We start from the raw sequence: 62,819 nt of genomic DNA, 5'->3' as shown, positions 1-62,819 counted from the left end.
TTGAGTGAGCTTGGATAATCTTTCAAGAAATTTATCCATACTGTCTTAATGATCACATTTGTTGGCATAAAAATTTCAGAATACTGTTTTTTATTGTCTGTAGAATATGTAGCGATCCCCCCTCTGTCATTTGCTGGTGTTGGTAATTTGTGTTACCTCTCTTTTTTTGGGTAGAGGTTTATTAATTTTATTGTTTTAAAGAACCAAATTTTGGTTTTATTTTTTCTACTTTTAAATTTGTTTTCTAAATAAATGAACTTAAAAAAATTTTTAAAAACGGGGCACCAGGGTGGGTCAATCAGTTAAGTGTCTGACTCTTGGTTTCAGCTCAGGTCATGATCTCACAGTCTCTGAGTTTGAGCCCTGCATTAGGCTCTGTGCTGACAGCGTGGAGCCTGCTTTGGATTCTCTCTCTCCCATCCTCTGCTTGCTCTTTCTCTGTCTCTTGTCTCTCTCTCTTTCTCTCTAAATAAGTAAACTTAAAACTTTTTTAAAATTTGTTTTCAATTTTGTTTATTTCTACTGTTAATGTTTATTATTTATGATGACTCTGGGATTGTTTTTTCTGATTTTTTTCTTTTTTTAGAGGTAAAAAAGTATATACCATCAATTTGAGATCTGGCTTTTCTAATATAAGCATTATAATGCCATATATTTCCTCAAAGCACTGCTTTACCTGAATTCCACACATTTTGGTCTCTTGTGTTTTCATTTTCATTCAGTTCAAACATGTGCTAATTTCTCTTGTGATCTCTTTTTTGACTCATGGGTTTTATAGAAGAGTGTTGCTTAATTTCTTATGGTGATATACATATAGATATCTATCTATCTCTATATAATTTCTAAATCATTTTGTGGACAGACAACATACTTTGTGTCATTTCAGTCCTTTTGCATTTGTTGAGATTCTTATTATAGCCCAGAACAAGGTCTCTCGTAGTGAGGTATATTTGCAAAGAACATGTATTCTGCTGTTGTTTGGGTGTTTAATAATAAGTGTTAATTAGGTCAATGTAGTTCATAATGTTGTTCAAGTTTTCTATATTCTGATTTTTTGCCTAGTTGTTTTATCTGTTACTGAGAGGGGGAGTGTTGAAGTCTCCAGGTGTAACTGTGTATTTATTTATTCATTTCTCCTTTCAGTTCTGTCATTTTGGCTTCATGATTTTGAAGCTCTATTAGGCACATACACATTTAGAATTGTTTTGTCTTTGATAAATTAGCCCTTTTATCATCTTGAAATGTCTTCCTAACCTTGGTAATATTCTTTGTACTGAAGTCTACATTGTCTAAAATTAATATATTCAGTCTAATTGTTTTTTTTGTAGACTGTTTTTATATACAGTTTATGTGGTGCGTCTATTTTTCCATTTTTTTATTACCTGTGTCCTTGTATTTAAAGTGGTGTGTTTTTTTTTTCTGTAGGCAGCACATACTTGAGTCTTTTAAAAAATTCCACCTGACAATTTCTGCATTTTTATTAGAGTGTTTATACTATTTACAGTTAATGTAATTATTGATATGGTTTGATTTAAATCTAACATTTTACTATTTGCTCTTTATTTGTCCTATCTCTTTTAAGTTTCTTTTACCTCTTGATTATTTTAGATTATTTTATCTCCACTATTGATTTATTAGCTGCAATTCTTATTTACTTTTTAGTGATTATGATAGGGTTTACGATATATACCTTTCACTTATCACAGTATACCTTCAAATAATATTGTACCACTTCATGTAGGGTATAAAAACCTTACAAAAGTATACTTCTATTTCCCCCATCCCATACTTTGTGCTTTTATTGTTATATATATTTTAATGCTACATATATTATAAACCCTATTATATATTTTACTACCTTTGCTTTTGACAGTCAATTATATTCTGAAAAGATAAAAAAATAAGGGGAGTTTGGTTTTTTGTCTCATTTTTTCTTTGTTCATTTGTTTCTTAAATTACACATATTAATGAAATTATATGGTATCTATCTTTCTGTGACTTATTTCACTCAGCATTATACCGTCTAGATTCCTCCATGTTGTTGCCAATGGCAATATTTCATTATTTTTTATAGCTGAGTAATATTCCATTGTGTAATACACCGCATTTTCTTTATTCATTCATCTATCCAAGGACACATACGTTGCTTTCATATCTTGACTATTGTGAATAATGCTCAATAAACAGAGATGCATATATCTTTTTAAATTAGTGTTTTTGTTTTCTCTGGGTAAATACCCAGAAGTGGAATTACTGGATCATATAGTATTTCTGTTTTTAATAATTTGAGGAAACTACATTTTCCATAGTGGCTGCACCAATTTACATTCCTACCAATAATACAGGAGAGTTCCCTTTTCTCCACATCCTTGCCAACACTTGTTTTTTCTTGTCCTTTTGATACTAGCCATTCTGGCTGGTGTGAGGCGATTTCTCATTGTGGTTTTGATTTATATTTCTGTAATGATTTGTAATGCTGAACATCTTTTCATGTGTCTGTTGACCATCTGTATGTCTTCTTTGGAAAAATAGGTCTATTCAGGTCCTCTGCCCATTTTTAAATTAGATTATTTGTTTTTCTGGTGTTGAGTTGTGCAAGTTCTTTATCTTTTTTGGATATTTACCCCTTATCAGATAAATCATTTTGCAGATATTTTCTCCCATCCATTCATTCTTCTCTCAAACATCTTGTGTTTTCATTTTGTTGATGGTTTCCTTTGCTGTGCAAAAGTTTTTTAACTTGATGTAATCCCAGGTTTTTCTTTTTCCTTTTCTCTTTTGTTTGCTTTGCCTGGAGAGACCAATCCAGAAAAATAATGCTAAAGCAGATGTCAGAATTTACTATCTATGTTTACTTCTCTGATTCTTATGGTTTTAGATGTTACATTTAGGTCCTTAATCCATTTTGAGTTTATTTTTGTGTATGGTGTAGGAAAGTGGCCCAATTTCATTCTTTTGCACATAGCTGTCCCATTTGCCCAACAAAAAGAGACTTTTTCCTATTGTGTATTCTTGCCTCCTTTGTGATAGATTATTTGACCATGTAAGTACAGGTTTATTTCTGGGCTCTCTGTTCTGTTCCATTGATCTATGTGTCTGTTTTTGTGACAGTATCATACTGTTTTGATTACTATGGCTTTGTAGTGTAGTTTGAAATCTGGGAGCATTATATCTCCAGCCTTGTTCTTCTTTCTGAAGAATGTTTTGGCTATTCAGGGTCTTTTGTGGTTCCATACAAATCTGAGGACTACTTGTTCTAGTTCTGTGAAAAATCAATTGTTACTTTGATAGGGATTGCACTGAATCTGTAGATTGCTTGGTGAAGTATGGACATTATTTTTTTTTTTAATTTTTTTTTAACGTTTATTTATTTTTGAGACAGAGAGAGACAGAGCATGAACGGGGGAGGGGCAGAGAGAGAGGGAGACACAGAATCAGAAACAGGCTCCAGGCTCTGAGCCATCAGCCCAGAGCCCAACGCGGGGCTCGAACCCACAGACCGTGAGATCGTGACCTGAGCTGAAGTCGGATGCTTAACCGACTGAGCCACCCAGGCGCCCCAAGTATGGACATTTTAATGATATTAATTCTTCAGACCTATCTTTCCATTTATTTGTGTCATCTCCAATTTCATTCGTTGATATCTTATAGTTCAGAATACAGGTCTTTGATCTCCTTGGTTAAATTTATTCTTAGGTATTTTATTCTTTTTGATACAATTGTAAATGGGATTATTTTCTTTATTTCTCTTTCTGCCAGTTTATTATTAGTGTATAGAAACTCAACAGAGTTCTGTATATTAATTTTGTATCCTGCAACTTTACTGAATTCATTTATTAGTTCCAGTAGTTTTTTTTTTTTTTTTAATCTTTAGGTGTTTTTGTTTTTGTTTTTTAATCTATAGTATCATGCCATCTGCCAAGAGTGACAGTTTTACTTTTTCTTTACTAATTTGGATGCCTTTTATTTCTTTTTCTTGTCTGATTGCTGTGGCTAGGGCTTATGGTACTATGTTGAATGAATGTGGTGAGAGTGGACATCCTTGTCTTATTCCTGATGTTAGAGGGAAAGCTTTTAGCTTTTCACCATTGACTATGAAATTAGCTGTGGGTGTGTCATATATGGCCATTATTATTTTGAGACATGTTTCTTCTCTGCCCGTTTTGTTGATAGTTTTTATCATGAATAGATGTTGAATTTTGTGATTTTTTTTCCTGTATTTATTGAGAGGATTGCATGATTTTTATTCTTCATTTTGTTAATATGGTGTATCAGGTTGATTGATTTGCAAATATTGAATCACCCTTGCATCCCTGAAATAAATCCCATTGATTGTGGTGAATGATCCTTTTAATATATTGTTTTATAATTGGGTTTGCTAATATTTTGTTGAGAAATTTTGCATCATTGTTTATCAGGGATATTGGTCTATAATTTTCTTGTAGTATCTTTGTGTGGTTTTGGTATCAGGGTAATGCTGGCCTCATAGAATGAATTTGGAAGCATTCCTGTCTCTTCTATTTTTTGGAATAGTTTGAGAAGGATAGGTATTAATGCTAATTCAAATGTTTGATACAGTTCACCTGTGAAGCTATCTGGTCCTGGACTTTTGTTTGTTGAGATCTTTGTCATTACTGATTCAATTTCATTACTACTAGTAGGTCTGTTCCAATTTTTTTTTTATTAAAAAATTTTTAACATTTATTAATGAGAGACAGGGAGAGACAGAGCATGAGCATGGGAGGGGCCAAGAGACTGGGAGACACAGAATCTGAAGCAAGCTCCAGGCTCTGAGCTGTCAGCACAGAGCCCAACACGGGGCTTGAACTCAGAAACTGAGAGATCACAACCTGAGCCGAAGTAGGACGCTTAACCAACTGAGCCACCCAGGTGCCCCTGGTCTGTTCCAATTTTTTTATTTATTCCTGATTCAGTCTTGGAAAATTGTATGTTTCTAGAAATTTATCCACTTCTAGGTTTTTCAGTTTGTTGATGTATAATTTTTCATAGTTGTCTCATAATCCTTTGTATTTCTGTGGTGTTGGTTGTAATTTCTCTTTTTCGTGAGTTTTCTTTTTTTTCCTTGATGAATCTGGCTAGAGGTTTATCAATTTTGCTTATCTTTTCAAAGAACCAGCTCTTAGTTTCATTGATCTTTTCTATAGTGTTTTTTTAGTCTATGTATTTCTGCTCTGATATTAATTCCTTCCTTCTGCTGACTTTGGGCTTTCTTCTTTTTCTAGTTAGATTGAGATTTTTGTTTGTTTCTTGACTGTATCATTATAAATTTCTCTCTTAGAACTATTTTTGCTAAGTCCCAAAGATTTTGAACCATTGTGTTTCCATTTTCATTTGTCTCTAGATATTTTTAAATTTCCTCCTTTATTTCTTCATTGACCTATTGGTTGTTTAGTAGCATGTTGTTTAGCTTCTGTGTGTTTGCGTTTTTTTCTAGTAATTGATTTCTAGTTTCATACCATCATGGTTGGAAAAGATGCTTGATACGATTTCATGCTTTTAAAATTTATTGAAACTTGTATTTTGGCCTAACATGAGAGCTATTTTGGAGAACATTACATGTGCACTTTAAAAGAATGTATATTCTGTTGTTTTGGGATGGAATGTTCTGTATATATCTGTTAAGTCTATCTGGTCTTAATTTCCATTCTAAACTACTGTTTCCTTATTGATTTTTTTTGCATGGATGATCTATCTAGTCTTGAAGTGGGATTTTAAACTCCTCTACTATTATTGTATTACTATCAATTTCTCCCTGTAAGTCTGCTCATATTTGTTTCATATGTTTAGGTCCTCCTATGTTGGGTGCGCAGATATTTACAATTGTTATATTCTCTTGTATTGATCACTTTATCATTATGTATCTCTTGTTACAGTCTTTATTTTAATGTTTATTTATTTTAGAAAGAGAGAGGGTGTGAGGGGGCAAGGGGCGAAGAGAGAGAGGGAGACAGAATCCCAAGCAATCTCTGTACTTTTGGCACAGAGCCCGATGCAGGGCTTGAACCCACAGACTGTGAGATCATGACCTGAGGGGTTTTTTTTGTTTTTTTTTGTTTTGTTTTTTTTTTTTTTTTTGCTTCCAATATCTTTTTCCACTTCTTCACTTTGAATCTGCTTGTGTCTATGTGTCTTTAGGTCTGAAGCAAGTCTTTTATAGACAGCATATAGATGGGTCTTATTTTTGTATTAATTCAGTCATCCTGTGTCTTTTGATTGAAGCATTTATCCATTTACATTTAAAGTAATTATTGATAGGTATATACTTATTACCATTTTGTAAATTGTTTTCTGGTTGTTTTTTGTAGTTGTTCTATACTCCTTTCTTGCTCTCTTCCATTCTGATTTGGTGACTTTTTTTAGTGTTGCGCTTTGGTTCCTTTGTCTTTATTTTTGCGTACTTATTACACATTTTTGGTTTGTGGTTACTATAAGACTCATATATGACATCCTCTGTATGTAACACTCTATATTAAGTCAGTCATTTAAGTTTGAACATATTCTGAAAGTACTACATTTTTACTCTCCTCCTCCATGTTTTAATGTATATGACATCATATTTTTATATCTTTTTATTTTGTGTATCCCTTAACCAATTTTTGTAGGTATAATTGATTTTACTACTTTTGTCTTTTACCTTCATACTAGCTTTTTAAGTGATTATGTTATTACTATGTTTGCTTTTGCCAGTGAAATTTACTGGTGAATTTACCAGTGAAATTTACTTTACTTTTTATGTTTCCTTTCATAATTTTCTTCTAACTATGATCTTTTCTTTTCCTCTTAAAGAGATCCCTTTAACATTTCTTGTAAGGTTGGTTTAGTGGTGATGAACATTTTCAACTTTTGTTTGTCTGAAAAACTATCTCCCCTTTAATTCTAAACAATAACTTTGCCAGATAAAGTATTCTTGGTTATAAGCTTTTTCCTTTCAGCACTTTGAATATATTATATCCCTCTCTTCTTCTTGCAAAGTTTCTGCTGAAAATCTGGTGATAGCCCTAATGGGGTTTTCCTTCTATGTAGCTATTTGCTTTTCTCTTCCTGCTTTTAAGATTCTCTGTAATTTCTGCCATTTTAATTATCATGTGCCTTGGTGTAGACCTCCTGGGTCCATTGTGTTAGGGGATTTTTGTGCTTCCTGAACCTGGATGTCTGTTTTCATCCCCAGGCTAAGGAAATTTTCAGCTATTATTTCTTCAAAATAAGTTTTCTTCCCCATTCTCTCTCTCTCTCTCTCTCTCTCTCTCTCTCTCTCTCTCTTTTCTCTTCTCTTTCTGGGATCTCTTTAATGTGAAGAGGTTAGTGTTAGTACACTTGATGTTGTCTCAGAGGTCCCTTCATCTGTCCTCATTAAAAATTCTTTTTCTTTTTGCTGTTCACCTTGGGTGCTTTCCCCTACCCTGTGTTCCAGATTGCCAAGCTGTTCCTCTGCATCCTCTAATCTGCTGTTGATTTCCTCTATTGTTCAGTTACTTTTAGTCCACTCTGATTTGTTCCTTTTTATATTTTCTGTCTCCTTGTTGATGTTCTCTCTGAGCTCCTCTACTCTTCTTACAAGTCAAGTGAGCATCCTTATCACCATTACTTTGGATTCTTCAGCAGGTAGATTGCCGATCTCCACTTTGCTTAGTTCTTTTTCTGAGGCCCTGTCATCATCTTCTGTTTGGAACATATTCCTCTGTGTCCTCATTCTGTTTGAGTCTGTGTTTGTTTCTGTGCATTAGGTAGGGTAGGTATGTCTCCTGGTCTTAAAAGTAATGGCCTTGTGCGGAAGTGCAGTCTCCCCTGGTCACCAGAACCAGGCACTCAAGGAGTGTCCCTGTGCGGGCTGCTTGCTCCCTCCTGTTGCGACTGGGCCACAACTTGTGTGGTGTAATGATGGGCAGGACTGGTCCCTGGTGTGGCTGGCTGAATGGCTCGGCTGTAGCCGCTGCAGGCATGCTGGTGTGTGGTGCCGGCTGTCTGCTTCCCCAGGGCAGGTGTCACTTTGGAATGGTGCCAGTCCTGGCCGAGGCTGCCTTCCAGGTGTGCTAGGGCAGGAGCCACTTTGGAGGGACACCTGCTGGGGCATGTGGGTTGGGTGGTGTGGGTCCACAGGGGAATGCTGGTGGGGGATGAGTGATGCCAGCAAGGTGGATGAAGTATCAGAACTGGCTCCTGTAAGCAGCCAGCCACCTAGGCTGAAGGAGGGCAAGAAAAATGGCGTCACCAGCACTTCCATCTCTGGAGAAATCTCCTATAGATCCCTGCCCTTTCAGCAAACGTGGTAAAATTAGTCAATAAATCTTCTTCACATTTAAGCCAGGTGCTTTTCAAACTGCTGCTCTCCTGTTGGGTCTCAGACAGAGTGATGTAGCGCACTGGCCCTTTAAGAGCAGACTCTTGGTTTCCTATAGCCCTCCAGCTCTCCCACAGCTAAGCCTACTGATTTTTAAAGCCAGACATTATAGGGGCTCATCTTTCCGGGGCACATCCCCAGGGTGGGGATGCCCAGTGTGGGGTTTGATCCCCTTGCTCCTCAGGGAGGACCTACTCAGGGAGGGAGCAGACCTCCTCTGGGATGGTATTCTCCCCACTTGTGGCCTGTGTGCCTGGGGTTTGGTTCCCGACCATGTCTCTGACCCTCCCACCCTTCTTGATAGGACCTTCTCTTTACGTCATTAGCTGTGGAATAGCTGGTCTGCCAGTCTTCAGGTGGTTTTCAGAGTGAGCTGCATTCTGTGTACTTGTTGCCCTCCTGTGTCTGTGGGAGGAGGTGAGCTCAGGGTCCTCCTTCACTGTCTTCCCCTGCTCCTAATCTGTGTCTCTCAAATTTGTGTTAAATGCTGGACCTTATGTGTAACAGGACAGTAGTGACCTAGGTAAATAGTATTAATGCCTAGAAAAGAACATGCCTTCATTCTACCAGGTCATCAGTGTGGAGTGTTGAGCCACGGCTGGGAGTTGAATGGTGGGCACTGCTACCCCCTACTAGTATGGGGCCTGGAGTGCTAGAAGTCTCTTCGGTGTTCTGGCTTTCAGGAGGCCCTGGGGCTTCTTTCTCCTGTGCCTGAGTAAATGGGGGTCTGGCTCTTTCTCTACACTCTTACCTCTTAGCCCGCCTCCAGTGGTAGGCTGCTGTTGTTACTTGGGGCAGGCTCATGGGCGGAGGGGGGGAAGAGGGTTTTTTTGAGGCTCTTTAGCTCTCTTGTGGCGTCAGTCTTGGGCAGGTCTCGGGTGGGGCTCTCTCAGGTGTTCTTGTGTCAGTAGAGTGGGATATCCTGGTTCTTTTTCACCTCTGTGCACTAAGTGTGTTGGGATTAATTTGCACATTGTTGGGAAAGGCCCCTCCAGAAGCTATTGGCATTTGGTTGTTTGAACTCCAGCACTCCACAGAGTGAACTTTGAAGATTGTAGCTCTGACCCCATCATCTGCTGAAAGCCGTCTAGGACACCCGTGGCCCTCAGGTCAGAGGCTTTGAGCTTTGCAGCCTCCAGCCCCTCACTCTGCCCTTCCTTCAGTTACTGAAGTCTTGTCTGTCTCCCTAGCCCAGCCCATCAGTCTTGAGGGCAGATTCTTGTTCTCTGTGTACTGCTAGAGATGAAATGGTGCCTGGTAGGGTCTCAGCAACTGCCTTAGGTGGGCGAACAATGAGTGCAAGCCTAGAAAGCCCTTACCTCCCCTGCATTCCAGCAGATAGACAGACACCTGCCAGGTCCAGGTTCAGGCACACATGTCACAGAGAGGCCTTTCTGGGGACCACCCCACTTCTCAAGTTTAGAGAGGAGCCTCTCTCCTGTGCTCCCAGCCCTGTGTTTGTCAGCCCTGGCAGGGATCTCACAGTACTGATCTCCTGTGTCAACCTCTGCTCCCTCCTTCTAGTTCCCCAGCACAGGGACTTGCCTGCCAGGCCTGCCTCACCCAGCCTGAGGTGGGCACTTGGTGAGCCTGTGGGGGACTTTTGCGGCACTGATGCAGCTGCTCCAGCTTTGGGCTGATTCTGCAAGTGCATGTCAAGTTAAAAATTTTAAAGCTTCTTTTCCTGTTTTAGGAACAGTGAGTCATCACACTCCTTTTGGTGGATGCACGAGGACTTCGGCTGGAAGCATGTGGAGTGTCCTGCGAGGCTGGAGGAGAAGGCATCTGAGAGCATGGGGAGCCCTGGGGCGGCAGCGGCCCCCCAGCGTCCGTGCTCTGGCCAGCGCAGGCCCCGGGACTGGGGACGAGTACAGTCACGTGGTGGTGGGTGCGGGCTCGGCGGGCTGCGTGCTGGCCGGGCGGCTCACCGAGGACGCGGACAGGCGTGTGCTGCTGCTGGAGGCCGGGCCCAAGGACATGCTTGCTGGGAGCAAGCGGCTCTCGTGGAAGATCCACATGCCTGCGGCCCTCGTGGCCAACCTGTGCGATGACAGGTACAACTGGTGCTACCACACGGAACCGCAGCCAGGCCTCGACGGCCGCGTGCTGTACTGGCCGCGCGGCAGGGTCTGGGGAGGCTCGTCGTCGCTCAACGCCATGGTCTACATCCGCGGGCACGCAGAGGACTACAACCGCTGGCAGCGGGAAGGCGCGGCCGGCTGGGACTACGAGCACTGCCTGCCCTACTTCCGCAAGGCGCAGAGCCACGAACTGGGTGCCAACAGGTACCGCGGCGGCGACGGGCCACTACACGTGTCCCGGGGCAAGACCAACCACGCGCTGCACCACGCCTTCCTGGAGGCGGCGCAGCAGGCTGGCTACCCCCTCACTGAGGACATGAACGGCTTCCAGCAAGAAGGCTTCGGATGGATGGACATGACCATCCACCAAGGTAGCACAAGGCTCCCGTCCCCCATCTCCCTGGTTCCTCCTTTTGCCCATCACAGCCCCATCCCCCTGCCCCCATCATGGTCAGTGAGAATAAACGGGCTAGTCATGAGGCCGAGATGACGGAGGTCTCACGCCTCCTACAGGCCACAGAATACAATTCGTAGCCAGTGAGAAATGACTTGGAGACAGACTCTCGGGCATCCTTTAGGCCTCTGGCCTCTGTTGTGGAGAGTCAGCTCTTTGACCAAAGAGACTTACAGATGAGGAAACTGAGGCAAAGAGCACTGAAGTGCCTTGCACACAGCAGGACAGAGGCAGGGCCTGGGTTGACCCAGGGCCCTTGCCTGCCTCTATAGAGTTCTTACCCCCTTGTATTAGGTGCTCCTGGTCATCCTGTTGGGAGTGGAGGGTGTTTTTCCACCCCAGATGGATGTGGATTTCAGTCCTGCAGAGACTTGGTTTTAGCCCTACTTTGCAGGAGGAGCTTGTCCTGCCAGGGGAAGGTCACATTCTATCTTTCTTCAGCCCCAGCCCCACCCTCCCACCCCCACATCAGGCAAAGGGGCAGGGGCTGTGCCTGATCGCCTTGCTCTGTCTGCCAGGCAAGCGCTGGAGCACAGCCTGTGCGTACCTGCACCCAGCACTGAGCCGCCCCAACCTCACCGCCGAGGCCCAGACGTTTGTGAACAGGGTACTGTTTGAAGGCACGCGTGCAGTGGGTGTGGAGTACATCAAGAATGGCCAGAGCCACCGGGTGAGTGAGTTACTTCCAGGCTGGCGCAGTCGAGATGGAAGGGAATGAGCAGTCACCCTAGTGGTCATGCTTAGTGTGGGTAGCAGTTGGGCTCTTATCCCCAGGGTCTCAGAGGTGAGGAAGCCCTCAGTCCAGCCACCTGCAGAGAGCCCATGGTGGCTCCTGTGAGCCTCTGTCTGCCCCTCCCCACCTCAGAGCAGGCTCCTAGAACCTTCCATACCTTTTGAGAAATTGATAGGTTTGTACTAAGGCTTTAAAAACCACAAATGTGATCATAATCCATATTTCAACACTACACTTTTTAAAAATATGTATTCATTTATTTTTGAGAGAAAATGTGCAAGCAGGGGAAGGGGCAGAGAGAGAGAGAGAGAGAGAGAGAGAGAATCCCAAGAAGGCTCCATTATGTCAGCACAGAACCCAATGCAGGGCTTGATCCCATGAACTGAGCCAAAATCAAGAGCCAGATGCCTAACTGGCTGAGCCACCCGGGTGCCCCCAGCACTATGCTGTTCTCCACTTAGCAGTGTGTCAGGATCATTCTGCCTCTATGTGAAGATCTGACTCACTGCTTGCTTTATTGGAGCTGCTTGTTGGAGTGTCTGGGGCTCTACAGTCCCGTTTTTAAGACCATCGTTACAGCGTGACTGTTGCAGAACGTATCAGCATGTGAAGCGCGCTTCAGTGTCGCACCTGCACCCGGGAGCTGCATGTGTGGAGCGCCCTTCATAGAGCGGCCCGCTGAGCATCCCCTTCCTTACTCTGGGGCCTGGGAACGGAATCCCCACCCATCACTCGGGGACATCACACCAAGGCCACGCTCTCGGGGTTCTGTCTCGCTTTTCAGGAAGCGTGACCTGCGTGCCTCTGCCTCTTCCAGGCTTACGCCAGCAAGGAGGTGATTCTGAGCGGGGGCGCCATCAACTCTCCACAGCTGCTCATGCTCTCGGGTGTCGGCAATGCAGACGACCTCAGGAAACTGGGTATCCCGGTGGTGTGCCACCTTCCCGGTGAGCTCCCTTTGCTGCTGCTCCTCAGAGGGGGCCTCTGCTAATAAAACAGCTTATTGAAGTGCATTAGCGTGGAGCTGGGGAGGGGGCAGCAGTCAGCTTTCCTCAGAATGGCCACATTCTTCCCACGAGCCTCACTGGACAGCCCTATCCCAGGCACCCCAGTCTTTGTGTTGTTTTTCCCCTTTCCTGGCCCTACTGTCCCACTCAGAAGTGATGCCCCTCCAGCAGCGAGCTTCCACCCGAAAAGCCCACTGGGCCAGGCTCGGATATGTCACCAGGGCAGCCCAAGGGTGAGAGGGGTCCAGGCCTATGTGTTTTCTGTCCTCAGGACTCAGCAGCAGCCCTGACATTAAAGAAGCCAACTCGGTGTTTCAGAGCATGCTTTTCATGTTAAGACAATTATTCCAAGCCTAAAATTTATCTTACAAACTGTCTTTAATGCCCATTAGGGCTTCTTGTCTCTCTTATAACCCAAACTGCCCCCAAAATGACCCTTTGTGTATTGAGGCTTTATCAGAAGAGGTTTGTGAAAGTGCTGGCCTGTGACAGTGTCTGCCCAGCATGACAAGCCCTGATTCCCTCCTTCCCTGGAGGTGCAGGTGGGGCCGTCAGTCCATCTGACAACAGCTTAGTGGTGCCTGCTGAATGCCTGGGCCCTACCCTCAGGGAGGGTGCTGCATGGCAGGAAGGCATCGGGATGGTTACAGGGACTGCCCCGGGAGTGAGTGATAAGGGCAGGTGGCTTGGGCAGCATGAGAGGACTAGACTTGGCAATGAGCGTAGGGATGGCGTCCCAGGAGGCGACCTTTAAGCAGAAACCTGAGGAATAAGCAGGAGCTGGCTCAGCAGGTATGTGGATAGGTTTAGGGGAAGTTTTCAAAACCAGGGGAAGTCGAGAGGCCAGGTACAGCTAATAAGCCCCTCTTGGAAGCCATCTTTCCTAACCATTCCCTCCCATTTCAGGAGTTGGCCAGAACCTGCAAGACCACCTGGAGATATACGTCCAGCAGGCATGTACCCTCCCCATCACTCTCCATTCAGCACAGAAGCCCTTGAGGAAAGTCCGGATTGGTCTAGAGTGGCTCTGGAAGTTCACAGGTGGGTGTCCTGGTCTGGGACCATAGTAGAACTGGTCTGTGGGCAGCACAGCCTCCTCCCTAAGGTGCTGAGCAAGGGCTCTGGCTTCAAGTCACTTGTTCAGAACTTAGCTATACCATTTGCCTCAGCTTTCCTATCTGCATGATGGGGATACATAGTCCTGCCTGGAAGGCTGTTGTGAGGACCAGATGAGGTGGCCCAGGGCCTGTCCAGGGTGAGACTCCCGAACCTGGGTGCCACTCTTCCTTACAGATAGCCAGGGATGGCCTCATGCTGGACACCCTCTGGGGTCCAAGGAGCCTGGAGAAAAAGCACACTCAGCATCCATTTCTCAGCAGTTTCAGTTTGTTTTCGGAGTCCCAGAGCAGTCCCCGGGGTAGGAAGTGGTGCTTTGAAATCGTATTCAGCATGTGTTTCTCCCACACCTGCCACGTACTGTGTGCTGTGCCAATAAGGCAGGTTCCCTTGAGGAGCTTACACTTTGGTGGGGTCAGTGGAAAGAAACCACGTAAACATGCTTAAGTTTTAAGATCAGGGTGTTAATAAAGTAGAGAATGGTGACAGAGTATATCTGAGAGCTAGGGAGAGTATGTACAAAGGCCCTAGGTCTAGGCATCTGGTGTTCGAAGAACAAGTCTGTTGGGCCAGAGAGACTGCAGCATGTTGAGAAAGCAGGGGTGCGATGGAAGAGACTCCATCATGAGGGTAGGCCGGGACACCAGCAAGGAGTCCACTGGAGCTGCCAGTGAGGAGGGGGTCTCAGCCTGGGCTGAGGGAGGGGGTGGGGGGGTATTGCCAAGTAGATGGATCCCAGTAGATTTTGGAGCTGAAGTCAGTGAGGCTTTCTGAGGGTCAGATGGTGGGCGACGAAGAAGAGGAGGAGGCAGGGACAGCTCGAATGTCTGACTTAGGCCTTGTATGAAAGAACAGCCTGTCAGGGGTAGAGCCTGGGGTGGGAAAGTTCAGGATACCGGGCCACATCAGGCCTCACAGTTGGGTCTGTGGTGGAGGATGCTGGGGTGGGGGGGGGGGGGGGGGGGGGGGCGGGGGCGTGGCAAAGCCGAAAGGCCCTTGGCATGTAGCTGATGTTAAAACTTGTGGTGTTGGGTGAGCCCACCTGAGGGAGAGATGCCAGAGTTGAGCACATGGGTCCAGGCACCAGAACAGAGGCCAGGAGGGGTGAGGGTGGGGGGCAGCCTGCCATGCTCTGATCCACTCTTCTGATCCTCAGGGGATGGAGCCACAGCCCATCTGGAAACAGGCGGATTCATCCGGAGCCAGCCTGGGGTCCCTCACCCGGACATCCAGTTCCATTTCCTGCCATCCCAAGTGATCGACCACGGACGGGTCCCCACCCAGCAGGAAGCTTACCAGGTGAGCAGACAGCTTCATCTTGTCATCAAGCAGCGCTCTGCTCACTGCAGCAGGGCCCTCGGGTGGGGGCGGGGTGAGGCCCAGGAGCCTGTGCGCTGCCCCCCAGCTGCTCAGTGGGTCGGAGGGGAGAGGAGGAGTCTGGAGTCTTCATGAGGCAGTGTGTGTGGTACGTGGAAAGCGGAGACCTGCGCCCAGCTGAGGGCAGATGCTCTAGGGATCTAGACTGCCAGAAATAGACAAATGAGGCCAACGGCCCTGGGATTTCTAGCCCCTGGAAGTTTAAGACATCAGGTATAAAGCCAGGAAGCAGCAGTGATTCAGCAAGGTGATCACTTGTGGAAGCGGGGAAGGGGGTAAGATGCAAACAAATACTAAAATGTGTCTGCTCTTAATTGCCTTTGGATGTGGAGTCTCAGCCCACAGGAAACCCCAGGGCCTAAGCTACTGACTCAGAAGGTTGAAGGAGGTCACAGCTTCCTCTGGTTCTTCTAGGTGCATGTGGGGACCATGCGGGGCACGAGTGTGGGCTGGCTCAAACTGAGAAGTGCCAACCCCCGGGACCACCCGGTGATTCAACCCAACTACTTGTCAACAGGTAATTCTCCAACCCCTCTGTTTCCCCCTGGCCTGGGCTTGCCGAGTCATTTGTTCAATGAATGAATGAATGAATGAATGCCTTCATGGGGTTTACATTTATCTCTGAATCCTACTCCTGGACCACATTTTCTGAGACACATCACCCCCGCCCCCCGCCCCAATTCTAGGTTATAAACTTGGCACATGCTGCTAGGTAGTGCCCTGGGGCCCTTGAAGTAACCCTGGGATGTCCTTTTACACAGCAGGAGAGATTTGTAGCTTTCAGAACAATCTACCAGAAGGTGCAAGGAGATCTGGCTGTGTACAATGGGGCTCACGGAGACTGTTGCTCGTTACTCTGAGTTTCGTCCAGAAGCAGATTACATTCCTGGGCCTGCCTCTTTGCATGCAGCAAAACCGAGCACTCCCCACTGGGCAGGTCTTGCTCGATAATGACCCGTAGCGTGCTCACAGCCACACTGCCGGAGGCAGGGTGTACGGTCTCACCTCCAAGTTAAACCTAGGGCCCCCGGGGCAGGCTGTGTCCACCTAGGGTGCTGTTTGCCTTCGTGGGATGCTGCTTGGTTGCAGTCTAACTGGCTCTGAGTAGGTGACAGGCAATCTGGTGGCTCCATGTCCCTGAACTGTGTCCCCTGGGGCAGCTTACTGAGCCTCTCTGTGCTCAGAATCCGTTGGCAGAGCCAGCATGGTAAAAGGAATCACCTCACCTATTTCTTCTCATCAACAGAAGCCGACATTAAGGACTTCCGACAATGTGTGAAGCTGACCAGAGAAATTTTTGCTCAGAAAGCCCTAGAACCATTCCGAGGGAAAGAGCTCCAGCCAGGAAGCCACGTGCAGTCAGATAAAGAGATAGATGCCTTCGTGCGGGCGAAAGCGGACAGCGCCTACCACCCCTCGTGCACCTGTAAGATGGGCCAGCCCTCTGACCCCACTGCCGTGGTGGACCCACAGACCAGGGTGCTTGGAGTGGAAAACCTCAGGGTGGTTGATGCCTCCATCATGCCCAGTGTGGTCAGCGGCAACCTTAACGCCCCCACCATCATGATCGCAGAGAAAGCAGCTGACATCATCAAGGGGCAGCCTGCACTCCAGGACAAGGACGTCCCTGTCTATAAGCCCGGAAGTCTGGCCACCCAGCGCTGAGGCAGTCACTGCCTGAGAAGCCTCCTGACAAGCGAAGAGGGTCAGCAGAGTCCCTGCCCTCAGTGTCCTTTCCTGAAACTGTCTAGAATGTTAGGATTCAGTGGCTGAGAATGGGTTAATCTCTTAGGATGGGAGACCAGTATCAGGGTGGCAAAGCAGGTTTCTTTTCCCCAGCATTTTCCTGCGGGCCCCTCCCCCTGCCTCCTGAAGGGGCAGCAGAGGGGACCAAGGGACAGGCCAAAGGAAGATGATGGTTAACTTCTGCCATGGCCTTGTCTTAATAGTCCAGGTTCTGGTCAGACTTGAGGGAAGTGGTTCCCTCTCAGGCCTCCCTCTTAAGGCGAGTCGCTCTAATAGCAGGGTGCTGTGCCCAGAAGCTAGGTGGTGGCTAGACCACACTGGGTTCTCAGGGTGGGGGCATCCCCCGCCTCAGGCTGCACGCTGTAGCTGAGGCCTGTGCGTAAGCCTCCGGTGTCCCTGTTTGGAGGGCAAGCTGCCTGCTGGGAGAAACACAGTCTTCCCCCGTGCTTCCCGATCTCACTCCCAGTTGGGCCACTCTGAGGGCCCACCTCGCCAGTGCTCTGGTTCTTACTAAACACAGCCCAATGGGAAGATTTCTGGACCTTGATCTAAAGAAGCTTCTGGAGAGTCTCTTCCCTACCATAGGTTTCATGATTTAGCATTTTAAAAGATTTTCCTGTTACCAGGGAAACCTAGAAATCCAGAGCAGACCCCACAGACCAGACCACTGCTCCATGCCAAAGCAGCTGGCCCAAGAGGACCCTTTCCCATCAGCCTGGGGAAGTGACTCACAGCGGACAAAGCCGGCTAATTCATATTCTGCGGACATCCACAGGACCCGACTGGGATGGAGCTGAGGCTGATGGAAAAAGTTGTCAAGTCAAACTAGGTACCCGATCCTGTAAAAGTACAACTGAGTGAAAGAAAAAATAAGTTGGCAAAGATTTGAGTTGGGGGGGGGGGGGGGGGTGGAGAGCAGATACAAGAAGCATTTAAAATAGTTCTTTGATCTTTAAACGTCCTATAATCCAATAATGTAATCCAGTAACTTCTTTTTGAATGGAGATGCCTTAGCCAGACTGCTCTCACAGGGTAATGGAAATAAATGTGTTTTGGATGGATCTTTCTAAAGATCTCCAAGGCCACTTCCCACAGCAGGGGAGAAAAGGATTGTTCCATGGAAAGCTGCTGTGCTAGACACAGAACAGGGAGGGGAAGAAAATGGGGGCGTTACAGGCTTCCCCCCAGGGTCAGAGTGGATCGAGGTGTCATGGAGGCCAGACAGCCACAACTTGTGTTTGTGAGACAGACCTTCCAGAAAGATGGAGAGAAGAAAACCATGACACCTCTCCTTCCTTTAAAAATTTTAAGTGGCTCTGGTTTACTCTTACCTGTATCTTGCTGCATTTTCTGTCCCAAGGGAGGTTCTAAATCTGCCAAGAGATTGATTTCTTCTAGGGAAGTCCCCGTGTGCCCCCGCATCCATGGTCCACAACTGTCAGCCTCAGGGCCTGGGAGCCGCCTGCAGGGGTGAAGGAAGATCAGAGGAGGGCAGCTGCCAATCTCACTGCTCTGAGGGCCAATGAGTGACAAGTTGGGTAGGTGGAGGGGTCCAGGCCTGCCTGTGACTGTGCTGACCTTGTCTAGTGCGGGTAAGCCAGGTGACACAGCCATTCTATTCTGTGGTGGTCTCAGTCTCTGGAGCAGTGGCTGCTTTGCCTCCTGTGTCTGTATTGTAAGATAAGCAGAGGTGAGAGGAGGTACGTGATCTTGCACGGCTGGATTACATCTAGGCCCCTCTCCCACTCTCGGTCACCGAGCCTCATCCCATATGATCATACAGTGTAGCCAGATGCAGAAATAGAGTGGACCGCGAGTGTTCTGTATCCAGGCCCCACAGAAGTCAAGGTGAAACACTGTGTTGTCGGGGTTCAGCCACAAGATGGAATAGTGTGCTTTGAAGTGGCTCCTCGCTCCAGCCAGGACAGGGGAGCGTGCAGCCGTCTGGCGGAGTGGAATAGTGGCCCGTGTCATAATAGGCCATCTCAAGGTTCCATTGCCATGAGGGAACCTTCAGCCTCAGAAAGAGGGCTGTTGGCTGGGGAAGCCAGAGAGGGGAGAAAAGTGCCTATCGGGTTAGGGAGGCTGAGCTACAGTCAGGCATCCCTTGGGGGCCCCCAGAGACCAGGCCAGCACTCAGCTGTGAGAGAATCTTCTTGAAGCCCCTTGGCAAAGCACCCATGATACCTAAACAGAAGAATGTACTTTTCAAAAAATGGTTGAAAAAGTGTAACAGGAAGCTGTGTATATACCTGAATGGGCTCTGGGCATGGACCCCTTTGAAGAAGACTGCGTTCAAGCTGCCGCGTCAGCAGAAGGTTCTTCCTGGTAGAACGGAGGACAGACGGCACGGAAACCGGAGCAGCTCACCAGCAGCATGACCAGGAATGGCAGGTCCTGGAAGCCGGATCCTGGCTTCCAGACGTGCAGCCTCTCTGCTTCCGGGGCAACTGTAGGAATCCTCATTTCCATAAAATCAGATAGCTTCTCCTCTCCAGCCAAACTCTTTTCCTCCCCACAAAGGCTGTTTCCTGTTTCTACCAACTTAACATCAGATCTAATATCTACATCCTTTTCCCTTAAAACCTAGAGGGAAACACATGCCTTCTCCACCAGCCCTGTTCTGAGACCCAGGCCGTCTCCCATTCCCTCTCTCCTGCCACCATCCCCACAGGGTGTCTGCAAGGCCACTCTCGCTGGTGCTCCCATGTTGGAGGCAAGGGCCCCAGGCCTGCTCCCCATTCTCCTATTCTGCCCTCTGAAGCCCCCAGGAAGGAAAGAATACTATTTTGGAGAAATAAAAACTTTGTCAACAATGAGAGCCCAGCTGGTGTCTGTTTTTGAGTCTGATAGGAGCTGGAGCTCTGTGCCAGACGATAGGTCTGTTGCTGACCAGTGTTCAGAACAAACCAACGCCCATCATAACAGCGGAAACCTTTGTAGGAGAACAGGCAGTTGGCAAAGACACTAAAGACCATAAAAAATGTGAAATAAACTGCCCTGGTTCCTTTCATAAGCGTGGGGTCAGCAGTGAGGTAGGTAAAGCCCATGCTGTGTGCCCTGTGTACCAAGAGGCTTCCCAGGCTTGGGCAGACTCCCAGAGCTAGAAAGCCCCGTCTGGCCAGGCTGCCAGGATAGAAACCAGAGAGAATGCTTAATGAGGATCCTGCTCATTGGTAGTTAAATCCAAGCTGACATATCTATTTGTGATATTAAGAAAAACATGAGAAACCAAATGTACTATTTTTTAGGGGGTGGGAGGGGGCCCAAAAAGGAGAGACATTTAATCTTAAAACTTTCTAAAGCAAAGGAAAAAAATAACACATCCTCTACAACTTCAGTTTTGTTTTTGTTTTTGTTTTTGTTTTTTTACAAAGAACAACTTAATGGTTGATAGGAGATTGAACCAGGCTTAAAGCAGACCTGTTAAGAGCAGTACAGCTTATAAAAATGCTAGTTTTTACTGACTGGAAAAGATTGTGGCCTGCACCAAAAAACCCCATCCTGGGAGGGCAGTTTGGGCTGCTGCTAAGTCGTAGTAATGCCCAGCGGAGACGATGGGGACAGTGGGTTAGCCCTTTAAGAAGAAACTGCTCTCGGCAGCTGGTGTTACCTTCTGCATTAAGGAGGGAGCCATGAGGGTAACACAAAGTTATGCAGTTACAGAACCGCCCTCACCAGAGTGCCTGCCCCTTCTGAAGCTCTCCCTGCCCTGCTCCAGGTCTTTGCAAGGAGAGCTCCCTAACACAAAATTCTTACACAGTTTTGTTCTGAAGAACATTTTGCATTTTAATAAAAAAAAATTATGTCAGGAAATAGTCATTTACAAACCTGGAAGTGTTTTTGCCTGGATCTGGAGTAAGAATGTCTTAAGAAGAGGTTTGTAAGGTCTTCATAACAAAGTGTTGTTATTTATAAAACAAAACGAAACAAAAACCCAAAACATTAACAGGTCATGTAGGTGATATTTAAAAATTTTGAACCAAAAACTGCTACCTGTATTTTTGACTGCAGGGAATCCCTGCCAAGGAAAGTTGACAAACGGCGTAATTCTTTGAAAAGAAAAGGAAGCCTGGGTGGGTCTAATGGTCCAAAAGTGGGTTTTCATCAGGAAGTACAATCGGGGTGTGAGTACGTTCTAATGAAAACTTCAGCCCTCATTCAGTTGCATATAAAAGCCCTCGGAGAGAACACACAGTACAGCAATGTTTTGTAAAAAGGCAACAATATGATTTGTGGACACCTCTGACGTTCTCATCCCACAGATCATCGCTTTGCCTCCCCCCCCCCCCTTCGCCCCCCCCCCCACCCGCCCCAACTCCTTATTTAAGACAAGCACAGTAGCCATCCCCAGGGAGCAAGGAAGGGCAGAGGAACTTCAAAAATGCCTTGTGGGGGCAGCTGAGGAAACCACCACTGTGAACGCCACAAGGTCAGAGTAACCAGCTCGACCTACTGTAATGAACTTGTTGAAGGGTCAGTAGAATAAAAGTTGCAACCCACGGTGGACCAGAGGTCCACTATCAAATCCTAGCACTCTTGCCCAAAGCCAAGACTGTAAATCGTCATCTGGTGTATCTTGGGTTAAGGTAGATTTATAGTAACTCAAAATATTTTAGAAAAATCTCTGTAGTGTCAAGTTCTTTCGAACTTAAAATGTCATCCCCAAAAGATTTTTCACTGAATAAAGGAGAATTGGCTCTATTTCTTCTACTTCTGTACAGCCCAAGTAAAAATGCTAATAATTTCTAGATTTCGGTGGGGAACTACCATTATTAGGACCCATAGATATTGCTGCAGTTCAAATACGGTACAATAATTACAAAATATAGACCATCTCTTTACAAATACAAATTATAGTATATTACAAGTCATGTACAGTAAATCTATAATTTTTAAACAAACTAGCGTATCTAAGTTTACCTGGTTGCGAGTGCATGATTATTCCAGTTTACAGTTGCCCTTAACCTGACAGTCAGAAACCAACTGAGTGACGCTCTCTCTTGTAAACTGGGGTCACATAACAGAAAACCTCGTGGATAAGGTCCTGCTCCCCTCTCAGGATGACGGCTGGTAGGTAGGTCCTGATTTACACACTGTATTTCAGAACAGCTAAACAGAAACCAGGAAGCAGTGTATCTGGGGGAAGAGGGTTTAAAAATGGATATGCTGGGCCCAGTGAATGTCTGATATGCTAGACCGATGGCTGAGGTAATGACACAGGTGTGGTGATCGTCATCACCTTTAACCTTCCCCACCATGCCAGCAGGTGGGTGGGCGCGGGTGAGCGCCTGGGGGGGCACTCTGGACAAGTGGGCTGGGCTTGTCCGACCTCCTCGCCGGTCCTCCCCAAGAGGGCTGGACCTGCTGCTTCCGACAGCTGGAGCCGGGCACACGTGCGCGGCTGTTCCCTACCAGGTTTATGGCTTCCTTGAGGCATGACATCACTTGTACAAAAGTCTAATTGAATATGGACTCCACACTAGTGCCTAAACTTTCCTAACTACGAGGCACTTTTTCCCTGGCCCTCTGGCGCCCCACCTGAGGCCAGAGCCAGTCTGCCCCTCCCTGGGGGCTACAGGGTGGTGATGCATATCATTTCATCTGCCAGGTCTTCCTCATCCCTTCCAGGGTCGGGCTCTTCATCGCTGTAGCCTGGCCCGAAGTCCTGGAGCTCATAGTCCTGCCGGTGTGACACGGGGCCCACACCCCCGTTGGCCCGGGGATGTACAGTCCCGTTGAGCAGGTTGCTGGCTGCACTCTCCATCTCGTCGATGGTTAGGTCACAGGCATCGGCGATTTCGTGTTTTGTGGCCGATACAAATTTTGGGTCCCTTGCATACCGTCCTAAACCTTCGGATATCAGGACCTGTATGGGACAAATGCATCGCGTGAATGTGTTACAAGGCTTTGGGGGTGGGGGTGGGTCAGGGAATGACAAAGGAGCCACCTCGAGCCCTAACTGCAGGACATGATTTTATGTTCGTTAGACCTCACACGTGATAGCTCAATGTCAATGGCTTTGAAAACATCACAGACTTCAAACACTACATATGGCCCAACAAGAACAAGCCCCATTGGGGAAAAAGATTTCAGGAGAAGCTGGCAATATTTGCAGGTACAGCACGTGCAATCCTAGGTACAGCTCCTTCATGAGAACTGGCAGTGGTGGTATTTGTATATTGGTGCTGTCCGTCCCATCTTTGCTTTGGAGCAGTGGGCAATATCGGACAAAAAGCGACACAGCTGGGCTCTGGGGCCTCCCACCCTCACAACCACCGCTGCTCCAGCGGGTCCCCCTCCGCCGGGCGGAGCCTGCCCATCTGTGGCACGCTCTGGGGGGGCCATACTCACTGCTTCCACCAAGCTGTCTGCGCTCCTCTGCTTATCACTGTTTTTGTTGCGGAAGCTGCTGGGGACAGTCAGGCTGGCTGGTGTGAAAGTTCGGTACGAGATGCCCGGCTCGTCCGTGTACCAGGAGCTTCGGTGCAGGGACGGCAGGCTGCCGTTGACCTGGTCCAGGGCATCTGGCCGCTCCACCTGGATCAGGGGTGCATAGCACGGTGTCCAGTCCCGGTACGGAGGAGTCGCCGGAGGGGTGGCCCATGACCGGGTTGAGTGGCTCGGCGAGTACTTCTGGGCTTTACTGGAATCCAGGCCCGCAACTGCCATGATCTGAGGGGAGAGGGGAGGTGGGAAGGCCAGAGGTCCTCAGGTGCAGGCCGCAGGCCGCACGCAGACAAAGCAGGAGGCGCAAAAGCTGGGCAAAGGCAGCCTCGGACAATGACTTTAAAAGGACATGGGCAGTAAAATCTGGCTTTCTAGCAGACCATTTTGTGTTTCCCCAAATGCGCTGCCTATGACCGTTCCCAAGTAGGAATCAGCCACTAATTCATGAAATTGCTGCTGAGCAGTGGAGAATTAGGGAAGACACTGGCCCTGTGGCATGTGAACATACCAGCCAGATCACTCTACGTTTAAATATGAAGTCCATTCGGGGCAAACGAGCAGTTCCCAGCCCTGGGAAGGAGCACAGCTCCCTTTCTCTAATGCAAGTCCTCACAGCAGCTGGCACAGGGTCTGCTCCTCCCACCTGCAGCTGCACCACAGCAGATGCATCCTGATGCTCCCTCTGCACAGAGGGCCCCGGATGCCCGGTCTTGTGAACAGCACAGTCCTGTGGCCCACTGGAAGCCGTGGCCACCCGAGGGAGGCAGGGCAGACACGGACCAGGCCCTCATTGGGACGGGACGGCAGAGGGAAGGGCATTTTCACACATGTGCTCATGTAGACTTCTGTGCCTACTTGGTTCATGGCATTTGATGGCTGGGCCTGCCCAAACTCTGTCCTTTCACAATAAAGTAGGACATGATTAAAAATTAATATAAAAACCGAAGGCAGAAGAGTAAAAAGTTGGCAGAGACCCGTAGTGGAAGCTAGTGTTCGTGTGCTCATGTAGGGCGAGCTGGCTCTCTGCACATGTACGGACTGGGTGCTCCCTGCATGCCTCCCCCCACGACACACATACATGGTGGACGGCATCTCCGATGCGCTCTTTTCAGGAAGAAAAAGTACCATATTCTTGTCCTTGAGGCAAAGCCCTGGTGAGTGGGCTGCACCCCCACCCTCCCTTCAGACCCTGGGCCCCCTCCTGTCCAACCACCTAACTGTGGACGGTCCTCCTCCCTGAACCACATGCCCCTCGTAGTCCGGGCCGGGGGCTCACCCCGCCCCCTTGGGGCCACAGGGCCCTGCCCACAGAGGGCTCTAGAGACGTGTTTTAATGAAAGAACAATGTCTCAGAACAAATAAAGGGCCGCACTAATTGTTCAGGATCAGGCAAACGGTCGCCACTCCCTGGGTCAGGGGTTGTACCAGATCCCATCTCCAGCACCCAGGACAGAAGGCAGTGTGCACCAAGGCCGAGAGCCCAGCTTCGGAAGCTGGCAGCCTTGGATTCAAATGCCAACTTGGTTACACACCCCCTGTGTGAGCTCAGGCAAGCCACCTACCCTGTCCCTGACATTTGCTCATCTGTGAAATGGGTTCACGATCGTACCTACTTGACAGGGTTGCTACAGGATTGAACCCTACTGCACGTGAAGGTTCTCTCTGACCCTCCTGCTGCTGGCAGTCAGAGAGAAGGGGGTGTCCTGAGGGTGGGTCCCATGCAGGGTGCCCATCAGGCCTGTGATGTCCAGGCCAGGTGGGCCAGCTCACCTGCTGCTGCATCAGGTGCAGGGGCAGGGCTGTGCGGTGGGGGAAGGCGGGGGGCGGCGGGGCCTCTTCCTGGCTGCTCTGCCGGCGCAGACACTCGAAGTTGAAGGAGGATCTCCGGCGGGCTGAGAAGTGAAGCACAGCAGCACTTGTGAACCGAGCGCTCTGTCGGGACCCCGGGGCCCTGGGGTTGAGGGTGGCCCGCTGGACATTCAGCAGAGAGCCCAAGAGGAAGCAAGAGACAGGTCTGAGGAAAAGCATCAGGTAGGGAGGCCTCAGAACTTTGGGAGGGAGGATGAAGAAGCTGCCCAGCCAAGGGATGTTTTTAACAAGTTCAAGCTGGTTTCTTGTGAATGCAGTGCCTGTTCTCACGGGGCAGAGCTAAAGGCTCCGGAGTGAGGAGTGCGGCTGTTCTGATTCGAAGCCCCGGCCCTGTGGATACGTTGTTTCACGCCAAGAACAACAAGGTCATTCTAGAATCCTACGGCTGCTTGCTGACTGACCCCCTTCTCACCCTGCAGACATCCTAAGTGTCTCTGGGGGACGTGGCCTCTTGCTGGCGCTCCCGTGCTTCTACCTGCTTTAAGGGGGTGGGGGGGGGGGTGACCTGCTACCAGCTCAGCCAGATACGAAGCAAATTCTTTTGTTGGGAAAGACCCAGCTTCTCTAGCACTGAAGACAAAAACAGAAAAGAACACCTCTAAGGATAAAGAACATGGTTGTCCTATTAATGCCCACTTTAAAGAAAGGCTCCTGCATGGGGTTGAGCGATGACAAGGGATCCAGGAGGTCAGTCTGAATCCTGGGCCCCCAAGCACAGGCCAGAGGCTGCCTCTGGAAATAGCTCCACCCTCCAAGTGTGCTGGCTCACTGCTTGGGGGCCTGATAGTTTGCAAGGCAGGAGCGAGGTCTCTTTAACCTCCGCTTTCTAAGATCCCAGGGCATTTGTCATGCTCCAGCAAAACGCTGCACACCCCTAATTCCTGTACTGGGAAACTGCAGAGGCGAGCCTCCCAGGCCTCCTGGGACCACACGTGGAGCTGCAGGAACCAGCTCCACGTTCTGTTAGGTTCTGTGAGCTCTAATCTAAAAGTGCATGAAGACTGGGCTGAGCCCTTGGCTGACTCTGCCCTGTGGGCATGCCGGGCCCCCTCCTCCTCGCTGAGTTGCATGACAGCTGCTGTCCTCCATGCACCACACAGGGGATGGGCCTCCCCTGGCTGCACACCCTCTAGGACCGTTCTAGAATCAGATGGCAAGGGCCAGAGGCTTGGAGCCAGGAGAGGAAGCCACCATCCCTCTCATTTGGGGAGTGCCTTTCAGTTTTGAAAATCCGTCCGCATATACCTGTCATCTCATCTGCTGTGCACAACCACCTCTGACAGAGGAAGCAATCCCACTGCGGCTGAGAACATAGGCTGAAGACTTCCATGTTCTCCTCCCTGCCCAACGTCTGAACTGATGGGCAGTAAAGCAAATAAAATACATTTTATTTATTTGCCCTTACGAATACAAAGGGCATCTGCTCTAGCCCACTCAGCTTCACCAGGGCAGAGCCTCTGAATGGTGGGCATTAATGTGGCCACCACAGGGGACACAGGGAGGTCCAGGGAGGGCAATGGTCCTCTGGTGGGCCAGGGGCTCTACCTGGCCTCACCTGCATGTGTCACTCAGTATTTATGGAGCTCAGGATTGCTCTGTTTAGCAGCATGTGTTTGGGGCTGCAGAATTAAATATTAACCATGGAAATGGGTCTGATTACACTCCCCAGCAGGTCAGTGACAGCTGGAGAGAGGCAGAGGGCCCCAGGCACCACCCAGACACACTTGTTATTGCACGCGGAGTTAGCAGACTCAGAGCCAACGTGTCTTGGCTATTTTTGGTTCCTGATTAGAGTCCTACTCACAAATATGCTTCATTCCTCAGAAACACCAGGAATGGATATTTTTTAACCAATCACCAAAATGCCCACATGTGCAAAATCAAACTCCCTGGCCGGGAGCAGCAGGGGCCACTGCTACATTTCTTACCCCAGCCCACGTTCCTCACTTGGGGTGACCCAGATCTCCTGCAGCACTGCTTAGGCCACCTGCATAGGCAAAACAGGTGGGGAGCAGCCAGCCCCCACGTCTTCTCAGCAGGATGGGATTCCTCCAGCCCCAGGATGGGGGTGCTGACCCTAGAAGTCACCACCAAGGCCAAAACCTGCCCCATGAACAATGGCATTGGCTGACCCATGGCAAAGATGAAAGACGGGGGGACGGGGAGGTGAGGGGGGCACTCCCTGGTGGGGACTGAGAAGAGATGGACATCAAGAGTCCCCAGGTGGCCTTCAGAGGCGTGGGGCTGGGTGGGATAGGCCTGGGCTCAGGTCCAGCTCTGCACAGGGCTGATCCCTTCCACCCTCCTCTGTCAGGAGAGGGCCTGACAACGACATGGCACACATCTTACCTACCTCACAGGATGGGCCTCGGGCTCAAAGGCAATGATAACATGCACAAAAAGCCCCTTACCAGATGCCACATACTATGGACATTTAGGTCACATACTGCCTTCCTCTGTTCTCAGAGAGTCAAGAACAGCACTAAAGTTGTCCGAGCTCTATCACGTGAGATACGGATGAGACAGAAAGGAAAGCCGGTAGGGTCTCCAACCAGGGGAGGTTGGAGGGCTGACAGTCCCTAGCAAAGCAGGACCACATTTGTCACACTTCCCGGGGGGGCTGGGGTTGGGGGAGGGGCACACTGTTCCTTGGAAGGCTTCACCCAAAACAAAAAATCTGGCCTCACATGTTGGGGTGGGAGGTAGTAGGCGTCTCCTTGGAGATCTCCGAGAGTCATAGCAAATGGGTGAGTCGTCATCTTCCAAGAAGCCTTGGGGGTGATGGTAGCCTCGAGGCCGCTCGAAGTCCCAGTTGCTGCCTGGGTATCTGTTGTAGTAGCTGTAGTTCTGCCTGGTGGTCAAAACGGCCAAAAGAGACGGTAAGGGGTGCCCGAGATCCTAGTTAGCAAGTCCTGCCTGTCAGCTCGGACAGACCCACCTTTCTTGAACACCCTGGACTGGCTGAGAGCAAGGCAGTCCTCGGCCTCACGGAAGACTCAGGGCCCTGGTAGCAGCTGGTCTGAGAGCAGCCTCTACCCTGCCTTTCTGGCCCTATTTCTCCTGCTCCCGCTTTCCCTCTGGCCCAGAGTCTGTGCTCTGCCTCACTTCCCGGGGCAGGCCAGGTGTAGTGCACGTGGGCCCTGGCTTCAGGGCACGAGGGGCGGGAGACAGCCAGGCCTCCTACCGTCAGCCCGAGCTGCAGAGCCGCTCACCTGCTCCCTGCCGGTGAGCCGGCATCCTCAGAACCCTCCTCACCACTGAAATACTCCTGCTCCTCCAAGCAGTGGGGGTCGCTGAAGTAGCCGTGTACCTCTGGATCTTCCCGGCAAATAGTTGGGAACTGCTCATCTCCTGAGTCAGACCTGCGGTTGCGAGACAGGGCCTGAGCGCCCAGGCAGGCGGCAGACACCTCCCGTAGCCAGGCCGTGGTGGGAGGCCAGCTCCCCCCGCCCCCCACATGCCCCTGACTTCTCCCCAGTGCACCCGGGACTGGACTGCTCAGGCTCCGCGTGTGAGCACATCTCTCTCTTGGTACCCCTGCACGATGCCGGCGCCAAACCACTATGCCCAGGGGCCACGGCACCAAAGGAGTCAGTGTAATTTGGGGGAAGAGAACAAGGAAATGGACATAGAAGCCTGCAGGGATTGGCAGTCCCAGGGAAAAGGCTCTGATCCTTCCTGCCCTGGCCTGTGTGACTTCAGGGTCTGGAACAAAGAGGCCCCCTAACCAATTTCCCACTGCGTCCACCCCAGGAAAAGTCGCAGGGGTTTGCAACTCAGTGTCCCAGGGGGACTCACACGTGTGACACCTCGCATGTTTTCAAAGCCTGCCTTGCCCACATGGCAAGACTGTCATGCTGTCTCCCTGAAAGCCACTGTCCTGGCCTCGGTCCTCAGGAAAACCAGCCAGGCTCTGTTATATCAACTCCCTCCAAAGAGAGGACTGTGTTCCCTCCAAGTTCATGCTCTCAAGTTGCTCCTGAGCAGCTGGTTTCTCTTGATACAATGAAAGCAAGAGACCAAGCCCCCCGTTCCCAGGTAAATGATCATCCCACTCACAATTCAACCCGCTTTAGCAAATGCGTAGCAGGGTACACAGCACAGACGTTGGGGGCTCCAGGACAGACAGAGAAGATCTGGTCCCCGGTCTTCAGGAGGTTGGGGTCACTTTCTTATCAAGTCCCCACAAGAGGCTTGAACTCAGAGAGCAGCAGGCATTGGCCGGCCTCCCGGGGCCAGGCAGCCGGAAGTGCACAGTGGGCTCTCCCTATGCTATCATGAGGCCCGTGGGCACACTGGCGCATCAATACCAGCACATCCTTGGCTGTAACAGACTGTGTAGTCTACACACATATGGACCTCAAAGCTCATTTGCTTAGAAAGCAGCAGCTACCTCTGCCCCGGGAGTCCACAGGCCCAAGCAGTTGCCTCTAGGGAAGTTTCATCCCTCAGTGTTGAGAGGCCAGTAGGTCACACTTATGACACAGAGTATTTAACACACAAGCGCAATGAGCACATACCTAATGTAAGTTTCATAATAGCGGGTTCTATCCAGGACAAGCATAACATGGGAGGGAGGGAGGGAGAAGATAAAAGTTAAATACTTCCAACAAAATTTAAAATGCAGATATCAGGCTAGTTCCTAGCACAGATGTCAGCAAACTATGGTTTATAGGCCATATACTGTCATTGAGCTACGAACGGTTCTTACTTTTAGAGGATTGCAAAAAACATACAAACAAACAAACAAACAAAAAACAAAAACAAAAAAAACCCCCAAAGGAATAAAAATATTTCATCACATGTGACTATATGAAGTTCACATTGCAGTGTCTGTAAATAAAGTTTTATCGGGCTATGGCTGCACCCATGCGTTTACACATGGTCTATGACTGCTTTCTGTCTACAACAACAGAGCTCAGTGGCTGCGATGGAGATCGTATGGTGCCCCAAACCTAAAATGCTTACTATGTAGCCCTTTACAGACAAAGTTTGCCAACCCCTGCCCCAAAGTATGTTGGCATCACTGGGGAAGGTAGAGCCTGTAACTGCTGCTGTTTCGGGGGGCATCCCACTTGGATGGCTGGTGGCCCTTTATCTTCCGGGTGCATCACTGGCTAGTGCCTGACGAGGCTGTGAGCTCACAGTACTCCCAGGTTCTAGTGCAAATGCCTCCCGGGAATCTCCTGTGTGTGCCAGAGCACAGGGGAGAAAAAATTGCCTTGGGCAGATACTATTTTACCAAGTGCAAACACATTTTAAAGGTTACCTTTTAATACTGGACCTTCTTTGAGCCTCACGGTCACGCTTGTGGGAGGAGTGATGCCCATTTTCAGACATATGCTCAAGGTTCCCAATGCTGGGCCGCTTTCCAGGGGCAGCTTTGGACATATTGGCATTATTGAGATTGGCATTTGTTGAGCTGGGAGCTTGCTTTCCTATGGAATTATGGTTATGATGGTTATGACACACCGAATTTCCTGCTGGAGGAAACAGCGGTTTCTCAGTATCACTTGCAGGTGGAATTGAAGGCCTTTGGACATGCAGGGGACGGTGGGTGGTATTGGTCTGCTGAAGGGAATCTCTCCTATCACTATTAACATGATTGACATGGTTTCCAAGCAGGGCACCATTTCTCTGCAAAATAATGGGAGACAACACCAGGTAATTTAACAAGTATTTGATGCAGGCTAGCTATGTTAGGTAACTTTTTCTACACGAAAAACAAATTCTAGGTAAGCTCCGTAGGATCCCTGTAAAACAATCTGAGTTTCTCACAGATCAGGGTGAATGTGTCTGCGTGGCAGCTGGTCCCCCCTGAAATGAGGAAGGTTACCGATTCCTGAGCTGGGGAGCAAGCTCTTGGCTATCACACAAGTGTGCTCTTGCAGTCGCTCCAAGTTGAGGTGACTTATACCCAGCACGGCTGGCTGGCTGAGGTTGGGCAGAAGGCATACTCTCGGGCTGAGGGGCTGGGGGCCGGCTGGCAGGTCAAAGAACTGGCCCAGGGAAGAAGGGGGTGGTGCAGGTAGGCAGCTGCTAGTGGGACTCAGGATGCTCAGCCACACTGGCCAAGCAGCCGTGGCCAGGCTCCTCTGAAGCTGCTAGTGTGGGACAGAGGGGTGAGTTCAGGAATGGAGCAGGCCTGGCCCTAGAGGAGGTGCCGAAGGTCTGCTGTGGGGAGAGCACAGTCCATAAGCCCCTCTAGGCCCAGGGGCTGCTTTGCATTCTCCAGGCTCTTTTGTGGATCACCAACTGCCCAAACTGGAGTCCTGCCCCACTATTTCCAAGTGGCCAGTGTGTAGCTAGGCGTGGAATAATTACTTTGAATACATCTTCTTCTTCTTCTCGTTTTGTTTCCTCCGGCTCGTCATCTTGCAAATCACATGATATAGCACGCCGGATTTCTGGCCCAATGTCATGCAGTGTCCTTAATCCTGCCTAGATCAACACAAATGGCAAAACGGATTAGACAACATGGATGCGCTGGGCCCGGCCTGGATCCTGGCTCTGCTCCTGCCTGATTCAGCGGTGGAAAGGGAAGTTTCTCCAAAGGCAACCTGGGGAACTGACTGCTCGCGTGAATGTGACTGAAGGGTCCCTGAAGCCCCAGGGTCGAAGGATGTGGTCAGGAATTCAAGACGGTCCTAGGCTGGGATGCTTGAGGTCTTCAACCCAGTAACCTCCTTCTCAATTACCTGCACTTGTAGGGAGCAATGTCTGCCGTGGTCAAGAGCACATGTTCATGTCTAAATGACAGAAGGATGGCCTGCAGAGTCCTCTCCCAGAGCCCCAGAGGGGGCAAGGAACACAATCAGGCCATTCTACAAGGACTCACTGGCTGTGTCCAGGATAAGGAGATCTAAGTCCAAGTACAAGGGGGCAAGCCGACCAAGTAGCCATCAGGGCCACCGGTTCTGCTAGAAAGCCATGGGAACAAGGGAGTGACACCACACACTACAATCACCAGCACACTCAGGACCATGACAAGATGGGTTGACACGCACACAGACCTGGGCCGCTGTGCAGCGCCAGCCTCCATGGCCATCCGTGGTGCCCTGGCCTGTAGCCTGGGGTCAGGCCAAGAACTTGCCAACAGTTGGATCATCCTCTTGAAGACCACAACACATTGAAAGGGGCTCACCAGCCTCTGGAGGCTGTGCAGGACCCACCAGGTGACCCCTCCTGGGCCCTCACAGACATACTCCTTTTCCTGAGACTCTTGCAGTTGGCCTACCTTATATTGGGCCCCAGTTCCACTGGGTTCCACAGGGACAGGCCCTGGGAGGAGCCCTTCTGTTGTTCTCCACTTTGTTAGGAGAACATTACAGGTGCTTACACTATATATGGGGAAAGTGGAGTTGCTGGCTCTGAGAAAATTATATTTTGACCATCAATTTGAGGAAAAATAGTATGCTGACTTTAAAGACTAATAGGGACAGTACAGCTACTTTATCCCTCTCCAAAGAAAGACTTACTTCCTGCCTGCCAGCAGGCCTAAGCCCACCTGTCCTATATCTGGGCAGGACCCCCTCATTTGCTGGCAGTCCTTCTGCAACTCAGCAGCCACACCGGAGCATGAACCCCAGCTGTATGGGGCCGCATCTGTAGTTAAAACTCCACATCAGGGTGGTCAGCAGGGGAGCCCTGGGCCTAGAGGTAGGTCATCGGGGGGAGGGGCCTACCTCCCGGCCCTTCCTTCATGAGCCCCAGCAGTGTGAGTGGGGAGGGGAGAGGGTGGAGGGGGTGGTGGCCACATCTGGCCAGATCCCACAGGGCTGACCCCCCTGGTGTGGGAACGCTCAGAACTGGTCTTCTCCAGATGCCAGTGGTGACAGTAATTTAGGATGTAAAGTCCTATAGGAACTTCCTAAGAGGCTCCTGTGGAAACAGTCTCATCCACATGAGTTGATGCTGTTCAAAAACGGTATACCAGGCTAGGTCTGGTTTGATCCATTCCTTGGATAGAGGAGGAGGGGGTCTTTCCATTTCGTGAATTGTGGGCATGAAAGAGCTGCCAGATTCAGAGCTCTCAGGTTCTTGGCTAGGAATGCTGTGGTCTTGTAGGGGAAAGACACACATGTCGTGGGGCCAAACCTGGAACAGTCTGCGGCATGGTCAGTGAGGCTGCCTCTCACTCTCCTGTCCCTCCGACCACAGGCATGAGATGCACGCACATACGCAGACATGAACACACTCACATATATGCACACACACATGCTTTCCCTCTCTCAGATCCCCAGGTCCAGCACATCTGAACCAGGGGAATCATCTGGCTTGGAGGTAGACCCACTTGCCATTCTCTTGGAAACATCAAGAAGGCAACTCTAATGTCAAGTGGGGTAAAGCTCTTTCACACGGAGCTGCAGGCATGTGCAGGAAGGTCAAGCCTAGCACTATCGAACAGCCTGTGGCTCAATCGTTCAGTGTCTTCCAGAGCACGGTCATCAAGGGAAGGTGAGCTAAGTCAGGGTTTCGTCGTCTGGTTTTGGATCACGGAGAGGAAAGGGCGATCACAGATCTGAGGCTCCCAAGTCAAAGACCAGGTTTGAGACACCCACTGCCTTGTCCACAAAATAAACATAGGTGACAAAGCACTAAGTCAGTAGCCCCGGGTAAATTATGTATATGAACGCATGTCACGAGGCACCATGGGCTAGGAACACTCCTGAGGTTGAAAAACAACAGATAATCCTATTCACCGTCATTCAACTGATTGGACTGGGTCTGATTAAAAGAAATAGAAAACTATTTATTTGGATAATTTTTAACATCATCCTCTGTTGACGGGTTGACATTTCACTGAAATACACATATAACATAATTGCATCATAAAAACAAAAACGGTCTCCAGCATGTCTTCAATGGTACACAAGATCAGGAGAGTGGTGAACAGACACAGGACAGAGAATTTGTTTGCAACATAAATCATGGAGAAAACTGAGAGGCGGCTCAAGAGGCCACTTCCAAGGACAAATAATGACAACATATTTATTAAAGAGACATCAAAGGAGGATAGAAAGCATCACCCTTCCTCGACACAAAAGCAGAGGTTTAGAGATCATGGTTATGTTTTGCTTGCTCCACGCAGGAAGAAACACATCTTCTGCGAGTCAGGGCCTGACTTGACTCTTTCACATGGGATCTGGGGAAGGACGGGGCGGAGGGCTATGGGAGGTGGGGTGTCTGCTAGGTCTGGGAATGAAGGAAACAGATGTTCCCAAACTTGAACTGAAATGAAGCTTAAGCACAGCACCCTGAATTTATTACATATCACAAAACATGGTAATGAAATTTTTCTAGCACACATATCAAGCTAACAGGTAGCTTAGGCTGCTCCAAAGTTTCCATAGGCACAAATTCCAATCCCAGAAAACTATCTTAAACTCTTGAAAAATTACTTTTTTTCATACCACTAAAAAAAAAAACCCAAAACATTTTTTTTTTTAAATAAACACTTTACAACCAGTAAAATGATCTGTTCTTTCATTTTTCATATCGGTGTCTACCTCAATCAGCAAAATACTACTTTAATTTGAAACGTGGTCATTTAGCACTTAAACCAACACAATGAAAGCTGTATAGTCATTCCATTAACATCACAGTAGAATTATGGTTTTGAATAAACACAGAATTGCTATAAAATAGAAACATTTTTGATTTAAGATGTCCAATCATATAAAATATTAAACAGAATCAAGCCTAGTTTCTGGTTGATTTTTAAATGCTAGATGGTATCATAAATATCTTTTAAAAAAAGAAACATTGGCGCTTTGCCCGTAGACTGCTGCTTTAAATTTTAGACACCATTTAATTGGAATTTTATAGATATTTACTCTATAGAATGATTAGGTCACCCAAACAAACAAACAAACAAAAACAAACTATAAAATCTCTCTAAATATTTCTGAAGCAATAGCATAAAACTATGGTATTTTAACATCAGATATGAATATTCATTTACCTTCCTTTCTCTCACCCAGTTAGGGTGAGTCCTCCCTACCTGGGTGCATGAGATGCCGTGCTGGCTGCCTTCCTAAGCTAGCTCTGTCAGACACACCAGGAGCCGCCGGCTCTCAGCACCAGAGAAAGCAGAGACAGACGCCAGAACACTCCCCCGAACATACACTGTAACAGTGGAGATAAGAGATGTGTGTCTCCAGTCGGGACCGGGCCGGGCCATTCATCTTCGGACGCCAGTGCCAGGCTTTCAGACTCCAGCCAAAGACCCCTCCTGTCTGCTATAGCCTGTTCTCCATCACAGGCTTCGCTTGGCCAGGGCCGGCCCTACACACCCGTCTCATTAAAGGCAAGTTCTGATTAACCCTTTAGCAGGATTCAGCCCCTGTCGCATCAGAGGGCATTGTTTCAGACTAGCTCCATCAGAAGAAAGAACTGGAGACTGAATTCTTATAGAATAAACCAGCTCATCTGCAAGCTGTCCTCCACTGCCCCCGCAAACACACAGGCACACATAGCACACACGGGCACACCCTTTCTTTTGTCATCCTTTTCCTCCAGGGAAAATGTGACAGTGTGGCCTTTGCGTCCATTATGCACTGTCCTTAAGTCATATGTAAAGGGTTAGAATCAAGAGCGCGGCACTCCATGGGCCACCCACAGGGATCCTGATCCTGGCTGAAAGGTCAACTGTAATGTCACTGCCTAAGTGACTCCTGGCATTGCACTCAGCAGTACACATCAAGTTTGTTACCACCACTTTGAAAGATAAAGGAATCTTTTTTTAAAAAAAAATTATCGAAAGAGATCTATGACGTCTCCCTGCAAGCGATCTGACAGACCTATCTGAGCAACCTTGATTCTTGGTTGTAGTCTGACACCAGAATCAGAGCAATTCCTGCCAGTTTCTTGATAACGGAGTATTACTTAAAGTTCAGCAGAAGCCTCAAATCATGATTTCTATTCTGTTAGCATCTTTGTACCTGCCATAATGATCTCACATACTTTATCCCACTATATCCCAGGAAGGCAGGATTATCCCCATTTGGTTGAGTGGCCTGCCTGACTGACGAAGGCTCAGCTGGGACTCTGGTCCCCAGGCCTGCCCCACCCTGACCACCACCAAGACAAAGCCATTGAGTCTCCAGGAGCAAGGGCTGGGATGGAGTCTCAGTTGTGTGCTCACTTAGCCCTGTGACCCCACACATGACCTCAGTCAAGGTTAACCTTCTTCCATCTAACTTGGCAGAACTCTTGTATCACTGAGGTCAACAGGGAAGTGGACCAGTGATCATAAGGTGTCAAGAAAACTGACCCTGTACTTAGCACACGTCCTGGTCTCAGCTGTGCCGCTCTGAGGAGTACCGATCTTTGAAAACACTGTCTATCACACAGACCCCCATTCCTCCAGATCAGCACAGGCACGGGGGTATGACCTATGACGCTCCTTCTGAACTTAGCTGGACACAGGGCTCACAGGTAGCTTTATGTCTAGTCAGTGGGTTGGGCCTAGGGTGGCACCTGGGAGGGACAAAAAAGTTCAAGGTAGGGGCAGTGCAATATGCAGGAGGCTCTCTCACTAGGGAGATCCTAAAAAGGCTCTAGTACCCTTTCCCTTTGTGGGGAGGGGTATGTAGGATCATTTCCCTAGAGCAGCAGTTCTCAAAGTGTGGCCTGGGGACATCTCCAGGGACTGACGAGGTGACTGTAATGTTCACACTACCAGGACATTCTTTGCCTTATACACGCATTCCCTCAGAGCACAATGGGGTTATTCAAAGGCTATACGACATGTGAGGATGTCACCTTTCTGGTACCTTTGTGCATGTATATTCTGTATTTTGAAATTTTCTGTTTTATTTTTTAACATAAGTACTGATATACAAGGGCCCTCAATAATTTTTAAGAATATAAAAGAGACCCGGAAGTTTGAGAACGGCTGATAGCTCATCCCCAGACAGGCCACGCAAACCTTTCTTCAGGCCCTGGTCCCTCACCTCACCTACGATTCCTGTGGTTCTGCTGACCTTTCTCTGCTTTTGGAAGAAATGTCCTTACCATGGCTTCTCTTGAGCTAGCCTTTGGCACTTCTTAATGGGGATTGCCTTCACCATGGCCTTAGAATGACGTACCCTTCCGTTACCCCAAATAGTCACCTCTCTTAGATGTGAGGTATGCCACAGAGAACGAATTTGCACGGTTCCCAACCTAGGAACTGTTAGTAGTTGACAGTAAGCTCCTTCCCATGAAAAACTGAATCATGACATACGAGGGCTAATGAAGGGTGTCAGATTGGTATTATTCAATAGCACACCATGATAATTAAGACCTTTTGCTACTACACAGTATCACCTGCTGTAACTTCTGTTCAGTAATTCTATCTTCTCAAAGTCTTTCGAAAATAATTACTATTATTGTCAGAGGGAAAAGAACTCCTGCCTTTCAGAAAGAGAACAGAAGGCAGTACCCAATAATCCTATGAATTTATAGTTGGGTCCCGCCATAGTGTAATCAATTTACGAACAGCCTGGTGCCCAGTCTCGCAGATGTGATGGATACTGGCCTGCATCCTGTCTTCCATCCAGGAGCTTAAGAGTTTAGCACCATGGATTCTGGTGTTGGGTACCATGTTTGCTGAGTGGGGGAAGATTCTCAGATAACTTGAGTTGTCTCCTGCAACGTTTCTACACTCAAAGCTACACTCTTCTGGCAAGGTTTAAGGAGGAAGGACAGAGGCGTCTGTAGTCTGACTGGACGCCAAGTTTTAGGGAAGCCTTGTTTCCCTTTTGAGTTGAAGTCGGAGGTATACCTCCTGACTTCTGGCTGTTTCCATGAACTGCCCTTGGCTAGCAGCCACAGTCAGTGCCGTCACTGAGCAACACAGCCAGGCCCATGTGGGGCCAGAGACTCTTGTTTCATTTAAACCATTCCCTAATCCCATCTAGAAAGTTCACTGCTTTCTAGTTTTTCCTTATTTGGAAAGACTGCAGAGAGGTGTGTGGAAACGCCTGCCATGCACACTGCTTGGGGGCCGTCCTGCTGAGACTTTACCCTATGGAGACTCCATTTAGCAGTTGGCTGGTCACACTGGACCTCTGAGACAGGGCCCCTTGATTGTTTAATAAGCTTGACGTTCTGGTGGGTCAGAAACAGGGGGTCATTTATCTGATGGGGAATTAGCCCCACACCTGTGCTCCCAGGGCTGACTAGCCTCCTTTTCAGGGACGACACACCAAATTCTTAATAAACGGTACATCCCAAGCACTCCCTGATTGGGGCAGAGGAGACCTTCAGACCAGAGCACAATCCCAGAAATCCCTGCTACAGCAGGCATTAGCCTTTTACCGCCTAGACCACAGAGGGATGTGGAGAGGGGCTAGATGTTGGCAGGGGGGCCACCGCTGTGAAGTGGCATGTACAGATAGGCTTCAACATCTTCGCAAGGGGTGCAACCATCCCGCGGTGTGCTGGCCGGCTTTCAACCCCACCCCACATCATTGCCCTGGGCGCTGCGTGAAGTCAGACCTGCTCTTTGGCCCTGCAGACTCTGCTGTGAGAATCCATAAAACCCACCATGAGCTCCCAGACTTACAGCAGTCTACACAACGGGAGCAGAATCAGGGGCCGGACCTGTTTCCATGAGTGAGGCCAGGGAATCCACTTAAGTGCAGGCAGGCCAGACCACTGGTAACATAAGCCACTGTGACCCAAGGGCAAAGGTCACAGTACAAAAGACAACACTGGAACAGCCCTCAGGGCTGGGAGGGACCCTGACAGCTGTGCCCAGGATGGGCCTGTAGGCCTTCCACTGATACTGTTCTTCCTGTCGGTGACACCACTTGCCCACTTGAGCTGCTCCTGCACGAGCACAGCCAGGAACAGGGCTTCCCCACGTTCTGCCGGCCCTGTCCACCACCTTCCCCATGCACCCTCATGCACGCGCACACACGCACACAGCCTCGTCTGCACTGACCAGGGCAGGCAAAAGGGGCTTCTAAGCCTTCTTTTCTCCAGGTGCTTCAGAAACTTCTAGTTTTCACACTACAGTTACTTTTGAATATTGATTTCAAAACTCAGGTTGGCTCCTCTGGGGGTCTTGGGCTCAGCACTAGATGTACAGACCTCCTTAAGCACTGCTTGTGATTGGCTGAGAATTTCACACGGGACTCCTTCATGAAGCAACTTCTCAGCAAAAGTCTACCATTTGTAAGATGTGAAAACACGACCTGTACAGGTACCTCTGTGTACATCTGTATACACTTCCCAGAGATCTTTGAAAGGGGAGAACTCTCTTTCTCAGTGGATAACTACAGTACAGAACAGAAAAGAGATCAAAGAAAAACAAGAATTTCTTAAAGTTCTGGTAGTAAACAGGCATAGGATATTATTATTGTTGTAGTCTTAATAATAAGCAATTATACGTTCAAAGTGCTTTACAATCACTTAGCTATTCCTCACAACAGCCCTGTGAGGTAGGTCGACATTATTACCCCCATTTTACAGATGGGGAAACTGAGGCACAGAGAGGTTAAGTGTCTTGCCCAAGGTCACGCAGCAAGTGAACGCTGGAGCTGGGACTAGAACCCAGGTTCCCTGACTCCCAGTGTCCTTGAAACTAGACCACACTGCTTCCAAAGAGGCATCCCCAGACTGGCTTTGAGCACGAATTAAAGACGGACAATGTTGGATGAGGTTTGGGTGTGGTGGTGTTTCCCGTGGACACGTTAAGATGGAACCTGAGGTGTTACCTGGACTGGTTTGGGCATGCGGGTGTATGTGTTAGTTTAAATGGTGTGTCTGAGCTTCCTGGCCTGCCCACTTCTCACGCATTCTGGACGGGGTCACTGCAGAGAGTGGGGGCCGGAGGGTCAGTAGGTCATGGCGGACTGGCATATAAAAGGAACTCTGTCAGCTCGGCGCCAAGGGGCCTGCCAGTCTTTGGGAGTTCGGACAAACTAGGGACGCAGAACTTTGGAACAAAGTCAGCTGCCCACCTTAGGCAGGTCTGCTTAATCTTTTTATCATGTTATTTTTTACTGGCCAGCATCAGGAAGTTGTGTTCATTTCATTCTCTGTGGGGCGGCTGCCCCCCTCCTTTGCTCTCTCTCTCTCTCTCTCTCTCTTTCTCTCTCTCTTTCCCTTTCTCTGAGTCTCTGCTTGGAGGGGAAAACTGTTAAGCCTTGCACGTTCCCTTTCATGAAAAAGAGCCACCGTGAGCAGCGTCCGCGACAGGAGGCCATGGCTCTGCGGATGAGCCACGGCCCCGCTTCTGCCTTCTGGAGGAGTGCTTTGCTTGGAAGGGGTCTCCCTGGGGCCTTGGGTTTGCTTTTTTTCTGCATTTCTCCCGAAATGCTGTTTCAGTAGAAATAAGCCCACTTGAGACTTTTCCCTTTCAAGGCCTTAGCCACAAACGCCTTCCGACTAACGAGCTTGGTGCTGTAGCTCAGGCAGAAAATTCTAAAGCATCCGTTCAAGCATCTGAAACAAACGAATCAGCCAGTGAAATCTCATCTGTTAGCATCTGTTCTCTTCTTAGATTAAGAAAGAAAAAAAAAAGCGCCTTTTTTTATGGCTTTAAATGGACTCATGCTTTTAAAAAAAGAAAAATACCTCACTATGTTTTCAACTAAGGTGCCTAGGTAACAGGAGTCTGACACTGCACAGGTTAAGTGTCTGTGGCGTGAGTTCCCCTCTCTTTCTGCACCGAGCCTCTCCAAGGTGACCATGTCAGGGCACACCAGGGACTAAGAGTCACTGGGTTCCCGTGTGCCACCCCCGCGTCCGCTCGACCACCTGCATCCCCATCTGTCAGCTGGGCCACGGGCTTTCACATAAACCCTAACGACTTCGTTCTTTACAAGCTGGGAATAATGGTGTCCTCCCTCAACCCAACTTCCAACCAGGTGAGGAAGAGACCATCCCGCTTAAGTCTCCCTGTCATTAACGATGGGCAGGTTCCCATCTGGGATGCCCGGGGGATAAGTCTCCTTGGATCTCACCAGAGTGTCTTTTGCACAAAGGAAATCCTTGAATGTTGAAAGAAAAAGAAATGAACAAAACTTTTCCCACTTTGGGATTTTTTTTTCTTTCTTATCCATGAGACACTGGACTAATTCATGTCTGTATCTTGCATGGAAGTCTTCATCTGGAAGGTCTGGTGGGGCTTTACTATTTGAGGGGAGGGGACTGAGCGCTTTCAAGGCTGCAGAGCTGCGTTCCTTTGTTTACTTGCTCTTGGCGGAAACTTGCGGGTCAGTCGGATGCAGCAATAATGGATGAACAGCAGATGTGGGGTCAAACTCAAGTGAATATGGCACATGGGGGGTGGAGGTGTGGGGGGGGAAACAAAAAGGCAGCCTGATGCAGCTTCTCTCCCACCCGCTCTCTTCCCACAGAGGGTGGGAGAGAAGGCTGGCTTTAATGAAGATGGATGGACAGATGGAAACTGCACACTCATTCAGACCACAGAGGCCAGAGGACACCGGGTGCCGAGCTCCTCCCCACACACGGATCCAGGAGCTCAAGCCATTCTCCCTCATGTAGAAGGGGACACCGCAGAGGGTCTGGACAGAGGGAGACCAGACGGAGCCCATGGGGTTGAAAACCACAGTGCATCTGTGTGCCCTTGAGAACCATTCCACGGGGAGCAGAGTGTGTGGACCAGTGGTGATCCCGCTCAGACAGACTGCACTCTACGCAGCACAAGCACGCACATGCCTAAGTCCTCCTCCCGCGCTCACACTCCACCTGCCATGAGCAATCCGTCCGTCAGCGTGTGACGCCCGGGCGCAGCGAGAAGCAGCTCATCCTGCTTCTCAGCAGGCCATGCCCACGTCCGTGTGCTGGACCTAGTGACACTGTGGGTGCTGCTGTCATTCGACCCTGTGGCCCTAGCTCCATGGCATCACATGATATTTCATCACACAGAGAGGAAGAGTCTCCTTGCGCTTACTAAATGTAGAGTGACAAATCACATTTAAAGCCACTTCTAGGGCAGAGGAGGCCAAAGATGTAATTAGAATTATCCTTCAAGGAGACACAAATTTTCTATTTTTCATGTTTGCTTCAGAATCCAAAGCACTTTGAGAATTTATCTGTCAAGATCACGAACACAATTTAATTTTCTAGGCTGTGTACTCAACGTAAATTACAGTCATAGCCTCAACTCCAACCAGGTGTAGATGTGCTGGTATTATCATCTAACAGGAAACGTTTGGATTTCGCCAAGGAAATGAAACACTTTCTACAAACAACAAAATGAAAAACGTTTGGGAGAAAAACATTATCGCAACACATAACGTAATTGTCTTTTACCCACGACTTACAAACGTAGTTTTAGCATCATTTGAACCTGCAACTTAAAAGACTCAGGGAAGCCCATCCATGAAATGTGATAATTAATTACTCGGCCATGTGTTGTTTTTCAGGTTTTAAAACATCAAGACACTATATCCAGCCACTAGAGCAGGAACTGAAGCCATCTGGTTGGAAAGTCTTGGGGATTCAGGAAAGGGATAACTCTGTATCCAGGTGACCATCATACATGCCTTCCCCAGAAAACAGAAGCATCTCATAACATGGACATTACGGTTACTGGAAATTATGGCATAACCATCCATGAAAGAGTATGTTTCCCCCTCCAGAGAAGTCATCAGGTCCTACCAACCCCACCAACTAGAATCTGAGAATAGCAAGCAGTTTCCTACAGGCGGAGGGAACCATGACACTCTGAAATCCGGCCAGTCTAGGTCTCCAGGCCCAAGGCTGTTCAAGGAAGCTCCTTCAGAAACTCGTTCATCACACCTCCTCCTTGCACCCAACCTGGCCATGCTGCTCTCAAGAGCCCACGGATGGACCAGAGGCCCGTTCAAATCTGTAAACACGTCTTTTCCGTTTGCTTTGTCTAAGGCTACTTGTTAACTGTGATCACTTTTGAGGACTGGCAGGGCCAGAAGAGAGAGTTTTACTCGCAAACTCCACAGCCTGAGACGGCAGTGGGACATTGGACCGGGCCTCTGATTCACTGAGCCACCTTTAGGACAGGCGATGAGAGAAACAAAAGACCAGAAACTGTCTTTAGTTGCTTCCCCTAGCTCTGCAGCTGTCTGGGCAGAACAGAGGCTTCCTCATGAATCCTCAGGTCACTGTCACACAAGGTCATCTGCTAACCCAGCATCTGCATGTGCACCACATTCCTTCACTCACGGCCATTCATGCTCCCATTCTCTCTCTCAGCGAGGCCACAGACCAGCCCTCACCGCACCTCACCGGCACTCTGGACACCAAACAACGCTGGGCGCTTCTCCCCGGAAGGGACTGATAGAAGGACTGTTCCACACTGAACCCTGTTAATAACTACACGGCCCAATCTGAGACATGTGATAAGAGGGACATAAAGGTAATTTTAAAGTAAACAAATTAGCAGGAAAAAAACATCCTTGATCTTATTCATGATGGACTTCAAGCACTCGGGGAGCAGAGATGATGGGGCTTTTGATTAGTTTGGACAGGTGTTTCTGACAGCTTGCCAACAGTTCCCTCGTGCCGGTTCTTCATGCCTTGTCATTCTCTCTTCCCCCTGCCTTTCTCCATCGCCAGCACTCACTCACAAGCTTTCCTGCCTCGCCCCTCTTCCTGCAGGCTTCACGGTGACCCCCTTCCTCCACATACCTGCTTCCCATGCCAGAGCTCTGGGATTACCCAGGATTCTACATCCTCAAATGCATGGACCCTGGCCAGAACCAGAGGGTCTACACTCCGGGAGCCTGGGGCAGGCCGGGGCTGGCATAGGGGGAGGGACCAGAGGCTGGCCTGGGCACAGAGCAGTGTTTGCACAGCGCAGAGAGACAGACACACCGCAACACACGTGCGCGCACACACATATGCACGTACACACACATCAGGAGGTGATGGATGTTACTGAAATGGACCGAAAACCAACAAGCAGTGGGGTAAGAAACAAACAGAAACAAAACAAAGCACTTGCGTTCAGATGGAGAGCTGTTTCCGGGGCAGCTAGGGCCTGAGCCCAGGGCCAGGGGTGGGGAGGTGGGTGCCTGCCTAAGGTTAATGCCTTTGGAGAAGCCTGGAGGAGACAGGGTGCAAGGCGAGCGCCGGCCCCCCGCCCGCCAGGGCTATGCCTCTGCCGCTGTCCTGGGGGCCCTGCCACAAGGGCCACGGCAGGTGCGGGCACAACAGAGAAGAAGCAAGGAGAGGGAGGCACTTACCTCGGAGCCCAGAAATGACTAGTCCACATTTTGGGGGGTGTGCGGTATCTCAGTTTAAACAAAATCCTTGTGGCACTGCTCAACCATGAATAGTCAGCTCTCTAGTATTTCAAATAAGCTTGTAAAATCGTTAGTGAAAAGAAAAGGTAACAAAAGGACAATTCACCTGTAGGGCAATGGTGGTGTTCTTCGCAGGGTATTTTCCCACCAGGCCTTGTTCTTTCCGTTTCTTGAATTTCCTAAAGTAGTCCTGTATCAGGAAAGTGGCATAGAACTTCCCCACGGTTACCTCATCATCTAAACGGAGAGACCAGACAGAGCTCTCCCGAATCAGCACATTTGCACCAGGAGCCTAAACTCTCTCGCTCGGGGCCGGGGCTGGGGTGGGGTGGGACAGTGCGCAAGGCACTGAGCTCTGGGCTTAGACACGGGAGACTAAATCTAGCAAAAAGCAAGGTTTTGCAAAGCAGTTAAGGCTCAAAATTAGAGTCAGTCACACGAACTGATACTCAAAAGTTGCAGAAAACAATATGTTCGTCATGAGTTTATTAGAGCAGCGTATTAGTAACACTATGAAGTGCTGTCTTGGTTATTTACTTAAAATAAAAATTACAAACCAAAAAGAGGCTTCCTGGGTCCTATTTTCACCCCTGTGCATAGGGATTTGCATGTGTAATTACCATGAACACCGAGGGCAATTAAGCACCCAAATCCCGATGCCTGGAGATAAAGACAGAGACCTCAGAAAGTGACAGACAAGCTTGGAAGAGGAGGAAGGTTCAGGAAAGTGGCTGCAAACCCAGATTTTCACGTGCCCCCGTGACTCTGTTCCAATAGCCTCCATATGCCATTTCTGCGTTTGTAACCCAGAGCTGCTTGTTTTCGGCACAGCGAGCGACAGCTCCAACTAACCTTGGAGTTGAGCTTATTTCTGCTTTAATGGGAAACAATTCCAGCACGTACCGCTGGGGGCTGGAACTCTGCTGAGCATTTTAAAGGTGATGCATGAGGCAGAATAGAGGTGCTGGCTGTCTCACGGTAAACCACGATGGTGGTGCAGGTGTGCCCGGGGATGTCGGCCAGCCTCGCTCTCCCTGGGGTGGATGCCCCCAGATCTGCAGTGGCTCCTAGGCAAGAAGCTTAGGGCCCCAGGGCTTGTAGAGGCTGAGAGGAGGATGGGCTGCCGGCCCTCAGGCTTTAGGACAGCTGAACTTGCACCCAGGCCACCTTCCCCTCACAAGAGTCGCATGTTGATCTGGGGCAAGGGACTTGTGGAGCTGTGAACACCACAGGAGATGAAGCCCCGAAGCACTTGGCCTCCTTGCCTGGGCTGGAGGACAGTGAGCTGGCAGCCTGCTGACAATGGCATCCACTGCAATGATGGTGGAACACGATGGATTAGGGGCCACTGGGACCCTCTGTATTCACTAATGCATCTGGGTGGGGTTCATTTGTGCCCATGTGGGACGTGTCCCCGTCTGGACACCACTAGTGTCCTGCCAGAAGCCACTCAGCGCTACTGAATAAGAAGATGCCTTGGGGAGGCCTGCCTTGAGAAGTGTGCTGCCTTCCTCCCAAACCTCAGCCAAGAAGTCCTGGACTGGTGCAGGGGTCACCAAAGTGACCAAGGCTTTGGGTAGCTTGTAAAAACATGTCCTACATCAGTCTCAGGCTGGTCCAAATGGCCTAATGATGTACTGTTCATGGGCAAGGAGGCCAAGAGGTGAACAGACAGTCCAGGTCTCAGGACTTCAGCCCTGCTTTGCTCCTAAGCCACTCCACATTTTGCCCAGGATGCATCTGGAATACTGGTTCTAGCTGCTGTTACTCTGGGGCACCCACGCTCCCAGAGGAACTCTACGTGGGTCTCATGGCCTTTTCACGACAGCTCTGAGATCTCTGAGATGGGGGACCTGTTGGTCCCTCCGACAGGCGGGGTGGGGCTGAAGGACTTGTCTTGGCCAGTGCAGCAGGATGTGAGCCCAGGGCAGCAGGCCTCCCAACCCTGAGCTCTCCTCCTTGTTACCCCCTCAGGGACAGCCCAGCTCTGGCCACATAGAGGGGCTTCTTTGGGGCTGCCTCCCCCAGAGTATAAGTCTCTGTACCGAGCTGCGTGCCGCGGGCGGCTCACGGCTGCCAGCAGACAACCCCGGGAGCCCAGGAAGACTCTGCCTACCGTACTACAGCTGTCCCCTGCAGCCCATGGTGTCACGTCTTCTCCATGGGCTCCCAGAAAAAATACACTGGGTCTGCAGAAGGCCCACCTCATTCCATACTGGGACGTTTCCCAAAAATACAGGCCTAACCCTCTTCTCCCTTGAGCTGAAATGGCCCAGGGGGCTCCTGAGGGAAGGTCTTGGCTCTCCTGGCCCAGAACCGGGGGCAACAGGGGGCTCAGCACAGACCATGGTTCTGCCTGAGCGGCCATTGGTCTTCTCCACTGGTCTTGGTCTTCTCCACTGAGATGCTAAGCTAATTGAGGCTGGGCTGAGGATGAGCTCTCAAGAACAGAAAAAGTCAAAGCTACAGCAGGTTAGAAAAGGAAGGGACAGAAGGAACGGATGCAGTGAGGCCATCCGGGCTCAGGCCTGGAGAGAAAGAGATGGGGTCAGCTTTTTGCACTCTTCGGGGCAAAGGAGCCGGAGATCCAGGTCAAGGAGTAGAGGCCCAAAGGCAAGGACAGCCTCTGGGAGGAGAGGGGACTTCTAAAGAAAGGGCAAAGAGCCATGAAATGGCAGAAGACTAAAGAGCGGAGCAGAGAGAGAACATGAGCAAGATGCAGAGATGGGCAAGGAGACCACTTAGCCCAGATGGTAGAGAGAACGGACGGGCTGTGCCTGCAGCCACAGGCCCCTGCACTGTTCCTCCAAGGCTGGCCCCTGGATGTCACCTCCTTCTCAAGCTTGTGATGGCCTGGGGGCCACCTCACACCCCTTGGGCTACAAAGTCCTGCTGTCACCAGTCCTGTAAGGGGCTCCCCGAGCACCTCGCATGGGCCGGTCCCAGGCGCCAGGAGCAGCCAGCCTGGCGGGGTCTGCTGCTCCGACCGGGTTACAGCCTGAGCCCCTTGGCCCTGGGAATCTACCCGTCTGCTGGCCCAGAGGGCTGGCCCGATATTCCCATTTTCCAAGTGTTCCATGATGTGGGCGAGTCTGGGAACCCCTGATCTACTGGAAGAGAAAAGAAAAAACAAAGAGCCAAGTGGCGAACGCAGGCACTAAACCCTGCCCTGACTTCATTCAGAGTTTGTCCCCCGATGCCTGAGAGGCACCGCCTCGTGAACCTCTTCAGCGCAGTAGCACTTATCTGAGATTGGGCCTGGGTGAGCACCACCCCAGGAGCATATCAATGATGGGAGCTCCCACGGCATTCTACCTCTTGCCAAGGCCCCACTGCCTTCTTCTTGGGTTCCACCAAGCCCCCTGCTGCCATTCAGGAAGAGGGTAACACCTGTCATCCTGAACCCCGATCTTTTCTAAGAAATAGAGAGAAAAGGCCAGGCCCAGTTATTGAGCCAAGAAAGCGGAGGGATATTTAGCCTCTGTTGGCAGTCTAGCAGGGCTAAAAGTTGACCTGTTTTTCGGAGGAAGGGCGCTTACAGGGTGAGCCAAACTCTAGACCTTCTCTTTCTGGTATAATTAAGAGACATAAAGCTTCACAGTGATGTGAACACGCTCGCCAAGATGTCGGGGTGAGACTGGTTTGTGAAGAAGGCGGCGTGTGAACAGAGGTGAGGTGAGGCGGGGAGGGCCTGCCGGCCCTGGGAGGAGGGTTTACTCGGAGGGGCGCAGCCGCTATTCTGAAGCATGCATCTGTGTTTCAGAAACATCGTAGGGGAATACGGCTGCCAAGAGATAACCCTGATTCCATGCCACCACCCTAAAACAGAATTGCTTCAGAATATTCTGAAAGACTGAGACTTGAAAGGAATGGAGGCTGCAGAAAAAGCTCAAGCACATCGTTACAACAATTTTAAGAAAGCAATTTATCTAAGCCATGCGAGCACTGGGTGCAGCAGCTGCGAGGAAAAGAACGAAAACCAAAGAGTCGTTTTAAATGTGCAGTATCCGTTCTCCTGTGGGGAGCCAGCGTTCTCTACGTGGGAGTGTGGGGGGGTGTTGTTGTTGTTGTTGTTGTTGTTGTTGTTGTTTGGTGTTTGGGGGGTTTTGCTTGTTGGTTTTTTTGCCTTTCTCATTTCTTTGGGGCCATCGTCCCCTGCTCTGAGCAGGTGGCTCCACCAGCTACGGGGGACTCCGTCCGGTGGCAAAAGCTCACACTGCTCTCGCTTCATGCAGAGGGCCAGAGCGGGCCACCATGCTGCTGTCTCTCTCTCTCTCTCTGCCACCCAAGAGCCAGAATTGTCATGTCAGAGAGAGAGGCCTTGGCCGTGTCCTGGGCCAGGGTCCTGGGTCGGCTTCTAGGCCTGAGCCAGGACCAACCTGGAAAGCTGCAGGAGAGGTGACGCTAGAAAAGTTCAGTTGGTCGTAAAGCACAATGGTGCTCACAATGGGCCCAGGGCTGGGGACGGCTAGAATGTGGGCGTGGTGGCACTAAGCCCACGGATGCTGCACCTTTAAAACGTGAAAATAAAATAGTCACAACACAACCACCTCCACGTCTAAGTCCGGTGTACTTAAACAAAAAATGGAAAAACAGCATATATATTATATATATGTGTGTCATATATATATATATATACATCTGAAAAAGTTTAGTCAGTTATTTTATGACAAATAACAAAAGGAAATAAGCATGCCTGTTAGTTCTGTCTCTAAACTCCAGTTGAAGGGACATTCTGGGTAATTACGATGGTAAATTCAGTCTGGAGAAGAACATTTCAAAAATATCATTTTCTGAAAGCTATCTATTTCTTCTGAAACCTTTTCAACAGTATGTTGAAAGATAAGTGGAAACTAGTTTTAAATATTTCATTTTGGTTGAGAAAATATAAGCTTTCCGTTTTGTGACTGTAATCTCATTCCCCAACGGTAATCCCTCCACCAACGAGAAAACCCCTGCTCCAGCCATCTGAGTCTTGGGTTTCCTTCCCACTGAAGCCTCTCCTTTTCTGGAATGGTCCTCCTGTTACCCCAAATCATGACACCAAAAGGCCAAAGAGCCTTCTTTAGCTGTGGGCCTGAATGCTCTAGCGGATACATAAAGCATTCTGCAAACACCCTGTGGGCTTGCTGGAGATACTTTCATTAAAACCAATGCGTTGGCCAAGAACTACTTAGGAAAGAGATTGCACTGACCACCAGCTGGAGGGACAACTTGGTCAAGCAGTTTCATGCTGGTTTTCTTCCAGATTTTCTTTATCACAGCTCGGAGCTCTTCATTAGCTTGTTCCAGGTTCCCTGAATCCAGAAAGCAAGAGGGGAAAACAAGCCTTGTGTCTCTTAGCCAGCTCTCCTGTCTGATCCCACCGAGGCTGCCTCCCTCCCAGCCTGGTCTGGGGCACAGCCCTCGGATGGGGCGGGGCTCGCCTCTCCCCAGGGCTCTCCAAGTGGGGGTCACAGGCAAATGGTGGGCAAGCCTTGCACCGGGCAGGCACTCCACAGTGGGAACAACCACGTTTTATTTCGGAATTCAAGGTCTATGCAGTCTGATCTGTCCTACCCTCCCACAGCCAAGACCCACCCTTTCCTTCCCACCGCCTCCAGCTACAATGTCTTCTCCTTCTCAGCTGCCTGTTCCAAACCCTGCCTCCATCCTTGAAGATCAGACTAAATTTCCCCCAAATGAGACTCTTGCAATTCCTACTGCATGTACTTGTCAGCACCACAGAATCCTGGTCTTTCATTATATGGGCTGATGCCTGTCTCCTCCACTAACCTGTCAGTACCTAAGACCACCCTGCCTTCCGCATCGCTCGGAGACACTGGCTGGGGCCAGCTATGGGTGTGCACCCTGCAAGGGGTACCTGGGAGCTTGGAGAGACTGGCTTTGTAGAGAGGTTCGCCTAGCACTCTGGGGCTGCCAGAAAACAGCCGTCTGCAGACTGTAGGCGTGCCTTGCTGGCCACTCTTCCTTCTGGTCCAGGGTGTCAACAACTGGGTCCTTCACAGCCTCCAGCCTCCCACCTCCTGGTCACTCCTCAACCTGCTTTCTGTCCCATCTCTGGAGTCATCACCGAGCCGACCCCAATAGCCATGCTCCAGGGCTGGGTGTGGCCATGAAGACCACTCTGGTTTGGTCTCAGCTGGGGAGAGGCTCCTTTGAACAGTCCCCAGGTGCCAGCTATGTGCCCGCCCCGCAGAGGGCCTCCCGCAGGCCTCCTCTCATCTCATCCTCAGGACTTCTGATGGAGGTGTATTTCTTTTCAATAGAGAAAGGAGCTACAGCTCAGCACGGTGGAGTCCCTCTCTGAAGATCACACAATAGGAAGGGACAGCTGGAGTGAATGTATTTGTGACGGTCCTGTCTCTGCCCTAACCTCCCATTTCTCCTGCTCTGTAGCAAGCAGTGGCAGAGGCAGGGGTCACCTCAAAACTCTCGGGGACAAAGTGAAGCATAAAGGCAGGTGGGAAGGGATGGGGAAGGCAGGGACAGCCAGCTGGCTCAGCACTCACCACCCCTTCCCCAGGCGAAGGCCCAGACAGGACAAGGAAAGGCCTAGATGGGAGAACCCAACATGGGGTATGGCATCCCTCCCTCATGTACCACCTGTCCTGTCCCGGAGATGCTCACCTTCCGTCTTGATTTTAAGAGCCGTCCGAACCAAAGCAAACAGAGTTGCATTAAACATGACTGTCCCATCACTGTTGAGAGGCATGTTCATGGCAACTAGTCTCTGTAAACAGAAAGAAGTTTCTCAACAGAAGGCAAATGATGGAGGATGACCACGTCCCTTGACGGTGTTTATTCTCAGTTTATCCCTCACCTTCTTTCCAGTTGACACGCAGTTCAATTCAACAACTCGCTGGGGGAGTACCCACCATCTGTGGGGACCCTAGAGCTGACACAGATCAAAGCTTTATCGTGAAATGCAAATGCTGGCACTAAATGGTGTGCTTTGCTTGTTTTTAAGCTCCACTGTTTAATCACCTCACTGTTCAAGTCTTCTTCTCTCCCCTTCTGCTAAGCAGCCATCCCTGCGTCCTGGGGTCGGGCCTCCCTTCAGGGCACGTCCTTAAGGCTGTCGTGAGGGGTGAAATAATACACCAGGTACAACCAGCCAGGCACAGGGCTTGGGACTTGGGTCCTCACTGTTCCTAGCACAGGGAGTGTCCTTCAGGGAACCCTGCCCCGTGGGGCTGTCATGTAGTGCTTCCTGTGAGTCCGTGCGGTGGCTCTGTCTGGTCTTCCAGGGCAGGACCCCCACCTCCTGCTCCTCTTCCCGCTCCTGGTCCCTCGAACACCAGCCCTGAGAGCTGGGGAGGGGACTTGAGTGAGTGACACCCTCTCTGGGCCCCAGTTACCTCCCCTGCAAATGCAGGCGGCACGCCTAGCTGGGATTAAGGGAGATCACGGACGCTAAGATTTCGGGGGACGCCTGGCACATGGTCAGAGCTGAGTTAAGTGCTACTTGTAATTGTTAATAGTTCCAAACTTCTTATTTTTGGCTGGCAAGCCATCCTAAGAGATTTGTAACACTTTTTCTCTTCCCTATTAGCAGCCTGGAATCTTGTGTTCACGTGACTCATCCCACCTAAATTTCTAGCCCTGCGACCAACCATGTCTGTCTCCAAAACTAGCACTGGCAGCCAGGATGGCTAGCATGTACATTTGCTTTTCCCAGAAAGTTCCTGAATCGGCAAAATGGACCACTTTGTGCCTCAAGGATACTTAGATCCTTTATGTAAAAAGGTCTGGAAACGTAAACACAAAACGACAGCCATGAGCTGGAACCCATCTTGTTCTTGGAAAGCAGAAAAGAGGCTGATATTGGAAAATTTAAGAAAAAAAGTCAACTTCGGTGGCTTATTCTCTGTACCTACATCCGGAGTCCAGGCTACAGAGAAGCAAAGACAGTGGCAAAGATCCCAAGGACTTGCCAACGAGGGTTTCTGGACTTTCAGGGCAGGGAACAAAGAGTTTTTCTCCAAAGATTTTTTGAAAGCCTAAGATGCAGTGTAGACCCCACTCTGTTACAGTGGGTTCTGTCTAGAGCTGGCCCTGCAACCCTGGAGCAGTAAAACCCCCGATCCCAGAAGCACCTCAGACCTGCAGGGAGAGGGCCCAGCTGTCGTGTGGACTGGCTGGATTTCTAGGGGCAGAGTCGCAGTTTCCGTCTCCTTCAGAAAGGAGAATTCTCTTCTGTTGCTACTGCTACACTGACTCAAAGGGGTTCCCTGTGAGCTCTAAGGAAAGAGAACAAATCTCAGCTGGGGCTCACAGACAGCTTGGTATGGTGTGAAAACTACAGGGATGGGGTGGGGGATCTGGACCCATCCCCAGGAGGCCACTGCTGATGCACAGCCCATGGGGACAGGTGCTCTGGCAGCAGAGGGGCACGCCACCACGTTCATGGTCACTCAAGCGAGTAAATGTTCAGGGCACCAAGTCTTCTCCATTCTACTTCCCAAGGAGAGCTTCGGTTGGCCGTACCCTCCTCTACCCCACCTCCACTGCCCTCGCTCTGGCTCCTGTCACTTCACATGGAGACTCCAGCAGCTCTCAGGGAGGTCCCCTGCCTCGGTTCACTCTCCCGTCGCCAAGAGGCCATTTTCCACCGTGAAAGTCCACCCGTGCTTCTTTCACGGGACTTGGCGTGGCACGGAAGGCTCCTTGGAGCTGCGCTCGGCTTGTGCCTGCAGTCCTCTGCCATTTCCTCTTATGTTCTAGGCACACCAGTGACTCTCTGTTTGCCAACATGGTGACCGTTCTCCTGCCTCTGCATCTGAGCTCTCTGTGTTCCCTTTCTGCAATGCCCTTCCTGCTCCCACAAACTCCCACTTCTCTCCTTCTGGACCTGACACAAATGTCACCTTCCCCTCCACCCACCCGGTGACAAATTACTTAACTCCCTTCCTAGTCTTCCTGTTGCTGACAGGGTGTCTTAAGAGTTACACATGTGATAGCTCCTCAGGACAGGAACCACATATTATTTATCTCTGCAGCCCCAGCACACCTGATGTAAGGCTGGCAGAATGTTACTTAACGTTTGTTGAATGAAGCAGGGAGTCCCTGCAGAGAGGCCATCAGACACGCAGACAGGACACTTACCTTACAGGCTACTCTGTGTGGGCATAATTTCCCAAACCCCAGGGGAGGCTGGATTCTGCGGAGCAGAGTGACCACATCAAGGTGCTTGATCCTTCCCCTGGAGACAAAGTACAGCAGGAGGTCCAGGGAAGCGTTGGCTGGCCTGAGCTCTCAGCCCATCCCACCTTCCACAGAAATCACGGCCAACGTTCCAGAAACAGCCCACACAAGTCACACGGAACCCTTTTCAACTTACTTTGCCTCAGGGTCATATTCTGACCATATTCTTTTGAATTCATCCAAATGGTGAGGCCCCAGAATAGACCAGTCCCGGGTCAGATAATCAAAGTTGTCCATGATGACAGCTACAAACAGGTTGATGATCTGAAAAAGCAAATCAGAGGCAAAGAGCTACAGCTGTCATAGTGGAATGGCTAGGGCTAGACCTTAGTAAGGGCCTCCTAATTATAAGGGTCATGAAACATTTGGAACCCATTTTTCTACGAGAGGCAGTAAAAACTTTCTTTCTGGAAAATGTTTAAGAAAAAGGCAGGCTTCCAGCTTTCCAAAATGACTTGGGTATAGTCCCAGGGGGAGGCAGGGGGCTGTATTATCCTGCCTTTTTGAAGCACATTCATTGCCGCCAAATAATTCGCACTGTTAGGTCACTGCTACCTGCAGTGGCTTTGAAACTTTTTATAAAGACACCAGCAGCCCTAAGAAGCTTGGTGAGTGTCCCAAGCCTGTTAGTGAGCCTCAAGCCCCTGTTTACAACCAAGGTGATGGTCCTGCAAAACCTCCAACTGCCAAATGAAGCCTAGAGTGCTCATCAACATACAATGCCCATAGCAGGGGTGCCTGGGTGGCTCTGTTGGTTAAAGGGCTGACTTCGGCTCAGGTCGTAATCTCCGAGGCCCATGGGTTCAAGTTCCATGTTGGGCTTTGAACTGACAGCTCAGAGCCTACAGCCTGCTTCAGATTCTGTGTCTCCCCTCACTGCCCCCCCCCTCTCTCTCTGTCCCTCCCCCACTCGTACTCTCACTCTTTCAAAATAAATATAACATTAAAAAATTTTTTTAAAAATACCCCACAGCAATTTGATGGGGGCAATATTCATGATCTGAATCCCAAATGCTGTACAAGCACCTGTCAACTGAGAAAGGGAGCTCTCGTGATCACCCACCAGAAATGCGCAGAGCATGTAAAAACTGATGAAATAAACAATGGCGAAGTTGCTTCCACACGTGTACTCCTCCCCGGGGCTGTAATCCGACTCGGGGTCACAGAGCTTCCCCGGGAGGCAGGCCAGCATGATCTCCTGCCAGGCTTCCCCTGTGGCACACCTTGTTTAGATTAACAAGAGAAAGGGCTTTAGCAGAAGAAGAAGGGATTTGAAGCTTAGACCTTTACGAAATTTTTAAGAATTTTTTTAAAAACAAAAGTTTTAAGTAGAGCAAAATCTAAGTAATTTGGGGGAGAGGGCACTTCAGATTAGTGAAATTCCTAAATTGAAATTCCTACTTTTTTTCTTTTTTTAATTTTTTTTTTTAACGTTTACTTATTTTTGAGACAGAGAGAGACAGAGCATGAACGGGGGAGGGGCAGAGAGAGAGGGAGACACAGAATCTGAAACAGGCTCCAGGCTCTGAGCTGTCAGCACAGAGCCCGACGCGGGGCTCGAACTCACGGACCGCGAGATCGTGACCTGAGCCGAAGTCGGACGCTTAACCGACTGAGCCACCCAGGCGCCCCAAAATTCCTACTTATTTTCAAATGCAACGTTTCTGAGTCCACAGAGGCCCTGCTACAGCTCCCTTTGATTTAAAACAATCATTTGAAGGGTGCCTGGGTGGCTCAGTTGGTTAAGCATCTGATTTTGGCTCAGGTCATGACCTCATGGTTCCTGGGTTCGAGCCCCCTGTCAGGCTCTGTGCTGACAGCTCAGAGCCTGGAGTCTGCTTCAGATTCTGTGTCTGCCCCTCTCCTGCTCGTGCTCTGTCTGTCTCTCTCTCAAAAATAAACATTAAAAAGTAAAAAAATCATTGGATACATGCACATCAATTCTTTTTGCATAAACAGATGTTTTTGTGTCTTCTCTTCTTTAAATGCTCATGTTCCAATCTTTAAATAATTATTAACTATGTTTTAATGACTTAACACCTGACTTGAGTAGATACCCATTCAATTTTGTTGGAAACAAAGAACTGGAAACCACCCAACTGGCAAATGACTTGCTATTCAATCACTAGAATCATTAGAAAGTACGTGTATAACTTCTAGAAAGTTCTCTCACCTCAAAGCACCTTGTTCACAAAGTTCACTGGGGTTAAAAACAAACCTATAAAATCTGAAAGTGTACATGTTCCCCACTGGCTGTGTAAAGGTCTCTCTGTTCCTGCTAAATTTCATGGTTGTGTTTAGACACATGCTCCCATGTGTCAGCATATAACCTACCATTTTCCTGGTGGCAGTAGAAGACCTACTAACTTACAAAGGGATAACTCTTAAGCCAGCCATGGTCTGAATGACCATAGCAATTTTCACCATCCAGAAAAGTTCCTCTGTGACTGACATGCCAGCGTCTCTGTTCAAGAATTCAAAACAAACACAAAAAGCCACCATGATCAACCAGGAAAGGTCCCGCAAAACACATGTCCTGTGTCACACTGGAGCCTGGAGCTGAGAGAGAGATGTGCCTCGTGGGATGAAGTCACCTGAAGAGCAGCAGCACAGCCTGGGGAAAGGTCTGGAAATTGTTGTTCCTGTTGATCTGGTTGTTATCTCTCATAGCAACCTTCCCAAACATCTAGGTGGAAAAATTTTTAGGGAAATAAAGATTTTATCAAACAAACAAAAAAACCCCACAATTACCCCTCCCCCACAAAAAACTACCCAAAAAGCAGATTCCACATGTGAATTTAGAACTAACACGAGTTTGATCAACACCCACTAGGGCTTTCTCATGGTGCTTGGGCACTTCATTCACTCAACAAACATGCCAGGCAGGGTGCTAACCACTGGTGGCATGGTGCTGAAGTCAGGCACACCCTCACATCAGGGAGTAACTACCAGGAAATCAGACAGACAGCCCCCACCCCGAGGACAGTTGGGATGATCCAGATGGACAAGGAAGCACATAATGTATCTGAGGCCTCTGGAGCAGTGACATTTAGGCCCAGAAGTGAAGGAAAAGTAGAGGCTGGTCAGGTGACAAGGAGGACTCAGTGTTCAGGCAGAGGAAGCATGGCCTGCGAAGGAGCAGAGGCAACACGGCCCCGGAGCTCCAGGAAATGAAAAGAACATGAGTGTACACAGACAAAAGATCGGGCTGCAGACAAGCGTGGGGCCGGTGAGCTGCAGAAAGGAGGGCGGCCTCTACTTGAAGGGCCAGGGGAAGTCAGCTGTGGAACTTGGAGGAGCAGGCCAGTTTAGAAGAGTGTGATGCCCGGCAAAGCCTCCCAAGTGAACCGGTGACGGAACGTGCAATATGCAGTGTGCAGTTTCCTGAGACCGCTCTCGTTCTGTGGGAGGACATCAGGTCATCGAAGACCCTTCAGGGCACACAGCATCCCATCCTGAGCTGCAGGTGCTCAAGTGTGTCGACTCTATGTTCATAACTCCCAATAAGATCCCTAGAGAACTGCCAATATTCCTATGCCTTCAGATAAGTAAGCACAGCCACCTCTCTGCTCTGGAGTCCCCCACCTCTTTGACACTCACATCCCTCTTATCTGAAAGACAGCATCCAAGCCAGCAGAGAACGTGGCAGAGAAATCCCCCAGGGGGTCCAGCAGGCTGTGCTCCATCCCCCTCTCCTCCTGGAGGCTGCACCTACTCCACTGGGGCTCAGCAGGGAATGAAGCCCCAATCCCTTTCCTCCACTCCAGGAGAAGCAGGGAACAATCCTGTGGCACCTCAGCCATGGTCACAGAAAGGCCTGGTTTCATGCTTCTTTTTTAAAGGGGGTGCTACTGATGCCAACTAATGGTTCCAGTTCAGCCCCAGCCTCAGCATCTGGGAGCCGCTGGTCTCAAGTAAAAGTCTCACTTGGTTGTGATAAAACCAAACTTTCCGGACTATAAACAGCCTTCTGTATCACTAGTATCTTCTTAGTTACATCAGTACAGAAACTAGAATAACTACAGCTTTTTTTTAAGTGCCGCATTTCCTGTTGCTAAACCAACTGTGGGTTTTCTCAATCAGTTGAGTCTCCCAGGACTCAGATTGGGGGGTGAGGAGTACCACTAAACCCAGCCTTCCTTGGCATATCCCTACTTCTGCTGGCTCCTGAGCCTGGCTCTCCCTGGCACAGGTGCTTTCCTGTGGAGTGCTCTCCTACAGAGCCACGTCCTTCTCATCTCCATATGTCTTCAGTAGCCAAGGCGTTTGGCTGGAAAATCACAACCGTGTCTTTCTATTCTGCCTGGCCAAGGCAATCTTGCCACAGATCTGGGGCTACCCAGAGAAGGGGAAGCTGGAGGAAAGTGGCTGGTGCTTACCTGCATGCCAATAACTGCGTAGATGAAGAATAGCATGGCTATGAGGAGGGCGACATAGGGCAGTGCCTGGAAGAGAGGAAGCCTTTGGCTCAGTACCAGCTTCTGGTGTCCCCCTCCAACCCTCGTGACTGCTCAGGTGCAGAATGAAGACCCAACACAGGGCCACATGCTTCTCTTTTCCAGGTTGTGTTGAAAGGACGCCAACAGTGAACAAGGACTTTTTAAAGCACAGCCCAGCACAATGATTTCAGTCCTGAGGGCACCATCCATCTGTACGCCTAGTGTTATGAAGCTACAGGCAGAAGTGCTTTCCACCATCATTAACAGTGTGCCCTGATCCGAAACAGTGTCAATGCAGACACATCACCCTCACAACAATGTTTACATCCGTCATTAGATTCCTTTGTGAAATTACCATAAGTGATCAAACCATTCCAGAACACTGGATGTTTGGGTTGCTTCCACTTTCTTTTGTGGGCATGTTTGGGGTGGGAGCGAGGGGCTACTGTAGATCACATCGCAGAGGAACATCTTTATGCAAAATCTCCTGTGTCTGCTGAAGTATTTCCTTAAGGGGAGGTCTTAGGAATGACACTGCTGGGGCAGAGGAGAAGAACCCCTTTCCAGATGCTGCTATAGAAAGCAAGATAGCTTTCCTAAAATGAACACCTCCTGAAGGAACCAGAGTTGGGGGTTGGGTCAGGGAAGAAAAGGAGCTAGCCGGGTGGTGGCCAAACCTGGGTTCTCCTTAGGATTGAACATTAAATACACATATATGTGTCGGGTCCTTCAATCCATGGCCTTCACCTGCTTTTCTACATCATGTTGTGTGACAGGAGATGTCTGTGCATGTGGCACGCCTCCAGGCAGAGGCCGGGTTGTTGAACTCAATGCCAAGTGCACATGCTTAAAGCATCCGCTTTCCCTTTTACTCAAAAAAGGCCACCAGAAAGCCAGCGGCTATAAGCTCCCTGACCTGTGCCAGCTCTGGATCTGTGACTGCCAACTGCTGATCAGAGCCCCACAGAGTTAGTTCCAGGCTTTCCTCACCACACCTACACGCATTTTCTTCCTAGATGACGGAGTCTTTCAGAATTCCGTTGGCACCGTTTCTCAGTTTTTGTGAACTACCACCCTGTGAAATGAACTTATCTACAGCGACCAAATCTTTAAAAAGGAAAACTTTAATAATTTCTTGAAAAGCGAGGATGACACGATTACGTAAAACTATTCCATTTTTTACAGCAGTTCGTTCTCAGACTTTGATACTTTATATTAATAACAAACATCTGGGATTTTGTCTCTTACGGGGACCAAGGCTCCCGTGAGGCCCCACTTGCTCTCTCTCAGAGCTTCGTGCCTGGTTCTTCCTACAACCTCATTTCCCCTGCCAGGATTTGGAATTTTCCTTCTTTGAGTTTTTAGATCTACCCCCTTCCCCAGATGCCATCCCTTCCCTTTATGTGTTAAAATCCCACCCACTGCAGAAAAATGCTATGTGGGATGTTAACCGGTGTTACTTCTCAATGTGAATGTTTATTACTTCCAAATTAAAGATAGTCAAACAAAGAAAGATTCATGATTTGCACATAGCTACAAATGCCCTACATAGGTGAATCTTTTTGATGAGAATCTGTACCCTGTCCTCAGTTAATTCCATCTAGAAGACTAGAACGTCTGGGATGGAGTACTAGACAGTACTGGAGAAGCTGGGTCCTGGTTGAGGAATAGACTAGAACCAGCCTGCACCAGCCTGGAGAGTCACAGATGACAAGGGAGGCTTGGCTTATGCCCAAATGTCCTCAACGCTCTGATCCTTCCAGGCACTGGGTAACACATTGCTCCGTGATGGTGTGCCGGCCCGGGTGAAGGGGTCTCTGATTCGTGTGTAGACCGGCCAACAGATAGGACCATGGCAGCCCAAGAAGCTGTCCTGGCAGGAGGCTGTTAGGTTTGCAGGGGTCAGCTGGGACCTGCTCTCTCTCAGATGTCACCATTCACCACTGGGTATCCCAGGGAGGACTGAGGGGCTTCGAGGCTCCCCATCTCTACTAGTCTTAGAAAGGTTACACCTGTCCTCAGCTGTGGGTCCTTACTGCCTTTGGTTTCCTCTTAGCAAGTGATCCTGTTTGATTCACTGAGTCCGGCTGGGTCAGGTGCCTTCCGCATTCCACTCCCTCTATCGACTCAGGGGATCCCAGTGGCCATGCCGAAGGGAGTCCGGGTCCTCCATGACAGAGGATGCTCACTGGTTCACATGTGGTCTTCAGGAGCAACAGATAAGCCCCTTGTGGAGCTCTTACCTGAAAGGACTTTATAAAAGTCCACAGCAGTGTCCGGATGCCTTCCCCCCTGCTGAGAAGCTTCACCAACCGCATCACTCGGAAAAGACGGAAAAAGGTGATGGAGATTCTATTGCTCTCTTCAGAGTTCTGAAGGGTTATCATGGAGAGGTCAAACCCAATGCAAAGTAGAACATGCAACACTTTCAGAAAAACAGCAACAGATGCAAACAAAGGTGACAGAGGTAAGAGTTGAAGATGTGTTTCTAGGGCCTTTTCACCTTAAAAAGCATGATATGAAAGGAAGAGTTACATGCTAACAACACAGGGCTTGGAAAACCGCGTCCACACAGCACATGCATGCCCACGTGGTCTAGTGTGTTAAGAGGAGAACGCCGGGCTGGCCAAGAGTACTGGACACTGATGATGAATGCAAACCACTGCAGACACTGTTCTGGAAGGACAATCATGGAGAATACAGAAACACTAGTGGAAAACTCAGCATGGTCAAGGAAAAGGCCCAGCCCCGGGGGGACTCATCACTGATCTTACCCCGGGTGTAGCGGTGGGGACAGGGACATTGTCACTTTCAGTTGGCTTTAAGAAATCAAAGATTGAAAATGTATTAATGAATGGAAAGGAAGCAGTGGTTCAGAAGGATGGGCCCCTCCCCCCTTTATAACAATGTGTGGTTAATGTCCCAGGACAAGGCAGCTGCTCCCTCCCTGAGAAGATGCCAGGGGCTCTGCCTGGACCTGGACTTGAGGGTGGGCAGCCTCGGACACAGGCTCAGACACGCTACTTTCTAATTCACATCCTGGGACACAATGCTCCAAGGTGGGAGGGCATCCAGTGAAAGAGAACACTACAGGCCCTCAGTTGCTCCCAAAGACAGAAATGCACGATGGGACCCTGCATCTCATGGGCAGGCTAGTTCTCTTGGCTGAGGCTGGGTTGTGGGTCCAGGGAATGAACTGCTCTTCAGGCCACCCCTAGCCCCGAGGAACAGAATGAGGCTACTGAACGGGGCAGGGAGACTGGCCCACACACCTCCTGGGCCACGTGCCTGGGCAAGGTGTCCTACAGGCCCTTGTGGTGGAGGTGAGCAAACCAAGTCAGTGTGGGTGGGAGAGGGGCTTTAATGCCCAGCCTACAGCCCAGACTGCTGGCAGAGAGGACGGCGCTCAGCACCGTGTGACTCCTGGGAAGCAGCAGCATGGGACCAGCCCGCCCTGAGCTTCCATACTTCCACCTCATCCGAGGTCTGGCTGGGCGCTCACTCAGGCCCCAGGGGGCTGAACCACAGGGCTCGCCACCCAGTGGACACCTGCCTCTCCTTCAGGTTGGGGGTCCCTTGAGGGCGGGACCTTGCTTCACTCCACTTGGTGCCCTGCATGAGGCACTTACTCATTAGATGTTCAATAAGTGTTTAGGAGAGTAGAAAGAGGTCGTAAGCAAGCTCTTCCAGACGTCGGGAGGCACCGTGAAATCAAACAGAAGACTGAGCAAGAGATAGGAACAGCCTCTCTGTTCCCTTTAGGAGGGCCAGCTCCACGGAAGCAGCTGGTCTACCTGGTAACTGGCAAAGGAATGAGCCTCTTCTGGTTGGGGGCCCGGGCTGCTGAGTGTTCCCCAGGGTTTCTAGGGAGCCTTCTGCATGGTGTGTCTGCACAGCTAAGGTACATATGCACACACATAGATGTGCACACAAATCCGAGGGAGGGGTTCTCCTCCCTGGGGATACAGGGAAAGTAAGGGCTCCGTTCTGGAATCTCACTCTTATTAACAGCTGCCTCCTGAGACCAAATACAAAAATCACAGAAAACAAGAGTTGGGCATGTCACATCACTACTGAAATTCAGCAGTGTGACAATAAGCCCAGGACTGACAGGTTCTGAAAGGGTGGAAAGGGGGTTCCTGGTTCACCCGGGATGCTCAGAATGCAAACTCTCCAATGGCACAGTCCAAGCCCCTGTCACTGTTTCTATTTTTCTCTTCTTTTCTCTCACCTCAAGACAAAGAACATCCCCTTAAAGGGACAGATGATGGTTTTTAACTTCTGACTTTAACAAATGAAGGAATTAGTTTTCCAAACCTCTGTCTCCCAACCCCATCTCCCTCAGGGCTGTCAGCACGAGGCTTGGGTCGCGCCCATGCAGCCAGAGTGCAAGTGCATGAGAATAAGGGTGTGTGTGAGCGTGCACACCCCTGCCTGCCTGTGCTCAAGGGGGCCAGAGGGTGCACAAGACAGAGCACTCTACAGTTATACTTTGGAGATGTCCGACCTGCAAGAATAAGAGGTCTGTTGGTCAGGGAAGACACTCTCTGGCTATGACCTGGCCACAGCCCCTTCTGCCTGTCCTCCACATCCCATTCCAAGTCGGATGGAACCTCTCACCACCCCCTCTCCCTCACAATGTGGGAAGTCAGCAGCCAAACTGACTTTTGAGGGGGACATCTCTTTTCCAACTGATATCTTTGAAGTATGGCAAATCTTAGACTAGGAACTCGA

At 49.5% G+C, this 62,819-nt stretch overlaps 2 protein-coding genes and 1 long non-coding RNA gene across 11 annotated transcripts; 1 reads left to right on the top strand and 2 right to left on the bottom strand.

The window, feature by feature from the left end:
- Window positions 1-9,576: 9,576 nt before the first annotated feature.
- Window positions 9,577-19,694, top strand: CHDH (choline dehydrogenase). Of its 2 annotated transcripts, XM_049640716.1 has the most exons (8): window positions 9,577-10,811; window positions 11,413-11,564; window positions 12,445-12,574; window positions 13,541-13,675; window positions 14,907-15,049; window positions 15,542-15,644; window positions 16,374-16,832; window positions 17,500-19,694. In XM_049640716.1, exons 1-7 carry the CDS (start codon window positions 9,974-9,976, stop codon window positions 16,790-16,792), a joined length of 1,920 nt encoding a protein of 639 aa, XP_049496673.1. In that variant the 5' UTR covers window positions 9,577-9,973; the 3' UTR covers window positions 16,793-16,832; window positions 17,500-19,694. The 2 variants fall into 2 exon arrangements, with proteins under 2 accessions (XP_049496673.1, XP_049496672.1); XM_049640715.1 differs by having other exon boundaries at window positions 16,374-19,694.
- Window positions 12,118-18,743, bottom strand: LOC125929481 (uncharacterized). 8 transcript variants are annotated; one of them, XR_007459876.1, is made up of 6 exons: window positions 18,655-18,743; window positions 18,452-18,541; window positions 18,205-18,335; window positions 17,606-17,726; window positions 15,047-15,272; window positions 12,118-12,614 (listed from the first exon to the last, which is right to left on the bottom strand). It is a non-coding gene; the product is annotated as an uncharacterized LOC125929481 (long non-coding RNA). The 8 variants fall into 8 exon arrangements; XR_007459878.1 differs by having other exon boundaries at window positions 12,118-12,611; XR_007459875.1 differs by lacking the exon at window positions 12,118-12,614 and adding an exon at window positions 13,665-14,926.
- Window positions 19,695-21,193: 1,499 nt separating the features above from the next.
- Window positions 21,194-61,760, bottom strand: LOC125929476 (voltage-dependent L-type calcium channel subunit alpha-1D). The gene is made up of 16 exons (XM_049640713.1): window positions 60,329-61,760; window positions 58,026-58,091; window positions 56,241-56,332; window positions 54,710-54,869; window positions 53,783-53,910; window positions 53,548-53,644; window positions 51,070-51,172; window positions 49,635-49,736; window positions 44,546-44,676; window positions 31,517-31,633; window positions 30,462-30,829; window positions 28,405-28,554; window positions 27,880-28,043; window positions 25,094-25,215; window positions 23,228-23,548; window positions 21,194-22,742 (listed from the first exon to the last, which is right to left on the bottom strand). The coding sequence occupies exons 1-16, from the start codon at window positions 60,470-60,472 to the stop codon at window positions 22,449-22,451; spliced, it is 2,559 nt and encodes an 852-aa protein (XP_049496670.1). The 5' UTR covers window positions 60,473-61,760; the 3' UTR covers window positions 21,194-22,448.
- Window positions 61,761-62,819: the final 1,059 nt, after the last annotated feature.

Source organism: Panthera uncia, chromosome A2 (genome assembly GCF_023721935.1).
Source record: "Panthera uncia isolate 11264 chromosome A2, Puncia_PCG_1.0, whole genome shotgun sequence".
NCBI lineage: Eukaryota > Metazoa > Chordata > Mammalia > Carnivora > Felidae > Panthera > Panthera uncia.
Note: the sequence above shows the minus strand (reverse complement) of the source record. Positions and strands in the feature narration are given on the sequence as shown.

Bases quoted from the DNA above. Each gene is read 5' to 3' on its own strand.
- CHDH (XM_049640716.1), top strand. From the start codon at position 9,974: ATGCAGCTGCTCCAGCTTTGGGCTGATTCTGCAAGTGCATGTCAAGTT. The intron at 11,565-12,444 runs GTGAGTGAGTTA...TGCCTCTTCCAG, and splicing joins AGAATGGCCAGAGCCACCGG to GCTTACGCCAGCAAGGAGGT. The intron at 12,575-13,540 runs GTGAGCTCCCTT...CTCCCATTTCAG, and splicing joins GGTGGTGTGCCACCTTCCCG to GAGTTGGCCAGAACCTGCAA.
- LOC125929476 (XM_049640713.1), bottom strand. From the start codon at position 60,472: ATGATAACCCTTCAGAACTCTGAAGAGAGCAATAGAATCTCCATCACC. The intron at 54,870-56,240 runs GTGACTTCATCC...AATCTAAACAAG, and splicing joins GCTGTGCTGCTGCTCTTCAG to GTGTGCCACAGGGGAAGCCT. The intron at 31,634-44,545 runs GTGAATTGTCCT...GTGTTGATCTAG, and splicing joins ACACCACCATTGCCCTACAG to GCAGGATTAAGGACACTGCA.